The sequence below is a fragment of the Montipora capricornis genome, chromosome 2 (genome assembly GCF_036669925.1).
Source record: "Montipora capricornis isolate CH-2021 chromosome 2, ASM3666992v2, whole genome shotgun sequence".
In the NCBI taxonomy this organism is placed as follows: domain Eukaryota; kingdom Metazoa; phylum Cnidaria; class Anthozoa; order Scleractinia; family Acroporidae; genus Montipora; species Montipora capricornis.
This window is the reverse complement of record NC_090884.1, coordinates 27,240,146-27,312,234: the sequence shown is the minus strand read 5'-3', so window position 1 is coordinate 27,312,234 and position 72,089 is coordinate 27,240,146. Positions and strand designations below refer to the sequence as shown.

The window sequence follows — 72,089 nt, the reverse complement described above, 5'->3', positions numbered from 1 at the left end:
ATATCAATATGCATATTGTCCACACTGTTATCCATATATTTCCTATGGTACATATGAGAATTTATTTTACAATCAAGTTCTTTTTCAATTGTAGATCATTTCCCATTTTCTCACGACCTTCATGTTTGATCAGCTAAGAAACATTAACATAAGGAGAAACTCTTAGGGGTCAAAGGGTTGAACATCCACTAAAAGGTATCTGATACCTTCACCTAACAGGGTGGATTCATAACTGCATACCAAAACCTTGCCTCTGTGAGTTACCAGCATCACTGCCACATCATGTAGTAATGACACATACAGTTTAGTTAGGCTCTTTTCAAAGAATGAGAACAAATCAGCCTTGTCATCAAATTAATTAATATGAAATGTAGACAGAGTACATGTCCACAAAATATACTTTTTTTTTGTTGCCACAAAACATACTGTTTTTTATGCATACATGCTTGAACTCTTCAGTACCTACATCTATGACATTAATTTTTGCATTAATTTTACTACTAAAATGGAACAAGTGAAACATGTCCTTATCTGCCACATTTTGAAATCATTTTTCAAAGGAGGACACATCCTTTTGCATGCTTTTCCAGCAATTTCACAAGGCGTTCACCAGAAACTATGCAGATGGTGGAGAAAACCTCTACGACCCCTCCAAGATGGAAAGCTTTTGTGAGGAGCATGCACCTGGCATGCTTGAAGATATTTTTGATGCTATATTCAACAACGAAAAGAGAACCCCCTCACAAAAAAGAAGAAATCTTCAAAAGTCAAGGGTTGTAGCAGTTTTGCATAACTTGAGTTTCTTTCGAAACCAGGTACTTAACTAAAAATGTTCATAGATTTAAATAAAGAGAGTTCTGTGCTGAAGTTGTGAAATTACACTCAACGAATGGGAAACCCAAATTAATTAAAAAGGCATATACGTGAAAAGACTCTGGTGGGCAACTTATGTAAATACGAGTTAGCTAAATGCTTGATGACAATCAAACAGCTTCATATGAAATGTAACATTGAACAGAAGACATTTGTTATTAAGAACTAATTCTAATAAAATGTTGGTGTGTTCATCAACAGAAAAATAACTGACTACAAAAGGCTAGTGGAGCTTCCTAAAATTCCCTTATGCCTGGACAAGTGATGGGATAATGCAGTGCATAACTACATGTACCAAACTAAACTTGCCAAAAAAAACCAAACAAAAAAACAAATGGAAATTGGTGAAGTACTAAAGGAAGCAACTGAGGTATACATTCCAAAATATATTACATAACAATTGAATAACATTCAGTTACAAGTTTATGTATCCCTGATATTACAAACATGCATATAATGCAAGGGATGAGTCTAAACCAGATTACTGAGAAAGTTAAAGTGGAGGGATTGTGTGCATGTTGTTGTATATCAGTATCTTTGAATCTTGTACATGGGGCAAATTGTGATGTTGCATATATATTCACATAATGTTTTTGGCTGCTCTATGTAGAAGGAAATATTTATCATCCTCATCGACATGCACTTCATCCATGCACCATAACACACAAGGTCCACTACCACAAGTACTGCCTGGCACATGGGCACTGGTCCCATGGACATGCAGCCATCTATTTCAGCCATCACACGACCAGCAGAATGTCACAAACTCCATCGTGTTGTCCCTGTCGTGTCCAAAAATGGTACAATCAAACAGTGTAGAGGAGGAGTGTCAATTGAAGCTATACTGGGACACTTTAAGAACCATGTTAACCAATTTTTTGAATTAACATACATGGCCACATTGCCCCCAGAGTACAGAAGAATTAAAATGAGGGATGCCAAGAAAAGCTGTGAAAAACCTGAGGTATGAAAAAAGAGAAAGCGACAATAACCACAATAACCACATAATTTAAGGATATAAAAATACTGTTTATTTTAATATAGCTACAGTGTAGAAGTAGGATACAAAATGCACATTCAAATGTCCAAATTATTGAGTACTGCAATAAAATGCTTACAATAGATAGGTGACTACAGAAACATGAAGTATTTTATATTTTTCTTTCACAAACCAACATTAGAAAGATAAGGCAGTGTCAATAGTGTAAATTGTAATGAATACTGATCCCCCTTAATGTATAATGCCTATGCATCAATAATTTTAGGGTCTACTCTGATGAAGCAAGAGGGGAACTACAGCTGTTAAATACAACATGGCTGATTGATGAATTCCAGCAGAATCTCAAGAGTGTGCATGATTATGAAGCCTCCCTAAACCATCTTCTGATGGAGGCCCCTGAATTGTGTGAATACCTGCGTCACTACGCCAGCATTATAACAGGAGATTTCCCAACATGGAAATACAACAAGAAAATTGTTGCAAAGGTTTCACAATCAGTTTATAATTTTTTCTAACAGTCTTTCAATCTCTTACAGCATTTCTTGTCATCAAAATCAAATGAACAATGACATTTCACTTGATGACACAGGCTGACCTACACATCTTTTGATCCTTTCTTTTATATCTGTTCTTTTGATCATAGATAAATCAAACATGGTAACAAAATAATTATTAATGAAGGTACACTGTACTTATACACAACAGTATTTAATGTGTCACAGCTTGCACACAGAAGGTTCTAGTCACCCCAACTTCAAGGCCCCTTAAAAAAGCCATGAATTAAGCACAACATCACTGTTACAAGAAATGGAAAGTCTAAAAATATTAATTTTGTTGAGGAGACTGCCGAAAAGAGTATGTGTATTTTGTTTTATTTTTACACAGTGGAATCCTACAACTGATCCAGAAAGTCCCATTCCTTCTCTCATCCCTTGGCAAGGACCATTTCATGTGTCATTGAATGCAGAGGAATCGACTGTTCTGTTATTTCGGCCACTTTTTGAAAAGCTATACAAAGCCCTTTTTGGAAGAAACAAGGTACATGAAATACACATAATTTACAGTATACCAATCGCACAAAGAAAAAATCTTTTGAATACAGTAATAAAAGGCTGAGGTTTTATACAATGTAACTGAAGGGGGAAGGACAAGATCATACAACTGTGCATGCTTGTATAATGATGCACTTGTAGTTTACGTCTGTCATGCTCAACCCAACACTTCAACATACATGTGCCTATACTTTTTTTTGCGAAATTAGGTACTTCCTTAAAGACCAAAGCCACAGAAAATTGTGACACTTACCACAGTGGCATTTGGAGGGTGGTCAGTGGTTCGTGATCAAGTGCTGCAGTTATTTGGGCCGCTTTGCAAAGATCCCGAGTACATGTTACTTCTACACCTGTTTGATGAGCTTCTGCCGCTGTTATTTTTCCTGTACAACACTGTGTTCAGAGGTGGTGATCTCGATCAATGGCTTACAGTGCTTTTGCGAATTTCCTTGATGTTCATTACATTTAGAAGGCGCAACTACGACAAAGCCACACTGTCAGTTATCAGACATCATTTATTACCTGAAAGAAAGTGCAGAAGTTACTTCTACAATGCGAGAGTTTTTGCAAATTTTGACAGAAAAGAAAGTGGAAATATTCCACTCTGTTTTAAGAAGGTTGGTGAATGTTAAATTTTGTTCAGGTCAAATGACAAGAATTCACACAGAAATTATTCAGAGAATGCTGAGAAGTGAAAAGAAGAAAATTGAAAGTTCTTTAAGTCCCCAAGCTTAATTATCAGCAACACAAACACACACACACAAACAAACACAGAAGTGACTTTTGCTCAACCTGTTCCTCTAAAAATTAATAATATTTATAGCTAGCCTTTCACAATATGCAATAAAAACTGCAATAAAATGGCAAATGTTTGGATGAAATATTGTTAATTTACACATATTATTTGGCACTTAGTGGATACAAAAGAATAACATTATTTTATCAGTTACGCTATAATTCCAAAGTATGCCTAATGCCATTTTGAAATGTACACTTTTGTTTTGGATGTTTGTCGTCCTTGATTAACAAGGAAAAAAAAAGTTCCTTTACTGTACATTGTGCACGATACCAAGGTATACCTCTCATTTGTTTGTATGATTGTCAACAAGGAATGTTCCTGTATGGGCCCTGCCACCTGAGATAAGAGCAATGGCTCATGCGATCAGTGGAAGAAGATTTGACCATGACTTTATAGAATGGTTCCTCCCGCAGTACACCAGAGGAAGAGGAAGACAAAATCTAGCTGTTTTAGTATTATCAGCTGCACAATTTCTTATAGACATCTTTAGTGATGTGTGGATGAAGCAGGGCCAAACACAGAAAATTCCCAAAGGAAGAAAGAAGTATCAGGTAATGTCAGTATGGATAATTTAAGGTATTTCCCTTTGAACACAATAATCTCCAGAGGAATACCATAATATAAATATGATGACAGACATCACAAAACGAAAATCCTGAATATAGCTCAATAACTCTAACCAAGGCTTAAACTATTTTTTCATACCTTTTACTGCCCTTTCAGTCCTACTACTTTCCAGTTCTTGATGCCACCATTGACCAGCGTTGCCTTCCCCTGGGATATGCTTTTCCTGGCCATGAACCCAATGTGTCTCTAGCTTGTGACAAGCTTCACTGTGCAGACAGCTTCAATTTTGACAACACTGTACGCCTAACATGTGGACACACCTTCCATAAGGGCTGTATCATCACAAACCAACAAACATCTATAGACCACAGTTATGGAAGGAGTCAGCAAGTGAGATGCCCCACATGTTACCCATTATTGACACAAAGAATGGAAGAGTTGGCCCAATCTCTAAACAGGTATATATATAAACAAATTGTGTCAGGAGCCTTTACCTGGTGAACTGAAGAATGTGACAGCAGTAAACAACGACATACATGTGGGATTTCTATAAATTACACCGACCGTAAACTGTCCGCGAACCGTCGAGGTTTTAATGCAGGGAAATTTGGGAAAATCAAAGTGACTTCATGTATTAAATTTCAACAAGCTTAGCTGGCGCTAACTATAATCATTTGACCCAGGCAAACTTTACAATAAATATTTGTTCTAGATACCTTACAAAGGATGACGACGAGGATGAACGTAGTGATAGTCAGTGAAGATGGTGGCGATGATCAAGATGATGACGAAGATCAGGAAGATCAAACGAACAACGAAGGAGATGATGACGATGATGATTTTTGACGAAGACTCATATCATCGACAAGTCAAGGAGTTCCAGGAAAAAAGCGATTTCTCGCTTCACGGAATTAAAGCGACAGAGCCCCACAAGCGATTGAATAAACCGTTGTGCAGCTTGAAGCGCCGCCAAAGGCAAATGCGACCAATCCATTCCTTCATTATGGAAAAGACTTCTATGATCTTCATAAAAAATGGCTTTTGTAAAAGCCACTCAAATATTAAAACTTCACGACCAAGTGCATGTTATCGTACAATTGAATCTTCTTGGTTGTTTACGCAGAATACGTGTTGTCCTCATATTCATCTGTTCGCTAAGTAGCCCAAAACTATGTTCTAAGTATCAGGATCAACAACATGATAAATTTTGATTCAGGCAAATGTGCCGGTGCGGTAAATTTTTTCATGAATGCTCATGCATTCCGACGAGACACAACCACAACCTTGTACGCCATTCATGAAAAGATCAAGAATTCTAAACTAAACGCATGCGCTATTGATGAGAGGGGCAAATTTTACGTCATAACTTCTCGACCAATCAGCCGTTTTTAAGCCCTGTCCCACATATAATGACGAAAGTACCGCATATAATAAGAAAAGCAGTGCGCAGTGTGAAAGGCACCGCATATAATGTAAAATGCACGGCATATAACGTAAAATGCACTACATATAATTAAAGGGGTTGACATAAGACAGTGTTGGCGTTCCATAGCTTTGACTCGTCACGCAAACCTTACTTCCAAAGTCTAGGTTTTAATTAAGAGGCTTCAGAAAAAGTCGGTACTGTGTACGCGTAAATCAGGACATGGACGATAACAGTTGTTCTGTTGGTCGAGTGCTGTTTACCGACGGATCCGTGGGAAACTGAGGTGAACATAAAGTTGTATCAATCGCAACAAAACTATTATTTTGCGAACAGATAGAGAGATGCCCGTCCAAACATCACTGTGTGATATGTTAATGATTGACAGGGCACATGACGTCATGTGCACGGAATGCGCATAAATAAAAAATTGTGAATAATTCGTGGGAAAATGGGAACGCTGGTAGATCGGGTTTTCGCTTTGCGTGATGTTCAATATATATCCACGCTTCCAGTTATTCTTGTGGTCTTGGGTCAAGATAAACCCTGTTGAAATGAGCATCTCCCACTGAAGTCCTTCAAATTTCTCGATTTCTAAAAATAAAGCTGGTGACCCGTGAAGGATTTCATAATTACCGCTGATAAATACAACATACAAACCTTTTTGCAATTTCAACTAAAACCTTCTGTGAGCGAGTTAGGACAATGTTTGAGCCAGCGAATAATCCGAGAACCGCAAACGATCCCCAAACTGTACCGCAAACGATCCCCATATTGGACCGCAAATGATCCCGAAAAAAAATAAGGAATGGTATGGAGGGTGGAATGGTCTGGATAGAGAATTAATGTGAGGAGCCCTTATTTTTATTAAAATCACTTTAAATCATGGCTCACAACAGGTTTCTGCCCCATTAGAGTTTTCCAGAAAGCCTGAATTTTGTTTCTTACCACGCTGTTATAAATTAGGAAAGGTTACGTTTATAGCACTTATATTTTAAACAGAGTTAACTGAATAGAGTGTAATGTAAAGTGCTATATTTCTATCCCATATGAACCATGTGAGCGTTAGCCCTACTGATGGAAATGGGCCCACACAAGGACAAAGAAAAACTCTGACCAGGGTGGGAACCTGGTACACGGTTCTGGGATCATTTGCGGACCCGTACAGTCCGCCCTTAATACCTGGTCCACGTTTTATACCCGGTCCGCAGTTAGCGTTTTACACCTGGGGCCCGTTTCTCGAAAGTCCCGAAAACTTTTCGGGCCCAAAAAGCCATTTGTGAAATTGCCAACCGCTTGTTTTGGAAAGCCGATCTTTTAACATGTTTTCAAGGTAACAAAAAGAAAAATAACTGTGAAGTTTGAGGTATTAAATTCTCTCCGTTCTTGAGATACAAAGGGAATTGTCACACCCGAAAACGGCCCGTAAAGTTTCGGGACTTTTGAGAAACGGGCCCCTGGTCCGCGTTTCATACCCGTCCGCAGTCCTAGTCCGCAGTCCTGGTCCGCAGTCCGCAGTCCACAGTTTTATACTGACTGGTTTGAAATATACCTTGCTCTTGCCCAACTTTGCCTTTTTCCCTGGAGGCCTTGATATTTGAACACTTGAGATTGGGGAAGGTCTCGGTCATTGTGAATAGGGGGCAAAAAGAGCTTGGAAGTTCTCTAATACCCTTCTCGATTGCCAAGATTCTCCATCACGACCTCGACGAGCTAAGGGTGCACGTGGGCATTTTGATTTGAATTTGATGGAGCGAATTGAACGCAATCCTCTGTGCCTTGTTGATTTCTTTGTTGGTTTAATGCTGGAGGAAACGGGTTGCCTCTTGCAACAAAGAAACGGCTCTCTCTCTCTCGATCAAAGGAACCTCCTCCTCCTTCCATCCTCCGCCATGTCGGCGGTGGAATACATTCGATGTTGGCGGGAAATAAAGTATCCCAGTGAGGAGTGATGCCCAGTTCTCCTCGGTGTTGCTTCAAAAACGGGTTACTAAGTGCCATACCGAACGAATGTTTCCGTGTCGTAATTGCAAATCGTAAAACTACAATTCAGTCTCGAATGCCGTAACTGGATGTCTGAATAGCACGAGCCATAACCGAATTGTGACAGGAATCGTATCTTGTGAGACTCAATATTCTAATGGCACAATTGTGCATCCTGCGAATGTAAATCGTGTTGCACAATTGACAATTCGAATGATAAAACTGCAAGGCTGACTTGCACAATTGAAAATTCCTCTAATTTCAAAACTACATCCCTGAATTGCAGAATTGAATATTGGAATGTCAAAACTGCATATCTGAACTGTACAATTGAATATTGGAATGTCAAAACTGCTTATTTGAATTTCAAATAAAAAATTTAATTTTGACGGAAATCACACTCCATACAAGTACTCTAAAACCTCCGAGCCTCATACAGTACCGGTCACATTGGCATACATGGACGGACGGTCGATGACGTAATAAAAGGTCTTTATCATCAAAATAATAGATAAGATTTGCACGTAATTGCTTTCCTTCTTTTGCATCTATGTTAAGTATTTAAGCGCCAAGTGTTTTGGACCCATTAATCGTATCACAATTGCAAATTGATGAGGAAATATTGTCTAGTTTAGGAAGTCCTGAATAAACCACACTTGAAATCAAACCGTGACTCAGTGGGTACAAATCTCGACTAATTCAACCAATATTGATACTGAAACTTAAATTAGGGAAGTTTTCAGCCGGAGACATTCTTCATGCATGAGCTGATTGCCAGAAAGAATTGTTATGCTTTGTGATTGCACATAGTTGTTTTATTTTGAGCTTAATTTTTGTAAAAACAAGTGTTAACCCGATGGCACTAAGTATCACTTGCTTTAAATCGTTTCGGATTGGTTAGGAGCTCAAGTGAAGAATTTTTGGATCATCCGCAACTGAACAAAAAGCAAGATTTTCCTCGCTTTTCTGGACCTGTGAATAAAACGCTGTTTGTAACATTTGCTCGTTTTTCAGTGTTGCATTTCCCGGCATTTTCCATGACATTGAATGGACATCAGCAGGTCAACCTTCACTCGTTGCGAGATACCATCAACATATCCCACCTCAGACCTAGGCGCCGGATCCTGTGCGTAATGTGGATCCTTTTAACGTCAATCAATAGTGGTTTCTCATTGTTGTTGATACGTTTTTCAGTTTCCCCCTTGTTGAAACTCCCAAGCCTGTTTGCTGCATGAAGCAACTGCCGATGCAGCAATAATCATGGTCGCTTAAACGTCCGTATTGTAACAGCAGACAAACAAAGAATCCACTTCGGCTGAGTTCCAGCCCAAACGCGCAGTTGCCACAAAATTAAAGTTAGGGTAAACTGGGAGAAGCATACATCTCGCCCTGTTACTGTTGCCAACAAAAAGGGACCCTTTGAAAGAGTGCGACTGCGAGTTTATCTCCACTTCAGAGCTCTTGATGCCCTCGTCTGAGCGAAAGAGGACATGCGCAGACGTAACATCTTCCCTCGCGACGAGAATGAACCTTGTTCTTGACAAAACTCGACTGTGACTCGCAAACATAGTTTGACAACTATTCGATGCATGCCTTTTCTTTAAGTCGTGGCGTTCCCTTACCCAACTCTTAGTTAGACATTTAACCAGAAGACAATACAGGACAACCAGATTAATTTTTTATAACCTTTTTTTTTGACGACAGATCGTAATTATGTCAAAAGAGCAAAGATTTCTCGCTTACTTTTCTTGGTCAAGTGTTAATATGCCGTTCCATCAACAACGCTGTGATATGATATGATCAACAGCTTTTATATTGTTGGATAGAATGGCTAATCCTCTGGAACGGTTGACTTTCAATGGTTTGATAAGGATGCCGTGTAAACAAAACGAGATAAGAGGTGTATAAGAATCGCGCGCTATGCAAGGCTCAGATCAGACTGATCATGGCATGGAATGAGGAGGGCCGACTTGGCCGAGTTGTCGAACCGAATTTACTTTGCATCGAATCAGCTTTTAGACCCGTTTCATCGTCTTCCAATCACGGAAGCAGGTTGTGGCTGCGTAACTATGTTCAGTTAGCACATAGTGGTTGCTACTCTCCATCCGATGAGTCTAACATTGCAAAACTGGAAGGGTTCGTACAAAACTTCTTCACTCAAGAGCTTCATCTCGAGGGATTATCTTGGCTCTCTTCATTTAATCCTCGAGCGAGACAAGCAACTCCGCCATCTACGACATCGAGAAGAAGCAAGAAGATTATCTTCACAGATTTTCAAAACGAGGCCTTGGAGGAGAATTTCAAATTCAAAAAGTATTTGTCGCCCTCGTCCAGAAAATGGCTAGCAAATCTTTTGGGTTTATCTAAACAACAAGTTGTTACCTGGTTCCAGAACAGACGAGCGAAAGAGCGTAAACGAGCTGGTGTTAAACTTCCGCGACATGGCAGAAAGTTTACCTTGGTGGGAAACTGTGTAACTCCAGGAATTGGTCGGCACGAAAGTCTGGAGGATGCTGTTTTGAAAAATTTGCCCACGTTGTCAAAGAGGGCCATAACGGTAGCATCGATTTAATTATTCGGCTATCCTTTCAAACAATGACATTCGCGCCCTCGCATTTGAGTTTGGGCAACAAACTGAACTCGTTGTGGTGCTGCTCTCTTCAGTTTGCAGGATCATACGTACAATCAGTTTAGTTTCATTGAAACGCTTTGCAGGACGGCATTTGTTTAAGTTCGTTTTTTTCCTTACTTCATCAAATGTCTCTGAATTGTCATTCCCATCAGTTTTGGATCATTAATTGTTTCATCAAGGAAAAAAAAAGATTCTGACTTCACAAGAGAGTTTCGGACGTCTATATCTTCACCAAAAAGTGCTGACTTAAGAGTTGTACGTTACATTTTTTTGAGCAAACACCTGGAGTGCTTGTCGTGAGAACATTTGCATTTATTCAGAATTAAGTACTCCAAGTTCTCGTTTTTTTTTTGTTAGTCTTTCATTTACTTCTATTATTTGATAATGAACGGCTACAATTTAACCCAATGACCCCGTTATAGTTGTTCAGGGGATACAAAAGAAACATTCCCGCTGGCTCCCAGTGAGTTTGGATGCATTCTGTTAATGATACGGAAAGATAAAACGACAATTTTAGAAAGAAAATGACTAATAATTCATTTTTGTGCTTTTAGGGGGAACAAAACCTAATGAATACCAAGGGAGATTGAATATTGTATTTTTCAATATCAGTGTTATAATGATGTCATCCTCAGGAATCAACAAATGGGCGATATCTAAAATTTATGATGCCTCAACGTTTTTCAAAACTGTATTGTCTAGGCAAGCAACATAAAACCAAACGACCCATTCCAAGTATAGGCTTCTTTTGCGAGCCGACGTCAAGAATATATCTCTCTCAATCAGCACCGCTCGGGTACTTGACTGTACTACTTGAATTCAAGTATTTTTATGCCATTTAAGGTTGTTCTTGCTTTTTCACGACCACCAAATGTTTATTGACATTAAATCGGGTTTTTCCGTAGTTATCCATGTTTGAGCCTAAACGAAGCAATTGTCAGTCATGTTTACCGATTTAATTGCAGTTGAATTGTAGGGAGGGTAATATTTTGACTTGCATGTCAATTCTCTCTTTAGCTTTTCAGGCTGTTCTTAAATTGCTATTCAGAGATACGAAACGTAAGGAAGTTACTAGTTCTCGCGTTTCTTAATTGTTCGACGGTAGAAAGTATGAAAATTCTTCGAAAGAACACTTTTTGTCATAGAAGTGCAGGTACTTGATTGAGTTATGCCAGTGAAGGCATAAGGCTACCAATGGTACTGTTCTTTACATCCAAAGTATTTACCTTAAGGCGGCGAAATACGAGATACGAAAACCCTCAACTTGTCGCGTCAACATTGTTTCGTTGCAACTTTTGGTCGATGTTTCGCGTTTTTCACCTTACATGATCAACTTGACCCGCAACAAAAACATTTGTTGTTGGTTGAAGAAATGCAGCTCGCTGATTGGTTGATTTGCTAGTACACGAGCACATTTTGTTGCGCGACAAGTTGTGAGCTTGATGAAAAACGAGCAACAAAGCCAAAATTTGTTGCTCAGAGTATAAAGGCGCTCTACTTTTCGCAACAGCTTTCTTCATCCCGCAACAGATGTTTTTGTTGCGCGACCAGATGATCATGCCAGGTGAAAAACGGGAAACATCGACCCAAACTTGCAACCAAACAATGTTGACGCGCCAAGTTGAGGGTGTTTGTATCTCGTATTTAGCCGCCTTTACGGAGCTACGCGTCATCTTGCATCCCGCCCTCAAGAGCAATATTTGGAGTTTTAGAACGTCAAAGTGAATATGTTTTTTTAATGCTGAAACTATCATCGCATTTAAAGTCTATTTAACTGTGTTGGAAAGAAGCTTGTGAACTTGGTTGCATAACCAAGTAAGCATACACAGCCATTAGGTACTGCCCATGTACATTATAAAAGAATGTGGAAAGGGTGACTGTATACAAGTCTGCTCGCAAACTTACTTTGAGATTTCTAGAGTGAGCGTTTCAAGGAACTGCTCATTATAGCGAGGTTTTGAGCGACTAGTACTTCCTACTTGTAAAATGTTTCCATTTTGCTTCATCGATCTCTTGGCTAATCTCTACTTGAACTGCAAGCTTATTGGCGTCTCCAATTAACAGCTTTTTCGAAGGTTTTAGATCGAGTCGCAGGTCCAGCCCGAAGATACCACAACGATGAAAAGAGGATGACAACGTCGTTACTGGAATTCAGCCTTTATAATTAGAGTTTATGATGCTTATTTAGAAAACATATATACTCGCCTGAACATATATGAAATATTTGGTTTGGTAGTGCATGGTATTCGAAGAAGTCTTGAAGTGTTGTTTTCTTTTCTTAGTGGCGATGAAACGATTGCCAGATAAAGAGCAGTGAGAGATGTGATCTCGCGCGCAGAGATCAAAAAAAAAAAGGAATGGCAGGGGTCATCAAAGCGAATACTGTGATCTGTGGTTCTGGTTACTTCGCTAAAGCTACATGTTTTCGTGTGAAAAGAGTTAGTTCTGTACATGTTTCGCCATCAATTAATATCGAATCAGTCATCTATTTTGAGGTAAATAATCTTGACAGTCTTTAAAAGGCTATCAAAAAGATATAACTAAGCTTGTGCTGAAATAACAAGTCATATATATACTACACACAGCTATCCTCAGATGTTTTGAATATCATTTCGTTGAGGAAGTCACCGGGAGAATTCAATAAACATGGGACTCCTGTTTATATTGATATCTTTCCACGATATCTACAATACTCAAGATATAATTTCTCTAACCATGTTTTCGCCGCATCAATAATACTTAACTTAAAATTCATGATAATTTGTTTCCTTGAGTACTGAGTCCCTGAATGTAGTTTTTTCATTTTTCTCTCCTCCTTTTTTCCTGGCCTGGTGCATCCTTTGCTATCCCGTGCACGAGACTTTGTCTGAGCCATTCCTTCATCCAACCTTCAGACGAATCACGTCTGCCAATCAGTTGATCAGTATATCTCTTGCCCCTAATTTTAAACTATCCAATTCTTCCTCTGATAAAGTTCTTGGAAAGAGACCTATTGGTGTGGGTTGAATCCAACTGGTAATTTGATCGGTGTAATTTTTATAGAGATTATTATCAGAATCGAATACTCGAGACGCAAAAAACAATTTGAGCTTAGATGGATGGTCTTGGATACACACTGGAACAAACGCGATGGAATAAAATTGGTTTTTGTTGTTGTTGTTATTGTGGGAAATCAGAGAATCTCACATTTTACAAGGGTCAAGGAAACCAAAGTAATATATTTCTTCTACAAAGTCGTTTCTTCTTAAAGCAATATTCTCAGAGAACGAGTTTTAATTAATCGCAGCAATAAATGAAGCACTAAACCGCTCTAACTGCAGTAAATGGGAGTTTTAGAACGAGTTTACTGCTTTGAGTTCATGCTCTTGGGAGCAGTTTTCCACCAACAAACTAGTCCATGACGTGTTTAAGCCGAACCCAGGTCACGACCAAATGCACGGGATAAAAGAACTACAGATCCGCACAGTTGCCTTGAAAAAATAGATCGCAAAGTAGCATTACTAAGTCAATGCCTTTTCATTCACTAACCGAGCTTAAAATTTACTATGTCCGATTTACATGGTCTTAAAAGCATATCAGGACAATTGTTATCACTTGATCCTAGTTTAACAAGGTCTCATCGGGTGATTAGAGAAAATGTTATTGACCGTACCAGGTATGTGTCGTAAGACGTAACAAGTCTTAGTTATACAAGAGTCTTGGCATTTTTTAGTTAACATTTTGTACATCATGTTTTTACACCCCTATTCAACGACTAACGATTAGAAATCATTGGAGTTTTCATTTTTACACTCGATAACTAAAGAACTTGACAGTGAGTCTTGCAGCTAGCGTTTGAGAAATTTTAAAAGATTCTTGGCTAGGTATCGGAAGATCAAAGGTTCGAAAGGGGAGCCGGTGGTTTTTTTACTCAGAACGTCCGCTTTGCTCCCATATTCAGTTTGTTGAACTTTAAATTTCTTTAGTCGCCACCCGACGATGGCCATTTTACCAAAGGAGAGTTGAAGGCTCAATCATCAAACTTTTGTACAAATATTGATTCTACATCTCAATATAATTAAATCTCAAGGATTGCTGGTAGGTGTGCGCGTACAAAATGTTTTCTTTTAAAACATTTTCTTGATGTTTTGCAGTTCTGTTGCCATCAATTAGGCCTGGCGGGTCATCACTTTAATGTCATTTAGCTAATGGATTTCTGTTTTCTGAAGTTAACCCATTGAACTATAGAGAAATCTTGTTGACAAAAGAGAAATGCGATCTCTGAGTATCGTTTGATTTGATAATGATTGACATGATTATATGTCTGGAGGAAATCCTGTAAATAGATCGATCGGTGTCTCGCCTCCTTCATGTATGGACTATAAGCTTTTAGTTGGAACAATGTTTAACGGAGAGCTCTCATTGAGCCCTTTTAACCCTTTTTTCCAATTGTATTCGATCGACATAATTTACACACAATTCACCATTTACGAGTGTTTATTCGTTGCAAGTTTGTACAAACGTCTCATTGTGAACATAAACAGTTGCCCAGGTCAAGTACTTGCCCTAATGGCAGGAAAAAAGTTTGTTTCCGTTTATATTACAAGTCGGACTCTGGCTTTTGTTTATTATTCTTTGTTGCGACTTGCTTCGATTGATCTGTTTTTGTTTTTGTTAGAGTTTTGGTTCAATATCTTGCACCTTTCGTTTTCCTTTGCAAGTTTCTATTTAAGTATACAGTTAAACTTGTATCTAACGGCCACCCTCGGGACTTGAGGAACTGGCCGCTTACTGCTCTAGCCTGTGTGCAGACGTCTCCTATTTCCTTTGTTTTCTGCGTGCAACAAAGGAAATAGGAGACGTTTGCACGTAGGCTGCTTAATACTACTAAAAATACTCCCTGGGCGTGGTCTAATGTCGATTTTAATGCAAGGCAAGTTGAACAACAGGTCAATCAACATTTTTTCAAGAGATCAATACTTTAAACAAAGTTGCTAACTTATAGTATACGTAACATTGTGTAAAAGTAATGTGCAATAAATTGTCCTCTACTCTTCTACGGTATACAGCATTCTTTTTCTACGACTTACAATTTAAAACAAAATATGAATCTCATTTCGTCATTTAAAAGTTATAGCCACTTCATACTTGGCTTCTATGGTTTACAAAACTCCGTGTGAAAAAAAGTCATCCGTCGTTAAGGTTCTTCAATGCTGTAGTCAGTTCTTTCCAACTCCCTGTACGTACACATGGAAATTTTAACTACGGCGCTATTTTGAATGGTGTTGAATCTTCAAACCACTTGTTTACAATGTCACGAACCTCTGACGAGAAAGGGCTTATTCCGTGAAGTCGAAGTTAGATCTGGTAGACGTTGGGAAGTTTATTTCAAAGTTTGTAATTTCGTTGTCTAATTCGAGGCGCAATTGGCTACTTCGTAACGTAGTATCCACCTTTGTATGGGCGAAAAATCGGGACTTGGAAAACTGGCCACTTAAAAGAAGGGCTGTTATTTACAGTTTCGTTCGACTATATTTCTACAGTCTGAGTTGCACTCAGTGATTATTATTAAGATTTCCACGTATTTTAATTGCTGGAAAACAACCAAAGGGAGGAGGATCTCGTAAGAAAAAAGACGTATCTGTCGAGGTTTGTATTGGGATTCACAAGGATTCCAATGTTCTTCCAAGAAAGTGTTTGTGAATCAACCCCGGGGGAGGGGGGAAGTACCTCCTATTAATATGCTAATGAGGGATGCAGTGCTAATGGGGTTGCATTTTCAACAGAGTCCCGACAGTTACTAGAACTGGGCAGCAAATTGTCGGGATTTTGGGGGTAAGAACATTCTAGCTAATGGGATTTTAAAATTCTTCATTTAGTACATCAAATGTGCCATTTCATTTCAGGATGATCTAGTTACAAAGCTTTATAAAAGGTTTGGACCTGTTATGCATAACTAGAAAGAGACTAAGTTGGAGTCGCTAAAATTACATTCGCCCAAAAGTGACTAAGATGGGGTCTATAATTGGCCATAAAATAGACTATAAAGGGGTAGGGGTTCTGAGAGGCTAGCGGCACATACCCAGCGAAAATTGAGTAAAGCGAAAAGTATCCCAGGGAATCAACCCGATCACAAATGTGTTTTGTTGTTGAGCCCCGCCTAAGGATAAAGAACATTTTGCTTCTCCACCCAAATTAAAGAGATGCCCTGACTCCTTGGTAGAGTAATTTTATCATGGATGACAGAGGGGACCTTTAGATCTACGACGGCGTGAGGTGAGAGAGTACTCGCCTTTCACCGATGTGGCCCGGGTTCGATTCCCAGTCTCGGCGTCATGTGTTTAGATCTACGACGGCGACATATCAAAAAAACCGAAAGTTTCGTTTTGAGTCCCATGTATTTGAGGAGCAGAGCTGGCGCAGTTGAGAGAGTACTCGCCTCTCACCAGTGTTGCCCGGGTTTGATCCCCAGTCTCGGCGTCATATGTGGGTTGAGTTTGTTGGTTTTCTACTCTGCACCGAGAGGTTTTCCTCCGAGTACTCCGGATGTCAGCTCTCATCAAAAACCAATGTTTGATCTGATTTGAGTTAAACTGAGGGCCCGTCCACACGTATCTTTTGAATCCGCCACTTTTTCTTTCCGGATTCAAAAATACTCCCATCCACACGAAGCGTATTCAAATCGAATTCGCCCGTCTACACGTATCCGAAACGTATCCGGATTCACTATAGTACTCAGGACTCCTGAAGGAAACAGAGGTAACAGAGCATGCGTCATGAAGGATAATTGCAGTGTACAGTTTTGATGATTGCTCCACATGATCTTCGCAGATGATTGCCGTCTCATTCAGCACCAGTGTTTGAATCCACCCCACCAGCAGCTGATTTACGGGGTCGATGAGAAATATAGCAGGCTAATGTTAGGGTGTTCACAGGGTTCATGATGTCCTTCTGAGGAATGATCGCCTTATGTACCAGCATGTGTCGCTTTAGGCCAGCGACTGCCTTGCAAACTTTGCTACATAAAACGCATGTAGTTTCCCTTAGTCGTGGAGGTAGAACATCACCTGGGGGCTGCTATTCATGGGATTTTTGATGGTTGACAAAGCCGGCCTTAGACAGCAATATGCGTCCGCAGGTTTTACACTCCCACCTGTTGATGTTAACGTCCAAGATGCAGATCACGCTTAAGCTTATTTTGTGCCATGATCTTAACCTCCAAAGCTTTGCAAGCTGCAAAGCTATGCAAGTAGCAGTACGAAAAATAATAATAGCTATTTTTAAATGCACACTCGTGATAATACCGTTGAAACAAGTCCAAGAAGTAAAGAAATAATATTGCTCTCGGAAACGATTTTGAGAATTGATTTCACGGTAAGAAACTAGGCTCGATCTTGTTACATCATCCGGATAAAAAAAAAATCCGGATTTAGCGTCCTCACGTAGCTCACGGCCGGATTCACTGGGGCACCCAACGACCAATTTGTTGTAAAATGTATTATTATACCCCGGTTAATGAAAATAAATGTTATTAAGGCATTTTCAGGTGTTTTTCAGTGTTGCTGGGAAAACATCATCTGTTCCTTTTTTCCCAGCAAGACACACAAGAAATTTCCCAGCCAGCTAGATAAAATTGGTTGGTTTCCCAGCCAGCTGATCAAATTTATTTCCCAGCCAGGAATTCCGCGCGCTTTCAAATCCCTCGATCCAAAGCGACCGAACAAAAGCGACAAAACTGGGACAAAACAGGTTTGTTCCGCAAGCGCAATCACTCTGACCGGCCGTCGTATGTTTGTGACTACTCTCTGGGAGAGGGTTTAGTCGTCCTCAGTCTTCAGAGTTACTACGGCCAGCTCGGGTTGAAATGCTAGAAAAAGTCAGTAATTCCCAGGCAAAACCTCTATCAATAACAAAATTTCCCAGCCAGCTCATCAAAACACCTGTATTTTTGCCAGCCAGCAAGATTCCTCTGGGGAACAGATCATGTGAGGAACAGATTCGTTGGGTGCCCCTGGATTCATAGCGGATTTGAAAACATCCACTCTGAAGAGCGTATTTAAAAAGTTCCGGATTCGCCAGCGAATTCGACGAAAGGCGTATCCCGCAAGAAAAGTTGTGTATTAAAAATCCGGATACGTGTGGAGACGGAGCCTGATTTGAAGTTAGAAGACTTCATTGATGATTGCTGTACAAACTGGCCGAACCGCCCACTAATTGAATTGGTAGGAAGAGTGTTCACATTAATTGAAATAGAAAGTCAAAACTTGCCGCTGTCTTCTCACTTTTTCTATAGACCTTGGGATTTTTTTAAGTAACAGATTTGCAAAGAACGAAAGAAAAATGTTCATTAACAGCTAGCGTTTAAGCCAATGTAAGAGATTCTTAGCTACAGGTATCGGAAGATCAAAAGTTCCAAAGGGAATCCGGTGGTTTTTTTACTCAGAACGTCCGCTCCGCTCCCATATTCAGTTTGTTGAACTTTAAATTTCTTTAGTCGCACCCGACGATCAATCATCAAACGTTTGTACAACTATTGATTCTACATCTCAATATAATTAAATCTCAAGGATTGCTGGTAGAGTGTGTGCGTACAAAATGTTTTCTTTTAAAACATTTTATTGATGTTGTGCAGTTCTGTTACCATCAATTAGGCCTGGCGGGTCATCACTTTAATGTCATTTAGCTAATGGATTTCTGTTTTCTGAACTATAGAGAAATCTTGTTGACAAAAGAGAAATGCGATCTCTGAGTATCGTTTGATTTGATAATTATTGACATGATTATATGTCTGGAGGAAATCCTGTAAATAGATCGATCGGTGTCTCGCCTCCTTCATGTATGGACTATAAGCTTTTATTTAGAAGACTTCATTGTTGATTGTTGTAACTGGCCGAACCGCCCACTAATTGAATTGATAGCAAGACTGTTCACATGAAAATAGAAGGTCAAAATTTGTCGCTGTCTTCTCACGGTTTCCATAGACCTTGGGGTTTTTTTAAGTCACAGGTTTGCTAAGAACGAAAGAAAAATGTGCAAAAGTTCCAATCGTACGAGACGAGCCATTGTTTCAGCTAGTGGCTTTCTCGTTGGCGTGATCCCTCCATAATTAACAATTAGACCCGTAGCCCGCAAGGGCTACGGGTCAATAGCCCATGAGGCGAAGCCGAATGGGCTATTGACCGGTGGCCCTTTAGTATCACCCAACTAGTCGGACAGAAAAGGCAATAATAAAGTTAGCAAATGCAAGTTAAAGAAATATTTATTTGAGACTAAGACGAAAAAAGCGTCACGCTTTTCGCTACTCGAGAACTATTACTAATAGTCCTCTAGTAGCGTAGCCAATCAAAATGCAGGATTTGCATTAGTCCACTAGTTGGGTGATACTAATGAGTATTATAGACTCGAGCCTTAAGTTATTGCGGTCGCTCTAGAGGCGCTCAATCCTAGTCTATTTCTCCTTTGACTTGTGTAATGCAGCAGGTTCTGGGTCACTCTGAGAACATCGTATGATCAGTCATGAATGGAATAAAACCATTAAAGTCAATCTTAGCTGTCCATGCCATGAATAAAGAATAGAGAGAGTTTCCAGTTCAGACACAGTATAACCATCTGCTTAACTTAACCAGATTAGAATTAGATGATTGACCACGTACATTTACATGAAATTGGCACTTGGAGCCCTGAGGATAACATATACTGCATTGCTCAAGATGGCAATTATAACAATCCACATAAAGAACTTATTGAGCACGCGCGAAGCAAATTTCCATTCCTCGCGAAGTATGTCATCTTTGTCTTCCTCGATTAGTTTTTTCGCTAAGTTACAGTCATTTTCGTTTTCAACGGGTTTGTCATCAGAATCGCAGTCTAGAAGCGCCGATTGAGCTGAAGGGAGAGACATTTCTGGTATCCAATTTACCACCGTGCAACGAGTTACCATGTCACTCGATTCAGGGTTTTCTTTTCTTTCGATCCGTTTTCTTTTTTCCTTGATTTTATTCCACTCCTCTTGCCATCGTAATACTTTTGCTCCCCATTCGCACACTTGTAGCCTCATCCAGTGTGGCAAAGGATCTGCCGAGTGGTGGAATAGTGTTAATACAATGCAAGAAAAAACTAGCGACATAAAAATGTTTAACATCGTCAGCCCGTAATACACCACTATCAACGGTACTTCGGAAGTTGGCGGAAGAGAGTCCGACAGAATTAGTTGAATAATGCTGAGAGATAACAACACTGTTATCCCAACTCCCATTCGCTCGCCTGTCTCCGATGGTAAGTAAAAGGAAAGGATTGTTAAAGCCATCATGATTAGACAGGGCATGAAGCAGTTCAACACGTAATATAGTGCTCTTCTCTTGATATGAATGTTGTATGTCAGGTACACATAGGGATGAGGACAACATCGAAACTTAGTTACGTGTCGCGTAGAAGGCATGCTCTGGAGAAGCCATTCACCATTCGCTATGAAGGAGCTGATATCACCATCTCCGGCACTAAAGAGATCCATTTCAAAGATGTTATACGCCCAGGATCCTAACTTGAGTGTGCAGATCTAAAGGAAATCGTTATTACTAATTTAGTAAACAAATCGTTAGAAATTTGTAAGAAATATTTTTTGTAGACAATAACCTTGGCGCGATGGATTTTTTTTTAAAACAAAGTATGGAAGCTCTGCTGGCAGCACTTTCAATCCTCAATGTCAGCGGCACTTTTCATTTGAGTTTGGATCAACTGGTCGAAATTTTTAATCATGACAAGCGCGATGCAAGGGAAATTTTCCCGAAGGATCGCGATGCTTGCACGCCAGCAAGAAATGGCGGTAATTTTCCTGCCAATTTCAGTGACTTGTGGATGGTACTGCCGGGGTCTGTTTTTCTTTTTTTGTTTAGAGCGAGTTTTAATCGAATGTCGTGAAACCAAAACCAAAGTAATTACTTTGGCCAATCAAAAAGGACGGAGACAATACAGTAAACCAGTCAAAACCTGAAGTAATTACACGTAGCCGACACAAAGCGCGGGAAAATGTGCACTTGCGAGCCACGATTGGTTTGGGTTTCACTTCTGATTGGTTGCGAAAGTGGCGCGAGAACTTTGAACCAATGACTCAGTGAAGTAATGCAAAACCAAAGCAATTCGCTAATTACTTTCAACGCTCAATTGAAACCGCTCTAATTTTGGTTGTTTATCAATTACAAAAAAAATTCCGGTTCGTTTGTAAATGGAACTCGACTTTTTTATTCGTTCCACTTGAAAATTTCCGGGAGCAGCGAGACGTCTTAAAATGTAGTCCTATTTTTCCGTAGGAAACTTTCCTGACTATTCACGACCATATTCTTTAATTTTGACGCGTAAAATTGCAATCGCCTGGCGAGGAACGGACTTGAGTTTAAAAAGAGAACACGTTTCACCCGACGGAAATTTCCAACGGAATTTCGACAAAATTTTTCCATGTAAATGGTAAACAACCTTTGCCACATTTTCTTGTCATTTTGCCGCCGCTTAAGTTTACATTTTCTAGCTCGATTCAGTAGAATAATTTCCGTACCGTTTCATCAAGCCAAAAGAAAAGGCAGTGGCCAATGAGATGGAAATTGTAGGGTGGCATTTCTCGTTCATCTTCGAAGACATTCACTTGAGGTAAAGTGAGACAACACTTTTTATTATCAACTTCGCCCTGAATTCCTATTAGGCCGTCCCCTTTTTCTCTTTGTTTACCGTCGAATGCCTTTTCAAACCTATGACGTCTGCGATGCCGGTGCAATGCTCTACCAACTGAGCTATGAAGCCACACAGTTGGGAGCAGGACAATTTGCTCCAGGTGTCTATAAAGTGACATTGTTGCTTAAATTGTCCGGTTAAGTAAGTGCGAGGATCACTCGTACATTTCGTTTAGAGTTAGTGTCAACATATTCTCCTCCCACTCGGGCAGATAGCCTATCATTTGGAAGAGTGTCACGTTCAGTCTTGGGTTGAAGTTGAAACTGAACATTTGTACGAGGAAAACCAATGTTTCTGCAGCCGAACCTGTATATAGCGGCCACCCTCGGGACTTGAGAAACTGGCCGCTTAATACAGGATCACTAAAAATAATTACTGGGCGTGGTCTAATGTCAATTTTAATGGCATGTCATACAACAACACTTCATGTAAGGAAACAATAGGACAATCAACACTCTTTCAAGCGATAAATACTCAAAAGAAAGTTGCCAACTTTTAACTTAACAGTATAATATACGTAACATTTTTGAAACGGCCACTTTTTGAAGCGAACATTAAAGCAAGGCAAACGACGCGCGGCCAACATACCGTTCCAACATCGTAAGTAAGTGAACTTTTTTTTGTCTTATGCCCCGTTCACACCAAACCTTAATCATGTTTTGAAGATGTTTAGTTCAACACGGATTCAAAGCTTTTTCTTAAAAATCATGTATACTGATTTTTGTCGACTCCACATTTAGCTCAGATCAAAGTAGTATGGCCTAGTATGGCCTCCGTCGGTCTGTCTTGACCACAGATGATGCTCCTTCAGTTGGATGCCGTGTCACTTTCACGGCTGGCACAGCGTCAGCTTTGACTAAACAGTCCAATTCGGGAAAGGAAGACTTTTCCGCATCCGACACAGGTGTGGGTTATCTTTAGGTCTACCTCAATTGTACGCGCCTGTATTGAATCTCATGTAAAAGCGATTCCTACATTTTTTTGTGCCTGATTTTCACTATGTTAATGACCCAGCTTAATTAAACATGTTTTGTTGGTGTGAATGGGGTATTAGTGTTCTCTTCAAACTTTACTGGAACTGTTTGAACATTGCTCAGAAAAACCGTTTCGAACCTATATAAAACATGATGTGGTGGCCTCATTTTAACTCCTTGGTCTTCATTTTTGCAAAAATCAATAACTTTCATGGCTTAGCATAAATAACTGATGTTCGTTCAAAGAGTGATACCTGGTCGTCAAAGGGGAAATTAGTCACGTCTAACTTGCAAGATGCTTTGTAAATGGTTGGGAAGAATCTTGATATGTTGCCATCGGAAGATATGGTAAGACTGTGATACGCTTCTTTATCGATGTTGTAGTCATCTCTGGCACTGAAAAAATTGTATATCATAAGCATGGTGTACAGACACCCAGCTTGAATACTAAGAGACTCAAAAAATTTCTGGTTTTCACTCACGTGATCAACAGCCATGTTTTTCATTGAAAACAAAAGAAAACGTTTGCATGATGCATAACAGTAGCCTTCAATTTCCGGAGGACTGGGCCGAAACACCTACAAGGCCGCCCTTTCTTTGTTTAAGCAAACCAATTTGCTGAATTCATATTGCACCGGAAATCAAAATCAATTGAGAGGCATCGTGGCCAAGTGATTAGGGCGCAGGACTGTTTCTTCACCCCTTAAAATCCCTGAATAATGATGGGCCGGAGCCGTCAATAAACTAGACTATCGTACATATAATTACTTAATTATTACATGCCGAGGTTACTCTACTAATGATGGTTCCCTGTGCAAACACAGCTGCAACACTTTGTGCTATTTGTGTAAAAATAGGTAAGACGAAGTGTTATTTTTGAACTTAATTGAAAATGCTTGTAATTGGTTTAACTATTATTCCCAAAAAATTTTCAAAACCAAATACTTTGTTTTTGAAGTGGTAATTGACCAATTTGGTGATTGGTTCTTTTTGGAGTTTTTGCCTTTACGTACAAGAAAGCAAACCGGACTGAATGCGTTCAAGTAGGGCGTGACAAACGTAAATTATATTGGAAAAAATAGTTCCGATGATAACGGATTAAGTCAGAAAAGGTCGATGATACTTACTTGTTATAGAGTGTTATATCTGGAAGCCACAAGTGGCTAGCTGGTCTTACAATGAAATTAACGTCGTCATAATTAGAGCTATTCCATTGAAGGCGGTGGTCTCTCCAGTACTAAAGGAAAGCAAAAGAATGTGTGATAAAGTTACAATCGAGGGAGGAAACGATGAGATATTTGAGTTGTAAAGGATGCTATCGAAGACTCAGTAATTTAACAACTGGATGCGCTACTCGTCGTACAATATTATATTCACGCAAGTACTTTCGGGAGAGAAACATCTCGCAATAGCATCGTTAACTTGGAGGCTGCATTTGATAAGGCTGGATAAACTTCTACCAAGAGTGAATAAAATAAAAGTGTTAATCTATCACTTTGCGGTTTTGCCCCAGTACAGTCACAAATGGATTTATTTTTTATAGATATTCTTTGATCGCGAAACAAACAAAGGGCCGCCAGTTGTAACAAATCAGAAGAATCAATGTCACGCGTAACTGCTTCTGTCATGTTTTCATGTTTTTTTTTCGTGGACATAGCAACTGATTTTCGCGGGAAGGGGTATTCTAAAAATAGACTCATTTGTGACTGTGCTGTGGAGCCCACCCAACACTCTTATCTAATTCGCTCTTGCTTCTACTCAATCTACTCAATCGTGAGCAAACAAATTTGTAAGTGTCATTTGACAAATTATCATTTTTGGTCAAATTTGTCAAATCTGGTCAAACTTTGCTTTTAAGCAAATGCCTCTTACAAAGTCTAAATTGGAGGCACGTGTCTCGCACTTGGCCGAACTGTTGAGGTGGAAAAACGGCCGTGACCGCGAATTTACATCTCGGCCCTCGAACTCGTTCAGAGATGTGCGAAGAGATGGTAAGTGTAGATGTTGTCGGTCAACTCCGGTCTCAGGTTAAATCCGTTTTTACCTACCGGTAGGTTAAATAGGTGATCGTCATTTTACCTAGGTTGAATATACACTCTACCTAGTTTAAAGCACTTGTCAACCCCCCAAAACGACTGAAAACTCATTTACCGTCCCTCAAGCTGTCTTACGCATCTCACATCTTAATGTTTCGTATCATCTTGTAGGTTTCTGTCAGCATGATACACTCATCCCTCACTCTCAACATTACAACACAGTAAGGAAACACAAAACTGTACTATACACTTACCGGTACTCGAACGCGGACCCTCAAGATCCATGCTCAACCCAATACAGTTCTTTCATTATTTACTTTTGTATAACAAGTCAATTGATATCCATGTATAACAACCAAAACTAATCCTAACGTGGCCCTAATTTTTCTCTAGGCTTAATTTAGGCTCCAAAAGAAGTTTCATCGATTCATCTGAGTGCGTATTCAACCTTGGTAAATGAGGATCACCAATGTAATCTAGGTAAAACGAATTCAACCTGACAACGGATTTTACCGAGAACATAGACTCTGGGAAAACGATTGAATAGTTGTATTTCTCTAGATGTATTTAGTTTTTATTCGCAGGAATCGAGCCCACGATCTATCATTTTATTGTTAGTTCGGATGCTGTACCTCTGAGCTATAAGAGACTTGTAAGAGCTAAGCCTATGACAATTGCACCGCTATACTGCTAAGACTAAAATGATCCTCAAAATAGTGCAGTGTCGCAATTGCAGTCGAGGAGGCAGTAAATGTTAACCACAGAAAATGAAATGACTTATTTCAGAGGAACCCACCTGCCGTACCCAAAGAACTGCAGTCATAGTTTGAGCACGCTTGTTCTGTAGAAACGCAACAAAGGTTAAGGTAATTCCCTTGAAAATGAGGTGCGATCCAGAATTTTTTCAAACTTGGCGCAATTGATATTCATACACAGGAAATTAAAAATATGCAATAACGAGATGGGGTCACCGTGCTTGTTTTCGCGCTGTATACCCTTTATCCTAAGTGTTTTTTACCGAATTACGCGAGAAGCGTTCGAAACTAGATCAACGGGAAAAATTGTTGTTATGTAGCAAAAGCTACTAAATACTACTGAAAACTTGAACCTACTTGTTTGTCCGGGCTATAATCTTTAAGTAAATTGATTTCCAATTGTTCAAACTTGCAAAGAAATGTAAGCAAATTGGACCGCTACAGTCATCACCTTGCACCCAGTGTCGGGCTCCAAATGTAGTTATGTAAATACTACATTTTTTACTATCCAACTTTTTTCCTCCTTAAAATTTGTTTTCCGTGTACCTATTACGAGTAAACAAAACCAAAACCGTGCTCGTTTCTCTCGTTTCTTCGCAAGATTATGATAAATGGATGGCAAAGGGGCAATTTCGGCTTCAAAATGATCTTTTTCCGCGAAAGGACTGGGGTGAGTTCCAAAACAGCACCTTCTTAACCGAGAAGAATTATCATGATTGCACTTCAAAGCTCTTGAACAGCAAAAGCGGCCATTGTTGTCTCTCTTTAGATGGCCGGCGTGAAACGCCGTCATCTCCGAAGTCGCAATGTTATGCGCAGTATGAGATGCGCGGTGCAAAACAAAGCAATCACCTTAAGACGTACTTAAACTGTACAATATTCTATTTCCTGACAAAGAGTAGAGCTCACCACATCTATGATCTGATTCAACGCCAAGTCAAGAGTAACAGAGACTCCCTTCTCTAATGATTGTTTGGGGATGATATTTTTGTCGTACGTTCTCATCAAATGCAGTTCCAGTGTTTCAATTATCTCAGAGCTAGGAACTTCTGAAAAGTTCGATTACAAATGCAAATCGGTGATGAACATCTTAATTGAACAAGCTACAATCCCGGATAAAAGTAGTTGAGACCCTTCTCAAGTTTCGTCCTTTTAGACAATAACTACAATAAAAGCCCTAAAATACCACTCCCCCTTCCTCCCCACCCATAGCAATTTTTCTTATTGAGAAACACAAATAACTGGGTTATCGCACAACATTGTCACAGTTGAGGGGAAGGGTGGTTCGTAATAGGACGTTTTCGAACAAGAACAATAGAGAAATGTACGACTTCTGGTGGACGAACAAAAGATGCTAATGAGAGATCTTTTGTTTTCGTCCACCAACATGGCGGCGATTAGGTCACGTGAAAACAACCCATTACAACTGAGATTTATTTCATTGAAATAAATTGTTTAGATAAGGGGGCATAAATAGACAGTGCCTCAACAGTTGTGTCCAGGGTTGAAAAAAATAATGCTATGTTTTGTATGGAGCTTTTGGGGTGACGAGAATTGTACTGAATGGGCAATAGCACAGCAAACAAATGAATTGCCGATAAAGGAACTGCGTCGGAATGAAAGCGCTCACATTCTGACCAAAATAAATGTGTCATTGCCCGTGTTATACCTCAGTTATTACATGAAAGTTTCGCGAAACGTTAATTTCGCGATTTTACGATGCGCGTATTTCGCGACACCTAAATTTCGCGTTTTTTGCGAAATTCTTGTACTAAGAATCACTTTAATGTCGCAATCTTTAGTAAGACGCTATTTAAAGGTATTTAACTTATCCTTGAAGGAAATAGAACAACTTCATCATTTACAATAACGTCAAAGTTTACAACAAGAGATGCAGCGACGGGTCTTTATGAGAACAGTAACAACAAAGTTGTTACAATTTCCACAAGAATTTTACGCTTTTTCGTTAATTTTAGTCAATTGACCATGATCTCCAAAGTCATTTGTGTAAATTTCGGGATGGACGCGGAATCATGAATCATGAATCAAAGTTTTAAATCTTTGAAGAATCACGAATCTTTGGTTTAAATACTCGGGAATTGACTGACAACGACCCTGAGGAAAGCTCAACAACATAGACGCATGAATTAATTACTTCCGATTCAGGGAATAGACAAAATTGTTTTTAAAGATGATGAATCATTCAGTTAAAAACCAAGAAATGAAGAATACATTAAGACTCGAATGATTTCGCCTCTATCCTCGATTGTAAATGTCTTGGTATGAAGACGTTGCAATTGCCACAGAATAGATAAAAACATGATTTTGTCAGCGCTTCAATGCTTACAAGCTCGTCCTTTCTTCATTATTAGCTATTATTCACGTAATTTTTGCGTCATGTTATGTTCGCGACACTTATTGTTCGCGTCACTTTAATTTCGCGATTTAAAAAAAAATCGCGAAATTCGCAAAATTAAAGTGTCGCGAAAATTTCATGTAATAAGGTATGTACTCCTTTCGTTTCTCTCGTTTTTTTCGAGAGTTGACTTTTTTTACGAGTAACCTGATTTGTCCTTATTGTTTGATTTGTACCAACTTAAAGGTGATCTGTTGAATTCTAGTTCTCATGTTTTTAATGTTTAATATATATAATTTATCAGACTTAATATAGAGAAAAAAGAAAAAAACGATAAAGTTCGGCATAAAAACTAGTGAGAACAATAGGTTATTAATAGTTGAAATTGTAGCCTGGAAGCAAGTAACAAGTTAAATGACGAAAGTCCTAGTCCGTTTTGATATTCAACTCAGCATTGAGATTATTATTGACAAAAAAGATTTCGAAAGACTAAACAGTCAAAATTTACTCTGGCACGTTCTCAAAAGTCTTGAGAAAATTCTTACTATTTATTCGATTATCGGATGACTAAACGGACAAACTGAAACAATTATTCGCCTGATATTTTAAGATGAAAGTAGGGATTAATAAAAATATCAAAACTATATTGCTCCACATGCAGCGATTCTTTGGTAGTTGTAAATTCAAAAACACAACAGAAATGGAAATATTCTGATACGCACTGAATAACAGGAGTAACAAAATAATCAAACTATATCACAAAAATCGCACTTAAGTTTTAAAATAGTTCAAAGAGAGGACAAAGGGGAATGAACAGAAAAGTTAATAAACGACTAGTACTGATAGCCCGTTCTCATCATTTTACAGAAATTGAGCTGGATCATGGATGAATATTTAGTCGGTTACAATGATTTAGAAAATTGCAACAATTTAGACATTTTAGTTTTTCTATTTACGATAAAGTAATTACGTGGTTTTTCGCTAAAAGTTATACAATTTTTGATGGACATTTTTATCTCTTAAAACTCATTTAGCTTTAAAAGATATGAAGAACACAGGAATACTAGCTTTTTTTCTCATGATAATTAAAAAATATGCAAGCATAAAGCTTCTGAGCCGCTTACAGCTGTTTTGTGGAAGAGTAGCCTTCGCATCAAAAAAACCAAACCATTTGAGACTCATGTGTCAAGGATGACTCGTAGGAATAAACATTATTCTAAGGTACTTTCACGTAACTGAATCTCAACTTACCTGCACTTGAATTCAAAGTGCTGATAAGAAAAATAAAAAATAAAAACAACATATTTTGCGAGAAAGCCACAATAAACATCAGAAGTAGCTTTGATATTGCAGTCTCCCTTTGAAAGTGAACCTTAAGCGATATTTTAAGGAAATCTAAACATGTTCCGAAGCAAGGCTAAACAACGATGTTTCTGCGCGTGTGTGATTGTTTCTGCCCAGCCAGATACGATTGGATGATTGAAAGTACGGCAGGTGCCTGAAAATTGTCCTAATCTAATTACCCTTGTTATTGGTCGCTTATGAAAGACCAAATACCAGCGGGGAGGCATTTGAATCACTTTCATAGGAGTTGTATTATTCATTATTCATTATTCATTTCATTACATGTACTTCACAGGAATGTCCGGCCGGAGTAATTTCTTAAACCCTTCTCTTCATTTCTTTTTCGGGGTTATAATTGAATAATTGAAGTCAAAATTGTGTTGCAGAAAATTTCACTTGTTTTCTAGCTGCACCTTCAAAGGGCTGGCCATCGATTTGATGAAACGCCAATGTTTTGGCAGTTTGATAAGAGGATTATGAATTTTTTTCGTAAGTTAGCAGGTTGTTCCTACGACCACAGGCTGAAATAACGAGCATCATGCTGAGATTGCCATGACAATGACCAACAGTCTAAAAAATTAAAGGACGGTTTGTTAGGTTTGATGACTTTAAATTTAAATGCATTTTTGAGAAGTGTCAAGGAATCAGTGGCTCGCTTGAAGACCGCGATTACCTGAAAATACTGTGATCTGCTTTGACCGCGTGGAGAATTCCTTGCCACGAATTTACGATTGTTTATGAAAAATAAATTCAATGCTCAGCGGGGTGCTATCGTTCTTAAAGAAAAAATACGTCGCAGAAGCGTCTCTTTATTGTCAGAGAACAAAAGCTGGAAGCTAGCAGACAAATAGACCATCGAGTTCTATGTCTTTTACTCAAAGAGATCAAAATTTAATTACCTAACTATTAAGCAGTTTTATGAAATATGAAGTATGCGACATTTGTAAAGCATAAATGATTTTGCGCCTGCTGTTTTGGCCTTGATCTGTTTCCACTTCTTCTTAATCATCAATAGGTGTAATTGTGTAATTTTCTCTGACACGCCTAAAGAACTAAGAACACAACATTTCCAAGCGCCGCTACTCCAAGCTCTCTTGTCTGAGTTTATATTCACTTAATTTTTTTCAGAAGAATCGTTACGACCTGATTGGATCGCCATGATGCTAAGAAGGCCTCTACTCTCAAACTTCGTGTACTAACGTCGAGTGTGACACGGATCGTTAGCAGCAATTGACGAACTGACTCAGTTTGTGCGCCTTTTTTAACGCGCCATCATCTCCTGACATGTGTGATATGTATGAGCTCATAGAAGCACAACAACAGGTAATTGAGCAATGGCACATCAAGTAAAATATTGGGCCGTTTTGGAGAAACTATTTCGGTTCTATTTGTATCAGATTATTTCGAGTGCAAATAAGCGCTAGTAAATTGCTACAACTTGCTCGAGGAAAATCACGTGATTATTAATTAGCAATTATTGAATGAGGCTGAGTAGGATATGAAGAATTCTGCAGGTCGAGGAGGGTGTTATCCACCAAGGCCGAAGGCCGAGGTGGATAACATCCTCCGAGATCTGAAGAATTCTTCATATTCTACGAATTAAAGCCGAATTCAATAATAATTGCTTTATTATTCATCCAAAATATTTTCTTCGCTCAAACTTCTAAACCTTCTCGCAGCCATTTTTCTGCTCAACAAAAATAACACAATCTCGTCCCCAGCTTTTTTCGGTCAACGGTTCAATAATCTGCAGCGGGCTGCACTTTTGACGTCATTGATTCAATATGACTAAGTTTCTTTCCAAATTTGGTGAACAGCAGCTGGTTATGGTGAATTATGCGTGTGGTTTTAGCCAATCAGAAACGGGGAAATATTTTGAATGAATAATAATTAGTAATATACATGAGACAAGCAGAACCAAAGCACGTGTATCACGCAATCACGCAAAAACTGTGCCATCGAGGGCTCGCATTTGATTGGCTATCTCTGACTTTTACTCATTGACCAATCAGAATGCTTGGTTTATTCCGCCTTTTTGCACTAAATTACCTTTTTTAGGCACTATGTTACCTGACAAGTGCATTTCTGGTCCGGGTTGCTCGAAGCCTGGTTAGCGCTAACCAGCGTTAAATACCATGGAAACTTATAGGTTTCGATATCTCTTGACCAACGGTTAGCGCAAACCAGGCTTCGAGCAACCGGCCCCTGTTAGCTAATCATGCAGAATGGAGTAAATTTTGTCATGTATATTATTGAATCCAAAAACAGTTAACTAAATTGAAATTTAAGTTTTCCTAGTCTGGGCTAAGCCGCCTCTCCCTCTCTGTCACCTTTATTTTCAATCTTGACCCCAGAGCTCTTCTCTTGACTAAAGGAGAGAAGAGCTCTGGGGAACCCTGAAACAATGTGTCTTCTCATTGGTTTTCGTGAAGAACAATCAAAAGCGTCTCTAATTGGTGCATTCATGTTAGGACGAGGAGTGAGCAGGCGCCGTAAGGTTCAAATAGCAAATATTTGGCTATAAGAACCCTACGGCGCATGTTCTCCCACATAGAGTTTCCCAGAGCCTTGGGTCGATCCAAGGCTCTGGTGACGAGAATGCTTCATTTTCTCTTAACCAACCGTTTTCTTCTGTTCTTCTGTTAATTAGCCAATATCATAAATGCCATAATACTCTTTGTTTGTCCCTCCAAAATTTTGCATAAGCATTGTTTCCAGTTTCTCTTGGGATCATTATAAGTCCCAAGGGGAAATAAAAACAACCTCGTTCCCAGGGCGCTTTTCCCGTTGGAGACGAGGCTGAAAATAAAAACTATGCAAACTCAATTTGCATTGGTAATTAATACCCTGGGGACTATGCAAATGAGACTTAAAAGAGGTTACATGTGCTCCACCCCGTCACTTTCTACTCGAGGCCGCAAAAGGGAAGGGTTTGGCAACCCACCCTCCCAACCATTCGAGTAAATCGAGATTGACCCTCATGGCTCCCATCTTCGCCTGATCTTGGGCTTGTCCCAGGCCACAGCGATTCTGAGGTCGTGTATAAGTTATCAGTGGAATTGAGAGAAGTAAACATTTTGTGTTGTCAGGAAGATGAGAATGGAGGCAGGCTTGGGGAAGGCCAGAGCGATTCTCCATACCTTATTAACATATCATTGATAACAATACCCAGGGTAGAATATTACACAATGCTTATTCACAATTTTGGAGGGACAAACAATGAGTATTGTGGTATTTATATTGGCTAATCAGAGTTATTCACAATAAATATACCGTGGAAAATCACAATACTTTTGGCTTGGCTGGCTTTTCAATGCAATGCATCGCGCTTGTGATCAGAATGCACTGCGCATAGATAATGCCGAGCCTCGCTTTGAGCAGGAGTCACCTAAAACCTATACGAAGGATTACCTACCTCTTAATCGTAATATTTTGAAACTTGCGTCTTGTCTTATCTTGTGCTTTCGCCTATAGTCACGCAGTGTCATTTGTTCTATAAAACATTTATCCTGCAGTTTCGCCGTCTTAACCTGAGAATTTTTTCAAGTACTTGGCATATCTTTTGAAATAAACCAGAACAGCTTTTTGTAGTTATCCTTCAGTCTAGAGAATTTTATCTTTTAGACGGGCATAAAGAAGATATTTAAAAATTATGCAAAGAAATCACCAGTCGTCTTTTAAGACGAGGATAAAAACGAGGGATTTTAAAAAATCCCTCGTTTTTATCCTGTAATACTGAACTCCTCGTTCTATTACGCATATGTAAAAAAGAATGTCTGCAGCAATTTCATATCCCTGGGCAATACCGTACTAGTTGCCTAGTTGCCTACGTATTAGTTGCCTACGGAGGGGCGTACAGGTGACCTTGACCGATTCAAAAAAACGTCAAACAAATTATCCAAACCGACTAACAAAGAACTTAACATTTATTGACATATTTTGACATCCTATCTTTAATCATTCATTTAAGGTTTTTTATGCTATATAGGTGTATGTTTTTTACGATTTGCAACAACATATTGCTTTTGTATTTTCATTGACTTTATCTTTGGTCTTCTCACGGATCAAAATTAACCAATTATACGCTTCGTAGTCCTATAACTAATTATTTATACATTTTATTGGACCACACATTAATCATGTAACGTTATTTTCTGCCTCATTCGTGTTTCGATGTATACTTGAAAAGCTCACCCTGGATGTAGTCTCACAAACTCGGACCACAAATGAAAGCTTCCCAGGGGCTTTTCCTAGTTTCATAGGACATTTTGTTTTTGTCCCATTGTTCTGATAGCGATGTCTCCTCGTTAACCAAACCTTCAGGGACATCCTGGCAAATAATGTCGGAAAGAAAAGCTCCGTTAAGCCTTTCTGTGGACTCTACTGACTTTACTGGCTGCTTGATTCAAAGATAACTTAACTTATGTTACTTATTTCATGTTTCTTTTTGTGCATGTTAATGGTAAACGTAATCATAATTTTTCATGGACTAGATCTGAATTCACTTTCTTAACTATTCTTGAGAATAACAAGACCTGTTATAATTAGTTTTATTCATGACCTTCTTCGCCTAACCAATTTATCTCTTTTTAACTGGACATAAATTTGCTTGTTAGAGACCATACAGATAGTGTATTCGGGGATCATGATGATTTTGTGAAGCAAAAGTTACTGTACTTTGCTTTCTTGAACTCCTTGGAGTGTTATTCTTGCGATCATGACTTATGGAATAACAACACGGACTGAAATAGAAACACAGACACTTCAACCTAGGATCGTAAACCGTCTACCTGGAACTAAGGTAGTTTTCCACCCAGTTGTCGGGTTAAAAATGACGGAATTGTACAGAGATGTCTATGTTTCCAGATAGAGTTGCTGCATGTGTTGTCTCAAAGTGGCAGGAAATCGGCTGCTCGGTATTCAATTCAAATTCTCTGTCGGTGCCGAGAATAAGACACTAAGACAGTTGAACACTACCAAAAGCAGTACAATCCACATAAATAAACGATTGAGAACCTTTGCAGCAAAACGCCACTCCTCTTGGTGTCTTTATTTTTCATTGTCTTTTTTAGTCCTTTTTACCAGAATATCCAAAGCCTCAGACTGCTTCAAACCTTGAATCATTCGCTTCCGTAAGTTCGGATTTCTTTCATCAAATTTCTTTAATTGAATCGACATAGCTGATTCTGAATTAGGCGGACATGTGCTATTGTTATGATTAGTCGCAGGCAAAAAAGGATTTGTAGCTACAGGCTCGGCACTACCGCCACCGTAAAGCCGCTCGCCGAGGGAATGTCTTCTAATATTATGATTTCTAAAAAACCTTTTCGCCCAAGCACAGCTGGAGTCACTAGTGTCGCCATTTCTCTTGACCCGCAATACACTTGCGCACCATTGGCAAATAAACATTCGTACCCAGGCTGGCAGAGGAGTTGGTGCATGGTGATGAAATGTGAGCACGACGCAGGTGAAAACGATGGAGATGAATACATTAATCATCGTCAATGTGTAGTATCGAGAAATCAGCGGCACAACTTCGGAAGTTGCCGGAAGCTCTTCCGCCAGCAACAGGAGTATAACAGTTAACGATAAGAGAACCGTCACGCCGACGTTCATTCTCTCCCCAGACTCCACCGGTAGGAAAAACCCCAGAATTGTTAAAGCTGACATGAGGACACATGGTGTCAAGAAATTCAAGATATAGTACATGGTTCGACGACGAATTACAATGTTATATGTGATGAAAGGATAAGGCTCAGGACAACATCGGTACTTTGTAATGAATTTGGTCACAGGCATCCCAACTAGAACCCACTCTCCATTATCGATGAACGTTGCGGTGTCTCCAGGCCCACTGTGGAATATATCCATACTCAAGCCGTGATAGGACCACGAGCCAAACTTCAGAACACATTTCTGAAAATGAAATAGAGCTGGATGTTCATTTTTAAATGAAAGTGCCCCATAAAGTGAATTCAAATGCACAAAGTTCATGTGTTTATGTCTTCAGTAGTTTCTAACTTGTACCTTTCTGTCAACTTTTGTCTGCATCTCAACTCGCTGTTTAATTTGAATACCGGCTAATTCACTTTTTTTACTGTTGATATGTAGAACAGGGCAAGTTTTTGTTCTTTTTTCTAGTTTTCTCAATTAATTCGCGATTATGAATCTAAATTATGCCGGATAAATAGTCCAACATTCTGGCCCCAGTTGTTCAAACAATGGATAGCGCTATCCGCCGGATAAATCACTATCCACTGGATAACTCAATCGATTTTGCCAGTGTTTATCCTCTGGATAGTGATTTATCCGGTCAAGAGAAAATGAGGGGACAGAGAAGGAGGCTCCCGGTCCAGCCCTTGGGATATGTCATGTCCACGAAAGTTATTTTTAGACGAGCGGAAGTCTTCCGAGACGTCCGCATGCAGGCCAACCTCGGTCCGATGTTTGAGAGAAAATACATATTCATCAGCCTTCCACGTGCGCCATCATTTTCTCTTTTCACTAGAACCTGAGAGCGAAGCAAGACTGCATGCGGACGTCTCGGAAGACAGACTTTCCCTAGAACAAAGACTTCCGTTCGTCTAAAAATAACTTTCGTGGACATAACATATCCCGGCCAACGCCTTGAGCCTCCCTCTCTGTCCCCTCATTTTCTCTTGATCCGGTGGATAGCGCTATCCATCGCTTGAACAACTCGGGCCTGGTTTAGGTTTGTGATAATTATTTAATAACGAAAGCAAAAAAAGGACAGCTATGGTTTACAAAATTCAACAACATCAGTGTAACGACAACAATAAAAAAAAAAGTAAATAAAATAAATAAATAAATAAATGACTGAATGAAAAAATAAAAGAACAAACGAACGAACGTTCGTGAGGTACATTTTAAGAGCCATGTTTGAATTATGACTAAGAAACGTTGAAATGATGCATTAACTTTGTTAGAGCCAATACACCATAGGTTCATTTAATCTCTGAGTGGGTTTTGCGCACAGTTTTAACGATGACACGACGCATGGCCCGAAGAAGACATCTTGCCCATAAATGAAAAAAAAAAAATCCACTTCTTATTACCTGATCATCAAATGGAAAATAAGTAACGTCTATTGTACATGAACTCTTGAAAATTGTCGGGTAGAACCAGCCTACGTCGCCGTTTGAACTCACGGTGAGTCCGTAGTATTCTTCTTTCTCTTTATCGTAATTGTCATTTGCACTAAAGAATAAAATAGGGACAAATAAGCGCTGTAAGCTGTTTAAACGTTGAAACCTCGAAAAATTCTTTATTCGTATTTTCTCTTGATTTTCAGAGGATAACAAACCCATGCCATCTCCTTTATCTCGCACGAAACGTGGAAACATTCGCTTTAAGGACCCAAAAAAAATGATTTTAAGTTGAGTGCTGTCCTTTTCCCTTTTTCCCAAATCGGCAACGCGATGAATAACCACATCGTAAATCCTGGCACAAAATGAGAATTCTGTTGCGGCACACGAGAACATCAATACCTCTTCAACTTTTCTGAATAGTCACAAAATTACAATGGGAACAAGTTAGGAACGTTCATTTCAGAAGTCGGCGGGCACAATATCCCGTCGATCTGTTTGGCATTTACAATGACATTCCATTCTGATGCTGCAAGGTAAATACCCGTACAGACATTCAACGAAAACTACGGCTTCATCTAAATAAATATGGACCCCGCAAAGCGCATACGCACTGGATATCAATTTGCTTACTTGTTATAACAGTGTGATATCTGGAAGCCAGAGTTTCTTGGAAGATGTTACAAACGACTTAATCCCTCCATAATGGGAGCTATTCCATTTCAATCTGAAGTCATTCCAATACTGAAAAACAAAAGATCATTTTTAACTCCAGTCAAAGAATTAATGCCGAATCGATCTGGTCCCATCAAATGGAATTTTTGCTGAGAAATGAGACAAGATCTTTCCACTTTCAACACAGACAGGCTTTTCGAACGTGTATTTTTGTTATGGAAATTCGCATTGCTTATTGTAGCGATCAGTTGGATGAATTTCAGCTTTGACGGGATTTTCATAAATGAAAATTGTTGCACGGCACGCAATGCCTGTAGGGTGGACAAGGGACTTTAAAAGGAACCTCCACTAAAACAACAACTTCAAAAACTTTAAAGTACAGAACATAAGGTTTACAATTAAAATTGTTCAAACTTTTTTCAATGAAAGCGTTTTGTATCCGAACAAAATGATTTAAAAAACACTTGTTTTGGTTTTCAAATTTCTCGGTCGCCGCCATTTTGAATAATTGTGACGAGTCGTGGTTGCCGTATTGTTCTGACTCCAAGAGAGTTTGTTCTGGAATACTAGGGAGTTTAAGCACGCGACGTTTTTGAGCTGCGGACGGTAACCGGAAATGAAACATGTCGCATGCCCGGACAGTAGTGTCTCCCAGATTTTTAACCCAATCATCTCTAATGGAGGAAAGATACTTAGCAATAAAAAGGTGGTAGTGACAAGACAAGTACAGCTCCCTTCGGGTTGCCGTCCGTGGCTCAAAAACGTCACGTGTTTAAACTCCCTGTTGTTTCAGAACAAACGCACACGCACGCTTTGCTAGCCTATGTACGAGCTTCTTTACTGCGCGGTTTGATGAATACTTACTAGTCGTACCACACAATGGTGGTCATAGTTTGTAGTCTTTCATCCTGAAAATGCAAGCGACGAAAAAACGAGGTTACTTGTAATAAACTAAAAACACGTTCCTCTCTAAATGATTGTCGGTTTCCGAATTAAACGGGCTTGGGGTTTGCATGTAAAGCCCGGCTATTCTGATGCCTTGTTATGCCCTTTCTCTCTTTTATGTGTTGGTGGCTCCCTGATGGACCGTTTTTCCTTCCTCCAGAAAGTATTTGTGGGAAGGGACTAAGCATTGATGTTCCCAGTGCTTAATGTTCCATCAGTGAATTAAGCTCTGACTAGGTAGCCACCTGCTAATTGAGTTCAATTTTAGCCACGTTATTCGTAGCCCAGAACCAATGAAGGCTAAATGGATACAATGTTGTGACTGAAAAAAAACCTTTCGCCTGCTATTCATTACCAGCAATTTATCCCCAATAAAATCTGTGTAAATTGTGTGTAGCGCTTTTTGTACTTATACTAATAAGACTCGATAACCTAAACTCAAGAAATGCTTGCAAAACCCCTAACAATCTAGGGCTCTAATGTCGCCATGATTCCTGAAAACTTTCTAGCAAGTAGACAGTACAGAAAACAGATGTAAAGCAAATGAAAAGAAAGAAGCTTCATTAAAAAAATATTATAATCATCGAGATATTAAAGGCAAGTACCATGATAAAATTGCAATGTAGCAAGTGGTGTAATCGACGACTCATGACGGAACGATAGCGTCCGCTGCGAGCCCTCTCAACCAGATTGCAGGATTCGGTGAATACCGCGAGCTCACGCACTGGGAAAAATATTTATATGTAGATATTCATGTTCGACCACAGACGTGAGCCAATCGAGAGACAGTGCTGATGCACGGACTCCACGTGACAATCACGACGGAATGCTATACTTTAAAAGCTACTGAATGCGAAGCGGAACTGATTGTTGAATATTATGGTATATTTTGGAGAAGCCATGGTTGAACAGGGATCACCATTCGCGAGACAATTATGGGAAAATATTGCATAATCTAGGAGCCAATCAGCCCCTAAAAACCTCTCCAATCACCTGATCATTAAATACCAAAAACAACTATAATATGTATCTTATTGACTGAGTGGGAGGGCCGGACGGGAAAATATTTGGCATGAGGTCATGTCGTACGGACCGAGCGCAGCGAGGTCCGTGCGCCATTACGAGGGCAAATATTGTTCCCGTCCGGCCCGACCTAACTCAGTCAATAAGCATTTTATCATGACCACCGCGCTATTCCCTTTTTATTTTACGGGTAACCAAATTCGGAATGTTCAATTACGTCGCTCTTTTGACCGAAAAGTCGGGATTTATATAGCAATTGCAACAAAGTTGTTTTATTTCGCATCACGCGCGCGCGATGAAAACTATGAGAAAATCCCCGTATGAGGGCCGTACGCGATCCTAGCAGGGCCGGACGGCTTTTCCGGCCCTGCTCGCGCCATCGCGCTACAGGTACGGCCCTCATACGGGGATTTTGCAATAGTTTTGCAAATGAAAGCGCGCGGCGGCGGCCGTACGGGTCATATGAAACATTCCATCATTTTGGTTTACAACATAAGTCATAACACACTTTCTCGATCTGACGGTGGAATGTGGCAAATCAGGTGTTTTCGGTTTCTCTCCCCTCGGGGCTTTTCAGGAATTTATTTGCAATGGTTTTCGGGGGAGTTTAGCCAGACTGCTTATTACACAGTTTACAATTTATTTTAGGAATTGAGACGCCTCCGTCCAGATAAGGTCAGACCACAACACATTGTGCGTAACCAGTCTTTGCTGATGAACCTTCAAAAGCGAATAATGAGAAATCAAGTCTTTCTCGGCAGTATTGCGCTATGTTTGTGGGTTCTTTCACTTATCGTGTACAAACACAAATGGAAAAGCAGGTATTGTTTCTTTAATTTTACTGGCATTTGCCTCCTAAATGAAATGAAAAAAGATGACGGAAAATTCCATGAGATGAAGAAAAAAATCATTTTAAGAAGTATTTCAAGGAAATAAGAAAAATTGGATTAGATTTTATCAATTTCTGTTTTTGAAGTGAAATTTCCAATGACAACTTACGTTTTATAACTTAGCTTTTTAATTAATGGTTGGGTTATTCCTTAAGAAATGCACGCTTTGACTCTCTGTTTGGTATTTTTTTTTTTGTTCATCGTGTTTGCAAAGCATACCGCCAAATGCCAAAAATTTAAGATCATCAACAAATAGCTTAAAATAATAGGAAACCATAATCTATCATCCGAACCTTAATAAGACGGGTATCATCACACTTTCTTCATTCCATTTTCTATATAATAAATAGACACGTTCGGAAGGAGTTTGTATAGTGTCATTTATTATTCATATTGTTTAAAAGCACTTAAATTTACCACCCGCGCCGATTTTCCTCCAATGATAAAACCCTTGATTTTACGTAGCTAATTTCTTTACTTATCTAGTACGTAACTTTCGGCCGAGGAAGATTTGTTATTTCTATAGCAGGGGCCATTTTCTAATTTACAAGATTTACTTGAAAAACATTCAAAGGGCGACTTGACGAGCTAAAGACACTTTGACGAGCGGTAATTGACACTTACCAGCTGATCCCGTTTTCGGACCATTTCGGCCCAAAGAAACGTACGTCCAAAAAAGTCTGTGTTAAGTTTGAGTAAAGAAATCTACCACAATCGAAGATACATTGGATTCATCTATCATTTGGAAGAGTGTCAAAGTTCAGTCTTGGGTTGAAGTTGAAACTGAACATTTGTACGAGGAAAACCAATGTTTCTGCAGCCGAACCTGTATATAGCGGCCACCCTCGGGACTTGAGAAACTGGCCGCTTAATGCAGGATCACTAAAAATAATTACTGGGCGTGGTCTAATGTCAATTTTAATGGCATGTCATACAACAACACTTCATGCAAGGAAACAATAGGACAATCAACACTCTTTCAAGCGATAAATATTCAAAGAAAGTTGCCAACTTTTAACTTAACCAGTATAATTTACGTAACATTTTTGAAACGGCACTTTTTGAAGCGAACATTAAAGCAAGGTTGATCAGACAAACGACGCGCGGCCAACATACCGTTCCAACATCGTAAGTAAGTGAACTTTTTTTTGTCTTATGCCCCGTTCACACCAAACCTTAATCATGTTTGAAGATGTTTAGTTCCAACACGGATTCAAAGCTTTTTCTTAAAAATCATGTATACTGATTTTTGTCGACTACACATTTAGCTCAGATCAAAGTAGTATGGCTAGTATGGCCTCCGTCGGTCTGTCTTGACCACAGATGATGCTCCTTCAGTTGGATGCCGTGTCACTTTCACGGCTGGCACAGCGTCAGCTTTGACTAAACAGTCCAATTCGGGAAAGGAAGACTTTTCCGCATCCGACACAGGTGTGGGTTATCTTTGGGTCTACTTCAATTGTACGCGCCTGTATTGAATCTCATGTAAAAGCCATTCCTACATTTTTTTGTGCCTGATTTTCACTATGTTAATGACCCAGATTAATTAAACATGTTTTGTTGGTGTGAATGGGGTATTAGTGTTCTCTTCAAACTTTCCTGGAACTGTTTGAACATTGCTCAGAAAAACCGTTTCGAACCTATATAAAACATGATGTGGTGGCCTCATTTTAACTCCTTGGTCTTCATTTTTGCAAAAATCAATAACTTTCATGGCTTAGCATAAATAACTGATGTCGTTCAAAGAGTGATACCTGGTCGTCAAAGGGAAATTAGTCACGTCTAACTTGCAAGATGCTTTGTAAATGGTTGGGAAGAATCTTGATATGTTGCCATCGGAAGATATGGTAAGACTGTGATACGCTTCTTTATCGATGTTGTAGTCATCTCTGGCACTGAAAAAATTGTATATCATAAGCATGGTGGACAGACACCCAGCTTGAATACTAAGAGACTCAAAATATATCGGGTTTACACTCACGTGATAAACAGCCATGTTTTTCATTGAAAACAAAAGAAAACGTTTGCATGATGCATAACAGTAGCCTTCAATTTCCGGAGGACTGGGCCGAAACACCTACAAGGCCGCCCTTTCTTTGTTTAAGCAAACCAATTTGCTGAATTCATATTGCACCGGAAATCAAAATCAATTGAGAGGCATCGTGGCCAAGTGATTAGGGCGCAGGACTGTTTCTTCACCCCTTAAAATCCCTGAATAATGATGGGCCGGAGCCGTCAATAAACTAGACTATCGTACATATAATTACTTAATTATTACATGCCGAGGTTACTCTACTAATGATGGTTCCCTGTGCAAACACAGCTGCAACACTTTGTGCTATTTGTGTAAAAATAGGTAAGACGAAGTGTTATTTTTGAACTTAATTGAAAATGCTTGTAATTGGGTTAACCATTATTCCCAAAAAATTTTCCAAAACCAAATACTTTGTTTTTGAAGTGGTAATTGACCAATTTGGCGATTGGTTCTTTTTGGAGTTTTTGCCTTTACGTACAAGAACGCAAACCGGACTGAGTGCGTTCAAATAGGCGTGACAAACGTAAATTATATTGGAAAAAATAGTTCCGATGATAACGGATTAAGTCAGAAAAGGTCGATGATACTTACTTGTTATAGAGTGTTATATCTGGAAGCCACAAGTGGCTAGCTGGTCTTACAATGAAATTAACGTCGTCATAATTAGAGCTATTCCATTGAAGGCGGTGGTCTCTCCAGTACTAAAGGAAAGCAAAAGAATGTGTGATAAAGTTACAATCGAGGGATGAACACGATGAGATATTTGAGTTGTAAAGGATGCTATCGAAGACTCAGTAATTTAACAACTGGATGCGCTATTTGTCGTACATTATTATATTCACGCAAGTACTTTCGGGAGAGAAAACATCTCGCAATAGCATCGTTAACTTGGATGCTGCATTTGATAAGGGCTGGATAAACTTCTACCAAGAGTGAATTAAATAAGAGGTTGATCTATCACTTTGCGGTTTTGCCCCAGTACAGTCACAAATGGATTTAGTTTTTATAGATATTCTTTGATCGCGAAACAAACACAGGGCCGCCAATTGTAACAAATCAGAAGACTCAATGTCACGCGTAACTGCTTCTGTCATGTTTTCATGTTTTTTTTTCGTGGACATAGCAACTGATTTTCGCGGGAAGGGGTATTCTAAAAATAGACTCATTTGTGACTGTGCTGTGGAGCCCACCCAACACTCTTATCTAATTCGCTCTTGCTTCTACTCAATCTACTCAATCGTGAGCAAACAAATTTGTAAGTGTCATTTGACAAATTATCATTTTTGGTCAAATTTGTCAAATCTGGTCAAACTTTGCTTTTAAGCAAATGCCTCTTACAAAGTCTAAATTGGAGGCACGTGTCTCGCACTTGGCCGAACTGTTGAGGTCGAAAACGGCCGGGACCGCGAATTTACATCGCGGCCCTCGAATTCGTTTAGAGATGTACGAAGAGATGGCAACTGTAGATGTTGTCGGTCAACTCCGGTCTCAGGTTAAATCCGTTTTTACCTAGGTTAAATAGGTGATCGTCATTTTACCTAGGTTGAATCTACACTCTACCTAGTTTAAAGCACTTGTCAACCCCCCAAAACGACTGAAAACTCATTTACCGTCCCTCAAGCTGTCTTACGCATCTCACATCTTAATGTTTCGTATCATCTTGTAGGTTTCTGTCAGCATGATACACTCATCCCTCACTCTCAACATTACAACACAGTAAGGAAACACAGAACTGTACTATACACTTACCCGTATTCGAACTCGGACCTCAAGATCCATGCTCAACTCAATACAGTTCTTTCATTATTTACTTTTGTATAACAAGTCAATTGATATCCATGTATAACAACCAAAACTAATTCTAACGTGGCCCTAATTTTCTCTAGGGTTAATTTAGGCTCCAAAGAAGTTTCATCGATTCATCTGAGTGCGTATTCAACCGTGGTAAATGAGGATCACCATTGTAATCTAGGTAAAACGAATTCAACCTGACAACGGATTTTACCGAGAACAAAGATTCTGGGAAAACGACTGAATAGTTGTATTTCTCTAGATATATTTGGTTTTTCTTCGCAGAAATCGAGCCCACGATCTATCATTTTATAGTTAGTTCCGATGCTGTACCTCTGAGCTATAAGAGACTTGTAAGAGCTAAGCCTATGACAATTGCACCGCTATACTGCTAAGACTAAAATGATCCTCAAAATAGTGCAGTGTCGCAATTGCAGTCGAGGAGGCAGTAAATGTTAACCACAGAAAATGAAATGACTTATTTCAGAGGAACCCACCTGCCGTACCCAAAGGACTGCAGTCATAGTTTGAGCACGCTTGTTCTGTAGAAACGCAACAAAGGTTAAGGTAATTCCCTTGAAAATGAGGTGCGATCCAGAATTTTTTCAAACTTGGCGCAATTGATATTCATACACAGGAAATTAAAAATATGCAATAACGAGATGGGGTCACCGTGCTTGTTTTCGCGCTGTATACCCTTTATCCTAAGTGTTTTTTACCGAATTACGCGAGAAGCGTTCGAAACTAGATCAACGGGAAAAATTGTTGTTATGTAGCAAAAGCTACTGAATATTACTGAAAACTTGAACCTACTTGTTTGTCCGGGCTATAATCTTTAAGTAAAGTGATTTCAAATGTTCAATCTTACAAAGAAATGTAAGAAAAATGGGACCGCTACAGCCATCACCTTGCACTCATTGTCGGTCTCCAAATGCAGTTTTACGTCATTTATATTTAAATACTACAACCTCTACTATCCAACTTAATCCTCCTTAAAATTTGTTTTCCGTGACCTATTACGAGTAAGCAAAACCAAAACCGTGCTCGTTTCTCTCGTTTCTTCGCAAGATTATGATAAATGGATGGCAAAGGGGCAATTTCGGCTTCAAAATGATCTTTTTCCGCGAAAGGACTGGGGTGAGTTCCAAAACAGCACCTTCTTTAATAACCGAGTAGAATTATCCTGATTGCACTTAAAAGCTCTTGAACAGCAAAAGCGGCCATTGTGCCTCTCTTTAGATGGCCGGCGTGAAACGCCGCCATCTCCAAAGTCGCAATTTTATGCGCAGTATGAGATGCGCGGTGCAAAACAAAGCAATCACCTTAAGAGTTTTGTGTACTTAAACTGTACAATATTCTATTTCCTGACAAAGAGTAGAGCTCACCACATCTATGATCTGATTCAACGCCAAGTCAAGAGTAACAGAGACTCCCTTCTCTAATGATTGGTTGGTGATGATTTTTTGTCGTACGTTCTCATCAAATGCAGTTCCAGTGTTTCAATTATCTCAGAGCTAGGAACTTCTGAAAAGTTCGATTACAAATGCAAATCGGTGATGAACATCTTAATTGAACAAGCTACAATCCCGGATAAAAGTAGTTGAGACCCTTCTCAAGTTTCGTCCTTTTAGACAATAACTACAATAAAAAGCCCTAAAATACCCCTCCCCCTTTCTCCCCACCCATAGCAATTTTTCTTACGGAGAAGCACAAATAACTGGGCTATCGCACAACATTGTCACAGCTGAGGGGAAGGGTGATTCGTAATAGGACGTTTTCGAACAAGAACAATAGAGAAATGTACGACTTCTGGTGGACGAACAAAAGATGCTAATGAGAGATCTTTTGTTTTCGTCCACCAACATGGCGGCGATTAGGTCACGTGAAAACAACCCATTACAACTGAGATTTATTTCATTGAAATAAATTGTTTAGATAAGGGGGCATAAATAGACAGTGCCTCAACAGTTGTGTCCAGGGTTGAAAAAAATAATGCTATGTTTTGTATGGAGCTTTTGGGGTGACGAGAATTGTACTGAATGGGCAATAGCACAGCAAACAAATGAATTGCCGATAAAGGAACTGCGTCGGAATGAAAGCGCTCACATTCTGACCAAAATAAATGTGTCATTGTCCGTGTTATACCTAATTACATGAAAGTTTCGCGAAACGTTAATTTCGCGATTTTACGATGCGCGTATTTCGCGACACCTAAATTTCGCGTTTTTTGCGAAATTCTTGTACTAAGAATCACTTTAATGTCGCAATCTTTAGTAAGACGCTATTTGAAGGTATTTAACTTATCCTTGAAGCAAATAGAACAACTTCATCATTTGCAATAACGTCAAAGTTTACAACAAGAGATGCAGCGACGGGTCTTTATGAGAACAGTAACAACAAAGTTGTTACAATTTCCACAAGAATTTTACGCTTTTTCGTTAATTTACTCAATTGACCATGATCTCCAAAGTCATTTGTGTAAATTTCGGGATGGACGCGGAATCATGAATCATGAATCAAAGTTTTAAATCTTTGAAGAATCACGAATCTTTGGTTTAAATACTCGGGAATTGACTGACAACGACCCTGAGGAAAGCTCAACAACATAGACGCATGAATTAATTACTTCCGATTCAGGGAATAGACAAAATTGTTTTTAAAGATGATGAATCATTCAGTTAAAAACCAAGAAATGAAGAATACATTAAGACTCGAATGATTTCGCCTCTATCCTCGATTGTAAATGTCTTGGTATGAAGACGTTGCAATTGCCACAGAATAGATAAAAACATGATTTTGTCAGCGCTTCAATGCTTACAAGTTCGTCCTTTCTTCATTATTAGCTATTATTGATGTATTGTTATTCACTTAATTTTCGCGTCATGTTATGTTCGCGACACTTATTAATCGCGTCACTTTAATTTCGCGGTTAAAAAAAAAATCGCGAAATTCGAGAAATTAAAGTGTCGCGAAAATTTCATGTAATAAGGTACATATGTACTCATTTCGTTTCTCTGGTTTTTTTCGAGAGTTGACTTTTTTACGAGTAACCTGGTTTGTCCTTATTGTTTGATTTGTACCAACTTAAAGGTGATCTGTTGAATTCTAGTCCTCTGACATGTGTTTAATGTTTAATATATATAATTTATCAGACTTAATATCAAGAAAAAAGAAAAAAACGATAAAGTTCGGCATAAAAACTAGTGAGAACAATAGGTTATTAATAGTTGAAATTGTAGCCTGGAAGCAAGTAACAAGTTAAATGACGAAAGTCCTAGTCCGTTTTGATATTCAACTCAGCATTGAGATTATTATTGACAAAAAAGATTTCGAAAGACTAAACAGTCAAAATTTACTCTGGCACGTTCTCAAAAGTCTTGAGAAAATTCTTACTATTTATTCGATTATCGGATGACTAAACGGACAAACTGAAACAATTATTCGCCTGATATTTTAAGATGAAAGTAGGGATTAATAAAAATATCAAAACTATATTGCTCCACATGCAGCGATTCTTTGGTAGTTGTAAATTCAAAAACACAACAGAAATGGAAATATTCTGATACGCACTGAATAACAGGAGTAACAAAATAATCAAACTATATCACAAAAATCGCACTTAAGTTTTAAAATAGTTCAAAGAGAGGACAAAGGGGAATGAACAGAAAAGTTAATAAACGACTAGTACTGATAGCCCGTTCTCATCATTTTACAGAAATTGAGCTGGATCATGGATGAATATTTAGTCGGTTACAATGATTTAGAAAATTGCAACAATTTAGACATTTTAGTTTTTCTATTTACGATAAAGTAATTACGTGGTTTTTCGCTAAAAGTTATACAATTTTTGATGGACATTTTTATCTCTTAAAACTCATTTAGCTTTAAAAGATATGAAGAACACAGGAATACTAGCTTTTTTTCTCATGATAATTAAAAAATATGCAAGCATAAAGCTTCTGAGCCGCTTACAGCTGTTTTGTGGAAGAGTAGCCTTCGCATCAAAAAAACCAAACCATTTGAGACTCATGTGTCAAGGATGACTCGTAGGAATAAACATTATTCTAAGGTACTTTCACGTAACTGAATCTCAACTTACCTGCACTTGAATTCAAAGTGCTGATAAGAAAAATAAAAAATAAAAACAACATATTTTGCGAGAAAGCCACAATAAACATCAGAAGTAGCTTTGATATTGCAGTCTCCCTTTGAAAGTGAACCTTAAGCGATATTTTAAGGAAATCTAAACATGTTCCGAAGCAAGGCTAAACAACGATGTTTCTGCGCGTGTGTGATTGTTTCTGCCCAGCCAGATACGATTGGATGATTGAAAGTACGGCAGGTGCCTGAAAATTGTCCTAATCTAATTACCCTTGTTATTGGTCGCTTATGAAAGACCAAATACCAGCGGGGAGGCATTTGAATCACTTTCATAGGAGTTGTATCACATTATTCATTTCATTACATGTACTTCACAGGAATGTCCGGCCGGAGTAATTTCTTAAACCCTTCTCTTCATTTCTTTTTCGGGGTTATAATTGAATAATTGAAGTCAAAATTGTGTTGCAGAAAATTTCACTTGTTTTCTAGCTGCACCTTCAAAGGGCTGGCCATCGATTTGATGAAACGCCAATGTTTTGGCAGTTTGATAAGAGGATTATGAATTTTTTTCGTAAGTTAGCAGGTTGTTCCTACGACCACAGGCTGAAATAACGAGCATCATGCTGAGATTGCCATGACAATGACCAACAGTCTAAAAAATTAAAGGACGGTTTGTTAGGTTTGATGACTTTAAATTTAAATGCATTTTTGAGAGGTGTCAAGGAATCAGTGGCTCGCTTGAAGACCGCGATTACCTGAAAATACTGTGATCTGCTTTGACCGCGTGGAGAATTCCTTGCCACGAATTTACGATTGTTTATGCAAAATAAATTCAATGCTCAGCGGGGTGATAACGTTCTTAAAGAAAAAATACGTCGCAGAAGCGTCTCTTTATTGTCAGAGAACAAAAGCTGGAAGCTAGCAGACAAATAGACCATCGAGTTCTATGTCTTTTACTCAAAGAGATCAAAATTTAATTACCTAACTATTAAGCAGTTTTATGAAATATGAATTATGCGACATTTGTAAAGCATAAATAATTTTGCGCCTGCTGTTTTGGCCTTGATCTGTTTCCACTTCTTCTTAATCATCAATAGGTGTAATTGTGTAATTTCTCTGACACGCCTAAAGAACTAAGAACACAACATTTCCAAGCGCCGCTACTCCAAGCTCTCTTGTCTGAGTTTATATTCACTTAATTTTTTTCAGAAGAATCGTTACGACCTGATTGGATCGCCATGATGCTAAGAAGGCCTCTACTCTCAAACTTCGTGTACTAACGTCGAGTGTGACACGGATCGTTAGCAGCAATTGACGAACTGACTCAGTTTTTGCCTTTTTTGACGCGCCATTATCTCCTGACATGTGTGATATGTATGAGCTCATAGAAGCACAACAACAGGTAATTGAGCAATGGCACATCAAGTAAAATATTGGGCCGTTTTGGAGAAACTATTTCGAGTGCAAATAAGCGCTAATAAATTGCTACAACTTGCTCGAGGAAAATCACGTGATTATTAATTAGCAATTATTGAATGAGGCTGAGTAGGATATGAAGAATTCTGCAGGTCGAGGAGGGTGTTATCCACCAAGGCCGAAGGCCGAGGTGGATAACATCCTCCGAGATCTGAAGAATTCTTCATATTCTACGAATTAAAGCCGAATTCAATAATTGCTTTATTATTCATCCAAAATATTTTCTTCGCTCAAACTTCTAAACCTTCTCGCAGCCATTTTTCTGCTCAACAAAAATAACACAATCTCGTCCCCAGCTTTTTTCGGTCAACGGTTCAATAATCTGCAGCGGGCTGCACTTTTGACGTCATTGATTCAATATGACTAAGTTTCTTTCCAAATTTGGTGAACAGCAGCTGGTTTTGGTGAATTATGCGTGTGGTTTTAACCAATCAGAAACGGGGAAATATTTTGAATGAATAATAATTAGTAATATACATAAGACAAGCAGAACCAAAGCACGTGTATCACGCAATCACGCAAAAACTGTACCATCGAGGGCTCGCATTTGATTGGCTATCTCTGACTTTTACTCATTGACCAATCAGAATGCTTGGTTTATTCCGCCTTTTTGCACTAAATTACCTTTTTTAGGCACTATGTTACCTGACAAGTGCATTTCTGGTCCGGGTTGCTCGAAGCCTGGTTAGCGCTAACCAGCGTTAAATACCATGGAAACTTATAGGTTTCGATATCTCTTGACCAATGGTTTGCGCAAACCAGGCTTCGAGCAACCGGCCCCTGTTAGCTAATCATGCAGAATGGAGTAAATTTTGTCATGTATATTATTGAATCCAAAAACAGTTAACTAAATTGAAATTTAAGTTTTCCTAGTCTGGGCTAAGCCGCCTCTCCCTCTCTGTCACCTTTATTTTCAATCTTGACCCCAGAGCTCTTCTCTTGACTAAGGGAGAGAAGAGCTCTGGGGAACCCTGAAACAAAGTGTCTTATCATTAGTTTTCGTGAAGAACAATCAAAAGCGTCTCTAATTGGTGCATTCATGTTAGCACGATGAGTGAGCAGGCGCCGTAAGGTTCAAATAGCAAATATTTGGCTATAAGAACCCTACGGCTCATGTTCTCCCACACAGAGTTTCCCAGAGCCTTGGGTCGATCCAAGGCTCTGGTGACGAGAATGCTTCATTTTCTCTTAACCAACCGTTTTCTTCTGTTCTTCTGTTAATTAGCCAATATCATAAATGCCATAATACTCTTTGTTTGTCCCTCCAAAATTTTGCATAAGCATTGTTTCCAGTTTCTCTTGGGATCATTATAAGTCCCAAGAGGAAATAAAAACAACCTCGTCCCCAGGGCGCTTTTCCCGTTGGAGACGAGGCTGAAAATAAAAACTATGCAAACTCAATTTGCATTGGTAATTAATACCCTGGGGACTATGCAAATGAGACTTAAAAGAGGTTACATGTGCTCCACCCCGTCACTCTACTCGAGGCCGCAAAAGGGAAGGGTTTGGCAACCCACCCTCCCAACCATTCGAGTAAATCGAGATTGACCCTCATGGCTCCCATCTTCGCCTGATCTTGGGCTTGTCCCAGGCCACAGCGATTCTGAGGTCGTGTATAAGTTATCAGTGGAATTGAGAGAAGTAAACATTTTGCGTTGTCAGGAAGATGAAAATGGAGGCAGGCTTGGGAAGGCCAGAACGATTCTCCATACCTTATTAACATATCATTGATAACAATACCCAGGGTAGAATATTACACAATGCTTATTCACAATTTTGGAGGGACAAACAATGAGTATTGTGGTATTTATATTGGCTAATCAGAGTTATTTACAATAAAGATACCGTGGAAAATCACAATACTTTTGGCTTGGCTGGCTTTTCAATGCAATGCATCGCGCTTGTGATCAGAATGCACTGCGCATAGATAATGCCGAGCCTCGCTTTGAGCAGGAGTCACCTAAAACCTATACGAAGGATTACCTACCTCTTAATCGTAATATTTTGAAACTTGCGTCTTGTCTTATCTTGTGCTTTCGCCTATAGTCACGCAGTGTCATTTGTTCTATAAAACATTTATCCTGCAGTTTCGCCGTCTTAACCTGAGAATTTTTTCAAGTACTTGGCATATCTTTTGAAATAAACGAGAACAGCTTTTTGTAGTCATCCTTCAGTCTAGAGAATTTTATCTTTTAGACAGGCATAAAGAAGATATTTAAAACTTATGCAAAGAAATCACCAGTCGTCTTAAAATCCCTCGTTTTGATCCTGTAGTACTGAACTCCTCGTTCTATTACGCGTATGTAAAAAAGAATGTCTGCAGCAATTTCATATCCCTGGGCAATACCGTACTAGTTGTCTACGGAGTTGGCAACTAGTTGCCTAGTTGCCTACGTATTAGTTGCCTATGGAGGGGTGTACAGGTGACCTTGACCGATTCAAAAAAACGTCAACCAAATTATCCAAACGGACTAACAAAGAACTTAACATTTATTGACATATTTTGACATCCTATCTTTAATCATTCATTTAAGGTTTTTTAATGCTATACAGGTGTATGTTTTTTACGATTTGCAACAACATATTGCTTTTGTATTTTTACTGACTTTATCTTTGGTCTTCTCACGGATCAAAATTAACCAATTATACGCTTCGTAGTCCTATAACTAATTATTTATACATTTTATTGGACCACACATTAATCATGTAACGTTATTTTCTGCTTCATTCGTGTTTCCATGTATAGTTGAAAAGCTCACCCTGGATGTAGTCTCACAAACTCGGACCACAAATGAAAGCTTCCCAGGGGCTTTTCCTAGTTTCATAGGACATTTTGTTTTTGTCCCATTGTTCTGATAGCGATGTCTCCTCGTTAACCAAACCTTCAGGGACATCCTGGAAAATACTGTCGGAAAGAAAAGCTCCGTTAAGCCTTTCTGTGGACCCTACTGACTTTACTGGCTGCTTGATTCAAAGATAACTTAACTTATGTTACTTATTTCATGTTAATTTTTGTGCATGTTAATGGTAAACGTAATCATAATTTTTCATGGACTAGATCTGAATTCACTTTCTTAACTATTCTTGAGAATAACAAGACCTGTTGTAATTAGTTTTATTCATGACCTTCTTCGCCTAACCAATTTACCTGTTTTTAACTGGACATAAAATTTGCCTGTTAGAGACCATACAGATAGTGTATTCGGGGATCATGATGACTTTGTGAAGCAAAAGTTACTGTACTTTGCTTTCTTGAACTCCTTGGAGTGTTATTCTTGCGATGACTTATGAAATAAGAACACGGACTGAAATAGAAACACAGACACTTCAACCTAGGATCGTAAACCGTCTACCTGGAACTAAGGTAGTTTTCCACCCAGTTGTCGGGTTAAAAATGACGGAATTGTACAGAGATGTCTATGTTTCCAGATAGAGTTGCTGCATGTGTTGTCTCAAAGTGGCAGGAAATCGGCTGCTCGGTATTCAATTCAAATTCTCTGTCGGTGCCGAGAATAAGACACTGAGACAGTTGAACACTACCAAAAGCAGTACAATCCACATAAATAAACGATTGAGAACCTTTGCAGCAAAACGCCACTCCTCTTGGTGTCTTTCTTTTTCATCGTCTTTTTTAGTCCTTTTTACCAGAATATCCAAAGCCTCAGACTGCTTCAAACCTTGAATCACTCGCTTCCGTAAGTTCGGATTTCTTTCATCAAATTTCTTTAATTGAATCGACATGGCTGATTCTGAATTAGGCGGACATGTACTACTGTTATGATTAGTCGCAGGTAAAAAAGGATTTGTAGCTACAGGCTCGGCACTACCGCCACCGTAGAGCCGCTCGCCGAGGGAATGTCTTCTAATATTATGATTTCTAAAAAACCTTTTCGCCCAAGCACAGCTGGAGTCACTAGTGTCGCCATTTCTCTTGACCCGCAATACACTTGCGCACCATTGGCAAATAAACATTCGTACCCAGGCTGGCAGAGGAGTTGGTGCATGGTGATGAAATGTGAGCACGACGCAGGTGAAAACGATGGAGATGAATACATTAATCATCGTCAATGTGTAGTATCGAGAAATCAGCGGCACAACTTCGGAAGTTGCCGGAAGCTCTTCCGCCAGCAACAGGAGTATAACAGTTAACGATAAGAGAACCGTCACGCCGACGTTCATTCTCTCCCCAGACTCCACCGGTAGGAAAAACCCCAGAATTGTTAAAGCTGACATGAGGACACATGGTGTCAAGAAATTCAAGATATAGTACATGGTTCGACGACGAATTACAATGTTATATGTGATGAAAGGATAAGGCTCAGGACAACATCGGTACTTTGTAATGAATTTGGTCACAGGCATCCCAACTAGAACCCACTCTCCATTATCGATGAACGTTGCGGTGTCTCCAGGCCCACTGTGGAATATATCCATACTCAAGCCGTGATAGGACCACGAGCCAAACTTCAGAACACATTTCTGAAAATGAAATAGAGCTGGATGTTCATTTTTAAATGAAAGTGCCCCATAAAGTGAATTCAAATGCACAAAGTCCATGTGTTTATGTCTTCAGTAGTTTCTAACTTGTACCTTTCTGTCAACTTTTGTCTGGATCTCAACTCGCTGTTTAATTTGAATACCGGCTAATTCAGTTTTTTTACTGTTGATATGAAGAACAAGGCAAGTTTTTCTTCTTTTTTCTAGTTTTCTCAATTAATTCGCGATTATGAATCTAAATTATGCCGGATAAATAGTCCAACATTCTGGCCCCATTTGTTCAAACGATGGATAGCGCTATCCGCCGGATAAATCACTATCCATTGGATAACCCAATTGGTTTTACTAGTGTTTATCCACTGGGTAGTGATTTATCCGGTCAAGAGAAAATGAGGGGACAGAGAAGGAGGCTCCCGGTCCAGCCCTTGGGATATGTCATGTCCACGAAAGTTATTTTTAGACGAGCGGAAGTCTTCCGAGACGTCCGCATGCAGGCCAACCTCGGTCCGATGTTTGAGAGAAAATACATATTCATCAGCCTTCCACGTGCGCCATCATTTTCTCTTTTCACTAGAACCTGAGAGCGAAGCAAGACTGCATGCGGACGTCTCGGAAGACAGACTTTCCCTAGAACAAAGACTTCCGCTCGTCTAAAAATAACCTTCGTGGACATAACATATCCCGGCCAACGCCTTGAGCCTCCCTCTCTGTCCCCTCATTTTCTCTTGATCCGGTGGATAGCGCTATCCATCGCTTGAACAACTCGGGCCTGGTTTAGGTTTGTGATAATTATTTAATAACGAAAGCAAAAAAAGGACAGCTATGGTTTACAAAATGCAACAACATCAGTGTAACGACAACAATACAAAAATAAATAAATAAATAAATAAATAAATAAATAAATGACTGAATGAATGAAAGAATAAAAGAACAAACAAACGAACGTTCGTGAGGTACATTTTAATTTTCCTATTGAAGACAAGAACCATATTTGAATTATGACTAAGAAACGTTGAAATGACGCGTTAACTTTGTTAGAGCCAACACACTATAGGTTCATTTAATCTCTGAGTGGGTTTTGCGCACAGTTTTAACGATGACACGACGCATGCCCCGAAGAAGACCTTTTGCCCATAAATGAAAAAAAAATATCCACTTCTTATTACCTGATCATCAAATGGAAAATAAGTAACGTCTATTGTACACGAACTCTTGAAAATTGTCGGGTAGAACCAGCCTACGTCGCCGTTTGAACTCACGGTGAGTCCGTAGTATTCTTCTTTCTCTTTATCGTAATTGTCATTTGCACTAAAGAATAAAATAGGGACAAATAAGCGCTGTAAGCTGTTTAAACGTTGAAACCTCGAAAAATTCTTTATTCGTATTTTCTCTTGATTTTCAGAGGATAAGAAACCCATGCCATCTCCTTTATCTGGCACGAAACGTGGAAACATTCGCTTTAAGGACCCAAAACAATGGTTTTAAGTTGAGTGCTGTCTTTTCCCTTTTTCCCAAATCGGCAACGCGATGAATAACCACATCGTAAATCCTGGCACAAAATGAGAATTCTGTTGCGGCACACGAGAACATCAACTACTTCTTCAAGTCTTCTCAATAGTCACAAACTTACAATGGGAACAAGTTAGGAACATTCATTTCAGAAGTCGGCGGGCACAATATCCCGTTCGATCCGTTTGGCATTTACAATGACATTCCATTCTGACGCTGCAAGGTAAATACCCGTACAGATATTCAACGAAAACTACGGCTTCATCTAAATAAGTATGGACCCCGCAAAGCGCATACGCACTGTGATATCAATTGCTTACTTGTTATACAGTGTGATATCTGGAAGCCAGAGTTTCTTGGAAGATGTTACAAACGACTTAATCCCTCCATAATGGGAGCTATTCCATTTCAATCTGAAGTCATTCCAATACTGAAAAACAAAAGATCATTTTTAACTCCAGTCAAAGAATTAATGCCGAATCGATCTGGTCCCATCAAATGGAATTTTTGCTGAGAAATGAGACAAGATCTTTCCACTTTCAACACAGACAGGCTTTTCGAACGTGTATTTTTGTTATGGAAATTCGCATTGCTTATTGTAGCGATCAGTTTGGATGAATTTCAGCTTTGACGGGATTTTCATAAATGAAAATTGTTGCACGGCACGCAATGCCTGTAGGGTGGACAAGGGACTTTAAAAGGAACCTCCACTAAAACAACAACTTCAAAAACTTTAAAGTACAGAACATAAGGTTTACAATTAAAATTGTTCAAACTTTTTTCAATGAAAGCGTTTGTATCCGAAAAAAATGATTTAAAAAACACTTGTTTTGGTTTTCAAATTTCTCGGTCGCCGCCATTTTGAATAATTGTGACGAGTCGTGGTTGCCGTATTGTTCTGACTCCAAGAGAGTTTGTTCTGGAATACTAGGGAGTTTAAGCACGCGACGTTTTTGAGCTGCGGACGGTAACCGGAAATGAACATGTCGCATGCCCGGACAGTAGTGTCTCCCAGATTTTTAACCCAATCATCTCTAATGGAGGAAAGATACTTAGCAATAAAAAGGTGGTAGTGACAAGACAAGTACAGCTCCCTTCGGGTTGCCGTCCGTGGCTCAAAAACGTCACGTGTTTAAACTCCCTGTTGTTTCAGAACAAACGCCCACGCACGCTTTGCTAGCCTATGTACGAGCTTCTTTACTGCGCGGTTTGATGAATACTTACTAGTCGTACCCACACAATGGTGGTCATAGTTTGTAGTCTTTCATCCTGAAAATGCAAGCGACGAAAAACGAGGTTACTTTTAATAAACTAAAAACACCTTCCTCTCTAAATGATTGTCGATTTCCGAATTAAACGGGCTTGGGGTTTGCATGCAAAGCCCGGCTATTCCTGATGCCTTGTTATGCCCTTTCTCTCTTTTATGTGTTGGTGGCTCCCTGATGGACCGTTTTTCCTTCCTCCAGAAAGTATTTGTGGGAAGGGAATAAGCATTGATGTTCCCAGTTGCTTAATGTTCCATCAGTGAATTAAGCTCTGACTAGGTAGCCACCTGCTAATTGAGTTCAATTTTAGCCACGTTATTCGTAGCCCAGAACCAAATGAAGCTAAATGGATACAATGTTGTGACTGAAAAAAAACCTTTCGCCTGCTATTCATTTACCAGCAATTTATCCCAATAAAATCTTGTGTAAATTGTGTGTAGCGCTTTTTGTACTTATACTAAATAAGACTCGATAACCTAAACTCAAGAAATGCTTGCAAAACCCCTAACAATCTAGGGCTCTAATGTCGGCATGATTCCTGAAAAATTTCTAGCAAGTAGACAGTACAGAAAACAGAGTAAAGCAAATGAAAGAAAGAAGCTTCATTAAAAAAATATTTATCATCGAGATATTAAAGGCAAGTACCATGATAAAATTGCAATGTAGCAAGTGGTGTAATCGACGACTCATGAAGGAACGATAGCGTCCGCTGCGAGCCCTCTCAACCAGATTGCAGGATTCGGTGAATACCGCGAGCTCACGCACTGGGAAAAATATTTATATGTATATATTCATGTTCGACCACAGACGTGAGCCAATCGAGAGACAGTGCTGATGCACGGACTCCACGTGACAATCACGACGGAATGCTATACTTTAAAAGCTACTGAATGCGAAGCTGAACCTGATTGTTGAATATTATGGTATATTTTGGAGAAACCATGGTTGAACATGGATCACCATTCGCGAGACAATTATGGGAAAATATTGCATAATCTAGGAGCCAATCAGCCCCTGAAAACCTCTCCAATCACCTGATCAATAAATACCAAAAACAACTATAATATGTACTTATTGACTGAGTGGGAGGGCCGGACGGGAAAATATTTGGCCTGAGGTCATGTCGTACGGACCGAGCGCAGCGAGGTCCGTGCGCCATGACCTCGGGCCAAATATTTTCCAGTCCGGCCCGACCTAACTCAGTCAATAAGCATTTTATCATATGACCACCGCGCTTTTCCCTTTTTTTTTCCGGGTAACAAAATTCGGAATTCACTGACGTCGCTCGTTTTGACCGAAAAGTCGGGATTTATATAGCAGTTGCAACAAAGTTGTTTTAGTTCGCATCTCGCGCGCGCCGATTGAAAACTATTGAGAAAATCCCCGTATGAGGGCCGTACGCGATCCTAGCAGGGCCGGACGGCTTTTCCGGCCCTGCTCGCGCCATCGCGTACGGCCCTCATACGGGGATTTTCTCAATAGTTTTGCAATGAAAGCGCGCGCGGGGCCGTACGGGTCATATGATAACATTCCATATTTTTGGTTTAACCATAAGTCCATAACCCACTTTCTCGATCTGAGGTGGAATGTGGCAAATCAGTTTTTCGGTTTTATCTATTTTTCGTACGGCGACTGCCGGATCTTTTGTGGCGGCATTGTTTCCTTGCACGATCCATAATTTTGCATTAAGCATGTCATTGAGCATTCCCTCGTGCGGTTACGTGGTTACAGACCAATTAGAGGCGTTGTGGTCATCGACCCCAATTTGATCGGCCATAATTTGGCGGGACCCGTATCATAAATTTAATATTAGGGAGTTTAAGAAACGACGACGGCTACGGCAACGACAACGCCAAAAAGCAGTACTATTATTGGTTAAAAGAACCAAAATGATCGTGCTGCACGTGCCGCACGCATTTTTGAACAACTCTCTCCCGCACTCGTCAAAACTACTACGTGAAATGACCAATTTTAAGGCAGTTTTCACGACAACGTGGACAAACTACAGTGAATCTTTCAGTCCCACTCTTCACTTCAAATCCGTCCTTACCAATCCACTTATAGGACACTTCGCTCATATTGAAGAATATAAACAAGATAGAATAATCATGAAGTACTTAGAATAGCTCAAACTTATATTTTGAAGTGACGTTTTCGTCGCCGTAGCCATCGTCACGGTGGTTTCTTAAACTCCCTATTAATGCAGTAAACTGATGGCCCAAGGCCAAATGAGAGATATCGACACTTCTGGGTTATGGACTTCTGGTTTAACTTATTTCATCGTAGAGTTGATACGCGTCATATTAGACGACAAACATTGCAGTCATTGAAAAACATGGCTCTTAAAGCGTGGTTTCCATATGATCTGCAACGGTCTGCGACGATCGGAAACTGTCTACGTCGGTCTTATCGCAGACGATCGTAAACACAGGAGGCAAATGTTTCCATTTAAATCTGAAGCGATCGCAGACAAGAGTACAACTAATTCTCTGCGAAGCGAGGTGAAAAAGGAGATGAGATGATCTGGGTCCTATTAGCGACACACTATTGTTCGCCTTGAAACACGTCCAATCAGACTTGAAGTAAGTGCGCTCCTTTTCCTCCTCTCTTCGCAGAGGATCAGTGGCACGCTTGTCTGCGATCGCTTCAGATTTAAATGGAAACATTTGCGTCCTGTGTTTACGATTGTCTGCGATAAGACCGACGCAGAAATCTTCCGATAGTCGCAGACCGTTTGCAGATCATATGGAAACCAGGCTTAAAATCAGTAAAATGGCTCCATGCTGTGCCAGTTTTAACACAACTTCTAATGATTTTAGTTCAAAAGAATGAAGAGTTTCATATAGACCGATTGCATAAATGGCGGCCAAAAACGTATTCTTTTGTTTATGTGCAAATTAGACTCACTAGCCTCGCTCTCGAACGACATTTCTATTGTATTTTGTCCATGCAAACGAGGCTAGTGAGTCTAATTAGCACATAAACAAAAGAGTACGTTTTTGGCCGCCATTTATGCAATCGGTCTATAGAGCATCTATTGTTGGTCGCATAATTATGTTAAGAGTTCAAACACTATTAGAACAAGGATCAGACTCGTGGTTCGTACGTGCCGACTAAAAATACTTAAGCTAGTATACGAGTACCGTAAAATGTGGCTTAATTGGAAATTCTGTCTGCCGACGACCGGCAAAAAAGCGTTTGGTTAGGAGATAAATTAGTTTCATTTGCCTCTAATTGGGTGTTCGTTTACACTCTTCCAAAGAGGCTACATTTGTTATCTCCAGCCTACGGACTCCAGCAGCAGCAGAGATTCCATTCAGAAACATGTTTTGTTAACATTGTAAGAAGGGCGAGGTTTCTATTACAGGCTACAAAAGCCAAGACGGTTTATTCAGCACTATTGAATGCTGTTGTTGGAGGTACTAATTTAGGGTTTTTTCCCTAAAAAACCTTCAAGCTCACCAAATTCGAAAAGACCAGAATGGCAGACTATCGCTTTGAAGACATATATATTCGCTAAAACTGATGAAAATTTAGGTGTCTTTCTGTCCTTTAACTTTGAGATACTTATCGCTGCATTAATAACTACATAGGTTTCTGTGAATGCACTTCCCACTTACCCAGGGCATTTTTAATAAAGACCTTGAAGCGTGTAAGTTGCAACTCTTTCCTGGGACCAAAAGGGGGGGATTTTAGGAAACCAATTTTATGCCCAAATATGGACAAAAATAAGATCGAAGCTGCGCACGCGGGAAAATGCACGAGCAACGTTACATCCAAATAAGGAAGTTTTTAAACTCAAAACCCCCCAGCTCTGAAACAGAGTTAAACGCTTCAAGGTCATGAGTAGTGAGCTTCTGATGACGCTTAATTTAATTTAAAAATAGAGGAACCGTAGCCAGGGTAAAACATATTAAAAATTATAAAAACGTTCACTGGCTATATACAGTTAAAACTTTCTAGCTTTCGGCTGTCAGGCTACAGCCTTCAATGGAAATTTCTCCTACCAACAGGCTAAAGACATGTCGTGACCAAACACATTCTGAAGATCGGTCGACGTTCTTTTCAATTCTAGCTCTATCTTTAGCACTTCATCAGTTATCAGGACAATAAATTACACTGTAAGTTTCTAGACTTACTCTGTAATAAAATAGGCATCAAAATCACGCGCCGCTTCCAAAGAGGCTACATTTGTTATCTCCAGCCTACGGACTCCAGCAGCAGCAGAGATTCCATTCAGAAACATGTTTTGTTAACATTGTAAGAAGGGCGAGGTTTCTATTACAGGCTACAAAAGCCAAGACGGTTTATTCAGCACTATTGAATGCTGTTGTTGGAGGTACTAATTTAGGGTTTTTTCCCTAAAAAACCTTCAAGCTCACCAAATTCGAAAAGACCAGAATGGCAGACTATCGCTTTGAAGACATATATATTCGCTAAAACTGATGAAAATTTAGGTGTCTTTCTGTCCTTTAACTTTGAGATACTTATCGCTGCATTAATAACTACATAGGTTTCTGTGAATGCACTTCCCACTTACCCAGGGCATTTTTAATAAAGACCTTGAAGCGTGTAAGTTGCAACTCTTTCCTGGGAACAAAAGGGGGGGATTTTAGGAAACCAATTTTATGCCCAAATATGGACAAAAATAAGATCGAAGCTGTGCACGCGGGAAAATGCACGAGCAACGTTACATCCAAATAAGGAAGTTTTTAAACTCAAAACCCCCCAGCTCTGAAACAGAGTTAAACGCTTCAAGGTCATGAGTAGTGAGCTTCTGATGACGCTTAATTTAATTTAAAAATAGAGGAACCGTAGCCAGGGTAAAACATATTAAAAATTATAAAAACGTTCACTGGCTATATACAGTTAAAACTTTCTAGCTTTCGGCTGTCAGGCTACAGCCTTCAATGGAAATTTCTCCTACCAACAGGCTAAAGACATGTCGTGACCAAACACATTCTGAAGATCGGTCGACGTTCTTTTCAATTCTAGCTCTATCTTTAGCACTTCATCAGTTATCAGGACAATAAATTACACTGTAAGTTTCTAGACTTACTCTGTAATAAAATAGGCATCAAAATCACGCGCCGCTTTAGAAAGATGAAGGCCAGAGAGTATTTTGCGAACAAAGCTGACTATTTGCAGAGTGGATGCACCATACAATGATAAGGATAAGGAAACAACCGCATATTTATCTCACTATACAAGCGGCGAAAGATTCAACCTTTTTTAATTGCACAACGATGCTGAGCAGGAACCCTGCATGAGACTACTTGTACAATTTTAAATCTTTTTAGCCTTCGTTCGTCTTTGCAATGTGCTGCTTACCAAATCCAAGTTGTTTAGATAAACTCTCTTGTGTCGAATTATTTTGTGTCATGATTTTTTTTTTCACCTAAATCGACCTAAAATTGTGGTTTTTATCTTGCAAGCGAAATGTTTCAATCATGATTTACAGTACCACGACTCAGCAGGAAAAGGGAGATATTACCATACGCCCTATGTCGCCGCAATAGCTCGGACGAAAAGTATGTATTATTTATATTCGTACACACCACATCAATAAAATTAGGAAACTGGCTTAAATGAAGCAAAACCGTTCTCTTTTTCTCTCCATGTGGGCATTATTTAAGAATGTACCATGTTTTTTCTTACAGCACACGAAAAAAAGAAATTTTATTGCTATTGTATTGTTTGGTTACAAACTCTTTGGTGTTTTGGAGAATGCATGTATTTTCATTGAAACTACAAGCAAGATACAATCCAAAAAAAGCTTCTTCAAAATAAGCAATCCAACGATCCGTTTTGATTACTTTTCTCAAGGTTAGGAGATCCGCAGAACTCCAAGCACCTCAAAAAGGCTAAACGTGCGGAATATATTCATATTACACTTTCCGAGTATCGTATTCAAGTCTGAACGAGTTATTACGGTCATGTAATTAGTCGCGACAAGAGACTTACCAGATCAATAATCTGATTGAGTGCGATGTCAAACTTAACTTTGACAGCTATGGTTTTCACTTTCTGAGGAATGATATTGGTACTATAGTTACAGAACAGATCTGTCTGGAGCCCCTTCAAGTCTTCATAGTATTGCTTCCTAGCAGCTGCCAAAGAAAAAAAAAATGAAGAAAACAAGCTTGCGTTAGCGATCTATCAGCTCAGCAGCAAAGAAATACCAGTCACAAGTTATAAAAAATTAAAAAATGCAAATATTTTTGAAATCTTGCTTGGTCAATGGAGGAAACTAAAGCTTTATGCGAATTTTTTTCACTGAGTCAAAGTTCGCCGATTGATGCTGAAAACGAAAAGGCCCTATTGTTAGAAAACATAAAAAAGTGCGATGAACAATTCCAGATAAGCAAAAAACTACAATTAAGTTCTTGCCGCCCCTAAATATAATTTAAAAACTAAGTTTTATTGCATTCAATAGGGAATCTATTTTCGACAAGAAGCTGTATGATGTAAATTACCGAAGAGCAAGCGAGGTGTTGGGTTTTAAAGGAGTTTTATTTCAAACTGGCCAGCGCTGGTCAAAACAGGGACCGTGCTGTCTCAAAAAATGGTAATCTTCAATCGTCCACAAAACTAATTTGAAAACTGAATCAGACCATTCGCAAACTAACTAAAAAAAATTTTCAATTACAAAATTATGAGCTTGTAGCAATCGTGTAGCTTACCTATTGAATTAACGTAAAACAGCAGGTATAGAAGGAGTTTTTCCGTAGCCTTACACATTTCTGACTGAAACCAAGATCTCAATACAGACTACAAATTCACACAAGCGGTGAGAACCCAAACACTCTGTCATCGGCAGGGAATGTCAGCAAATAAAACTCCCTTTGAGTTGTTTTTTAACAATGCGGTTACAAGTCCTTCCTTATCGCTCCAGTGCAAGGAATTCAGGATTTGCGGAAATTCGTGGATGCTAAAGTGATATGAAATGGTTTTTCTGTTACTTTTTGATAACATGGTTCCCGCGCGCGAATATGGGTGTAATGTAGCCATTGGCAGTCGGCCTAGCAATTAATTAATCATAGCATCGAAATTAACGAGCTAATCTAGCTTTCTGATTTAGTGAATTTTATAAACAAGAGTTCGCAGATTCCTTGGCAGAAAAAACATACTAAAATTTTCCAGGTGAAGTTAGATCAGCTCTTAAGTTATGCTAGTGCGACTAGACGCTTTTCGAATGATGTACTTATCAAATACCATTAAAAAATAATTACATGGCTTCATGAATCCTTATTCCGATATAAATCTCCTTTTCCTATTTCTTTTAACTATGTTTCAAGTCAAATGAATGATTCCTAATTACATATCAAGAAGAATTACGGAGTCATGGGCGTTGGCGATTTATATTTCTAGCGTTATTTTTTCTTTCATGGGAAAACTGCCAAGGAGGTCATTAAATTGGAACTCAACTTCAATTTACAAGTCATGACGGTGTTCTCGTTCTCCAACGTATTTATCAATGAAGTAGAGGAACCGAAAAACACAATGCGCACAATACTTTTGACAATTGTGATCGGACTCCAAAAAGCCGTTTGCCGACAGTTTCAACATGTTTCATAGAGTCAGTTACTGAAAAGCTCAAATAATCACTTCAATGCGTTTTTCCTCACAAGCCCTAATGTTTTAAGCTTGTATTTTAGCTGTTGCGCCGTAGGACGCCATGTTGCATGATATCAACTTTGACGAACCGTGGCCGCGGCATAAGAATGAATTCTCGTTCTGTAGACAAAACACTGTTCAGAAAAGCGTACAACAATAATGTGTTTGTCACTTTTCAAAATTTCTCAGAAAATATCTTGAATATAGACGTTGATAAGAAGAGGTTTTGAGACAGCGACTAAATTAAATGGAACAAATAATTATAACAGATTTAGTCCCCAATGATTTCTCAATTTCACTAATTATTTTTTTGCAAATCAAAACTCAGCAGTTTGTTACTGTTTACCTCTGAATGTCAGGGTTAAATATTCTACTTACAAGTGAAACCTTTTTGTGACAAACGATATGGCCAGGAGTATTTGCATTCGAAGGTTCAAAATCTTAGCTATAGTTTATTCTCCAGACCATTGCGGTAACTGTCACTACATAAAGAAGAACTATCGGTGTTATTAACGCCCTCCTTTGTTACATCGTGCACTGGGGCAGAGCTAGTTATAGCCTGCATAGCAGCCGTTTTTTGGCAGGCGGCCGCTTGTACAAGGTCTAAAGTTCGTAATGGGCCGCCATTTTGAAAGAACACGGCCGAAAGAGGATTGAGACGAGGGGTGGTGAGGCGAGAAAAAAAACTCTCTCCCCTTCCCCTTCCCCCACTACCATTTCATACTGTCCTCCTCTCACTGAGTGCAATTTTTTGACTGGCCTCAGGCATCTTTTAGATGTCGGCCAATAGTTCTTACCAAAACAAAAATACGCCTGCTTGGCAGGCCAAGTTAGCTCCGTCCTGTCGGAGCCTTGGAAAAGTACCAAAAAGAAAAAGGGACTGTCCATTGTGGACGTAGTCTTGCGTCGTCAGAAAGGTGGTAGGTCAAGGGAAGCTGAAAGCTGAGACGAGAACAGGAGAACATAAAAATAAACCGATCTTTTATTAGACAACATAACCGTTTACTGAGCATAAAAAACGGCGGGCTTCTGATAAAATATATTTTGTTTATTTATCAATTATTCCATAAGCGCGCGTTGGATATGAGATGGTAAATAGCCAACGAGGTGCGTAGCGCCGAGTTGGCTATAACCAGTCTCATATCCAACAAGCGCTAATTGAATAATTGTTTTATTAAATTCCTTCAAATCAAAAAATTTGTAATTACGAAATACGAGCGGAAAAAGCGAGCAAATCCGAGCGAAATCGAAAAAAACTTGATGAGAACTGATGCGATGTTGTGTAATACTTTGTTGTCAGACAGACGCAGGCTCATCTTGCCTTTTCGCGTACTTTTAAACGTCGGAATTGATCCAAACTTTCTTCAAAAAAAGTTTTTTTTTCCCTTTTTAGCTTTATTCAAAGAGAAATTTCGCTTTCCGGCGAAAACATTTTTAGTTTGGCGACGCTTAACGCAATCATTTACCATATAAGGTCAAACCAAGGTATATGAGCTGATAACCGAGATTAAGTAAACCAATCAGAGCACGCGAAATGCATTATCCGAGGTTGAGAATTTAATAATTAATGTTAAACGTGTGATTTGACCCTGATGGATTCAAAGAGAAAGAAAAAAAAGTACCTCACTTTATTTCATTCGCCCGACCGGGGTTAACATGGAACATCTACTTCATTCCAATAGAGGAAACGCTCCGTTCGACAATAAACAACATGGCAGGACAATTGACACCTGAAACTAGTTTAATTAATGGAATAACTCCCACGAGTGTCTTATAGCTCGGGAAAAAGAGCATCCGAACTAGTAATTGGAAGGTCGTAATTACGAGTCGTGGAATTTTTTCCCCGAGTCAATATCGAAGAAAAAATACACCTCCTCATTCAAGAGAGGATGAGGTAAGGGAGCAAATCCCCCATAAATAGTTTTTTTAAAATCTAATATTAGCGCCTGGTTAAGCTACGCAGCTGTTTTTAGAGAGACACCTGATTGGCCAGTTGTAATGACGTAATGAAATTTTAAATATGCGAAAGTGCAACCTCGTTCCCAGGGTCCTCTCTCTTCCTTCCTCGAGGAAGGAAGAGAGAGGACCCTGGGAACGAGGTTGGCGAAAGTGTTCAATACGTTTTTCATATACGCATCTCAAAGTTATACAGCGAGTGCGAACAAACTCACGTTCGCTTCCACATTCTCGTCTCTGAAAGATTCCTCGCTACTTTCAGTTTCTTTTCTTTTCTTTTCAGGAAATGACGAATCTTGCCTCTAATGCTCATTGCGTTAAAACTACACTTTAAAAAAACACACTGAAAAACGTGATCACATATTTCTAGAGACAAGATTTGGACGCTGCATGGACGTGACACAGTCGGAAAATCTCATCACCGGCCCTGATAATCTAACCGCGCGTCATTGGGAACGAGAACTTAAAATAGCTTTGCGAAACTAAAAATAGATTTTAAAAACTACGATAGGCCATGGGGATCCGTTCTCTTATCTCATTTTATTATATAAGCTGTATCAAACAGTCGAAGAGAAATGTCGTATCTCCGCGCGGCCATGTAATATCCTCTATTTATTTACCGGAGTGACCCTCTGACATCTTCATTACAATAGCCTTTGTTTTTGTTCATTAAGGAGGCTCGAAAGGGTACTTCCCTACAGCAGTGGTTGTCCGGGCAATAGTAACAGATTAAAAAACTGGCAATCCTATAAGAAGGCCAGCATTTCGAAATCAGTCAAACTATTGAAGGGCAATATTATGCAGGGCCACAACTGTTGCCATGGTTAGGGTACAACACTGCCAAAACACCCTCTAAAACAAGTATCAAACCAATTCGTCGAGTCAAATACGTTATATAGGAAGTAGAATTTGAGATAATTATTTAGCTCCCCATTCGCGAATTTATGTATTGTTCGAGTTTTCGGTTTTAAGCGCCATCATTAGGTTTGGCGCAAAAAAATTTACTAAATGCCGTTTCTCGGAGCCGAAAACGCGCAGTTGTACTTGTACTAAAAATGAAATGTCTTCAATAAAGGCAGGCAAGGGACGGATTGTGCGTCTTGACGAAATATTGGCTTTAACACGTCTTCAAAAAGGCACTTTCCAAAAAAGTGCAAAATTTGACCTAAGTTGTATAATGGAAAAGACTCACTTCAAATATTTGCCAAAGTTCGTCCCTAATTGATTATGTTGCGTCAATGGTAGAAAAACAGCAAATTTCCTTTGCGTAATGAGAAATAACGAATGTTTTACTATGTAGAAAAACTCAACAAGATCATGTCTGGAGTTGACCGTTTCCTTCGTTATGAGTGAAATATGGATTGGACTTTTACCACTTGCTGCTCAGGTACTTTCCCCAAACGAAATCAATACAGCTTCGCTTTTGCTTAAGGTAGAATCCTCAGTCGATTGGCCGTAGGTCTCCACGAACACGTTCCTTGTCCTTCTTCATGTAACGATACAAATGGCTGGGAGCCCAGCCAGATCCACGAGTTCAGAGTCAAGTCACTCGCCCAACTGAACAGTACTCCACGCATATATTATTGTTCTCTTTCAAAGCTTTGCCACTCATCGAGGATCAACATACGTGTCATCCCTTGAAGACTCTTCTTGAGGATCATTATTAGGGCCATGGAGGTTTTCTGCGATCTGCTGCTCTAGGGATCCCATCTCATTTCCTTGCACTTGGGTTACTGCCTATATCAATAAAAAGAAATTTCTCAAACAAGAAAACTAATAAGTGCTGATAATTGGCTATAAGCCAAACATGTTTTCGTCAACACCATTTAAGGGAAGTGGTCAAAACTACTACACTCGAACAGGACCCACCAAACCACAAAATAGATGGTGGTGTCGTCTGCACCCCCCTTGCTTAACGTCAAAAGAAGGTGTCTATATTGCATAGCCATCCCTCTATCCAGCAGTAAAAGATTACAGTGAGATTCAAACCTCACTTTTCTTGTTTGTCTAGTAATGCCGACTCTTGCTAGCTGAATATTCCTGTGTCAACTCAAATTTAAAAGCAAATAAAATGTTGTCGGTAATGTTCATGTGATAAGTTCGAAGTTGGTGGTGGCTTTGAGAACCCCCCTACCCCAAAGGTCGGTCCTGTTCGAGTATAGTAGTTTTTACCGGTTCCCTAAGTCATTTATCATCATGCATTCCTATGTCATCTCGAGCCACCAAAAAGCAAGCCAAAAGGTGGAAAGGCTTCGGAACCACAGTGCCTCTATTATAATCAAATTAAATTTCCATATAGGTCCAATAAATTGATCACTTTCCGTCGTCAGTGATGTCAAAGCAAAGATCAGACACTTGGGCAAAACAAAACAAACAAGGACGAAAAGAATGAATTACGCCAAAAACAAAAACATTAACAACAATACTGTACCTGTCCATTCCAAAACAGCTTAAAGGTTGGCAGCGTCGTAACAGCTTGTTGGTACTTTAACACCTATGATTACGATTACACGTTGAAAATCAGAGCCAAGATCGGTACACAGAATCAAGTTTGCAAAAGGACAACCGTATTGTTTAATCTCGTAAGATGAATAATTCGTATGCGACGCGTTTGGCATGACATATTAGGGAGCTTACGAAACGATGACGCCGACTGCATCGACGACGCTACAAAACAATAGGTTTAGTGAGCAAAAACAATGGTTCTGCACGCTCTGCACGTGCGTTTTACATTTTGGTACATTTCTTTGCCGTCATCTCCTAAATGACGACGTGAAATGACCAAATTCAAGGTTCTGTGGACGACGTTAGCACATAACGATGAATTTTCAGTTCTCTCTCTACTCTTTCAGCCCACTCATACCAGTTTAATTCCTCGACAGTTACTTCACATTTTTAACACGAAGCGACATGAAATAGTTTCGTAGTTATATGAATAACGCGAATTTGTATTTTTAAATGAAGTCCTCGTAGCCGTCGTCGTCCTCGTTTCGTAAGCTCCCTAATGAAATACGATGACGAAGATTACGCACAAAGTACTATGTTCGTTTGAAAAGCATTATACGTCAGATCCGTCTTGCGCATCTTGAACCCATCCTTCGCTTCTCCAAAGATAAACTGAATAGAGTCATTTTTACGTCACTATGACAACAAATTTTTTTTGCGCCACTGAGCTCAGAAAGAACCTATAGACCTCTATAGGCCGCCTCTATTCTCTTTCTTTAATGCTACTAAGCCTTTTATTTCGTTTCCACGGTTCGTGCTGGATTTTGTCTATAAAATTCCAGGAGTATTCAAGGAGTTTTCAAGAACCAGAAATTGAGCTTTCAAGGAGTCTTTATGAGACGATATCTATGCCATACATAGTGTTTCAGTGTTTCTTTTCTGAAAAAGCCGACCTTGATATTCCTTACCACAGCCTGCAAGTTAAGTGCACGGATGGGCATTTTTATTCTTGGCTTTAATGTTTCTCTAATAGCCAATTTTGAGCTCAATTTTTGAAATGTCTCTTTAACTTAGCATGATGGAATCTCAACAGTTTTCACCCAAGCAAAAATTCAAGGAGTTTTCAAGGAGTTTTCAAGCAGTTTTCCGCAAAATCCTTTTTTTCAAGGGCTTTTCAAGCGCCCTTGAAGTCCAAAATTAAACCCTAGGGTTTTTCAAGGACTTCAAAGAGTAGCACGAACCTTGTGTTTCAAAATGAGGGTAGTAGGTCTGATTCACATAAGGACAAAAAAATGTAAAAGTGGTCGCCATTTTTGAAAGTGGTTTATGGAGATAAGCTTCTTGTCTCTTCAGCCGACCGCACACTAGAGCTATCAGCTAAGCAACGTCACGTTTCACTCGTGACTGTTGGCGTAAGCAAGTTCCCCCACTGTGCAATGACGTTTTGAGCGCTTATGTTCACGCGTGTCATCGGCGCCGAATATTCAACATGTTGAATAATTTTTGGCACGAGTGAACCTTTCCTCCAAGTGTGTGCGCGTGAAAATTAAAGCTATCGCCTAGCTTTATGCCATCTTGAGAGTGTATCCGATTACGTGTGGACAGTGAAGACGATTCGAAAACGATTGGAAACTGCGTGTGGACGCGGATATTCTTGAACCCGAAAAAAAAAAAATTGCGGATACAAAAGTTTTCGGATACGTGAGCACGGTGCGGGAACATTTACATGTAAAATATCTCGGAATCGTGGTAAATTCTTATCAGCATCGTGTAAAACCCTTAAAAGCTTTTTTCACACTTTATAACAGTTCGTAAACTTCATTCTGCTTATTTATTGTCTCTAGTAAGAGTGCAAAACAAACTTGAAAACATCACAGCTTTACTAAACAAATTCAGGTACAAGTAATGAAGACATGGATTCTAGGACCCAACTCACCCTTAATTCGTCAACATTCACGCGCGTAAACAGAGCCTGCTCGTTCATTCCATACTTAGCATTGAGTGAATCATAAGCATCCATTACAGACTTGCATGAAGAACACCTGAAATGAAGTATTTAAAAACAGGAGAACTGAAAACACCTTTTTTTTTGCAAATTGAAGTAAAGGTTGCTGAGAGTTTGGAAGTGTGGAATTTTGACACCGACGCCGGAAGAAAACCACAATACAACTGATTACGAACACAACGAATTCATCTTTTAACTCACCATTTGGCGTGAAACTGTACGACAATAAGCTTTCCACGCAGGCTTAAGACCTCGCTCCACTGATCAATGCTTGTGATGTTTTTTATCTTAACAACTAAAAGAAAAATCTTCGATTAGATAACTTATCGACACGTTCACACTTATCACCAAAAGTTAGTTTAAGAAAATTCCGGCAATGGTTGATCTTACATTACCGAGGAAACATTATTGCGTAGAAAATGATTCCCTAAATGCTTACTTGTTGGCGGACCATGCATTTGCATTCAGCAAAAAGACGTTGACAACATTCCAGGGTCTCGGGCCTGCTTTCCCATCTAAGAGTTACGAACAAAGAAAACAAGAAAGTAAAGATGGGCGATTGAGCTGAATAGACTACCTGCTCCTTCCCCTTGGGTAACCACCCCATGCTGATCTGCTCTTTGCACGACCAGAGCTGCACGCGACGACAAACCTGTCATGGGTAAGAGAATCACAGAATAAGCAGAACTAATATAAAGGCTGAGAATATTACATTGCATTGTTTTCCTTTCCAGAAAGTACAAAGCAACAGCAAGCATTTATTTTTACCTACATTTAAAACAAAATCTTTCGCTACCTCAACTGGAGGGGTAAGGGACATCAAAGGAAAGAAAAATGAAAAACACCGTGGAAAATGAAACACTAGAGCAGGCCTGTTTTTTGGGTAGACGGCTGAAAATGTACTGAAATATTTTGAGCAAGTTCTATAAAGTTTCATGACTCTAAGCTACAGTAAAACCCCGCATACAAGAACACCTTTTTTGGGGGTTCAGGCTGATTGGGTTCTTATATATCGGGTATTTTAGGTGAAATCAGCCTGAAAGTGTTCTTAAGTGTTCTTAATTTTCTACTTCTAAAAAAATGTAAGGGATTTACTAACTATGATGAAATACACAGTAAGTGAAATTACTAGCATTTATAGAGAGATCTTAGTGCAATACCACAGTAAAGCTAAAGACACTGTTTGTTCTATTAAACTGAAAAGGGAAGAGTTTTTATATATAAGAACAACTTTCAATTTTCAGGCTGAATGTGTTCTT

At 39.3% G+C, this 72,089-nt stretch overlaps 4 protein-coding genes across 6 annotated transcripts in view; all 4 read right to left on the bottom strand.

The window, feature by feature from the left end:
* Positions 1-19,086: 19,086 nt before the first annotated feature.
* On the bottom strand, positions 19,087-29,578 carry LOC138037889 (neuronal acetylcholine receptor subunit alpha-9-like). Of its 2 annotated transcripts, XM_068883743.1 has the most exons (6): positions 29,402-29,578; positions 26,704-26,843; positions 25,836-25,880; positions 24,131-24,240; positions 23,258-23,399; positions 19,087-20,863 (listed from the first exon to the last, which is right to left on the bottom strand). In XM_068883743.1, the coding sequence occupies exons 1-6, from the start codon at positions 29,478-29,480 to the stop codon at positions 19,964-19,966; spliced, it is 1,416 nt and encodes a 471-aa protein (XP_068739844.1). In that variant the 5' UTR covers positions 29,481-29,578; the 3' UTR covers positions 19,087-19,963. The 2 variants fall into 2 exon arrangements, with proteins under 2 accessions (XP_068739844.1, XP_068739845.1); XM_068883744.1 differs by lacking the exon at positions 26,704-26,843.
* Positions 29,579-33,464: 3,886 nt separating this feature from the next.
* LOC138037891 (neuronal acetylcholine receptor subunit alpha-7-like) lies at positions 33,465-48,184 on the bottom strand. Its single transcript, XM_068883745.1, has 6 exons — positions 48,059-48,184; positions 44,457-44,501; positions 42,760-42,869; positions 41,932-42,028; positions 36,571-36,615; positions 33,465-35,410 (listed from the first exon to the last, which is right to left on the bottom strand). The coding sequence occupies exons 2-6, from the start codon at positions 44,481-44,483 to the stop codon at positions 34,544-34,546; spliced, it is 1,146 nt and encodes a 381-aa protein (XP_068739846.1). The 5' UTR covers positions 44,484-44,501; positions 48,059-48,184; the 3' UTR covers positions 33,465-34,543.
* A 3,829-nt stretch (positions 48,185-52,013) lies between these two features.
* LOC138039219 (neuronal acetylcholine receptor subunit alpha-7-like) lies at positions 52,014-63,758 on the bottom strand. Its single transcript, XM_068885424.1, has 6 exons — positions 63,491-63,758; positions 62,772-62,917; positions 56,767-56,811; positions 55,863-55,972; positions 55,200-55,341; positions 52,014-54,015 (listed from the first exon to the last, which is right to left on the bottom strand). Exons 1-6 carry the CDS (start codon positions 63,546-63,548, stop codon positions 53,020-53,022), a joined length of 1,497 nt encoding a protein of 498 aa, XP_068741525.1. The 5' UTR covers positions 63,549-63,758; the 3' UTR covers positions 52,014-53,019.
* Positions 63,759-66,901: 3,143 nt separating this feature from the next.
* The window catches only part of LOC138039215 (uncharacterized), an 18,093-nt gene continuing 12,905 nt past the window's right edge, over positions 66,902-72,089 (bottom strand). For both annotated transcript variants that reach the window (XM_068885421.1, XM_068885422.1), the window contains 5 exons: positions 71,408-71,482; positions 71,032-71,125; positions 70,762-70,867; positions 68,812-68,874; positions 66,902-68,117 (listed from right to left, as the gene is read on the bottom strand). In XM_068885421.1, the coding sequence (XP_068741522.1) occupies positions 67,989-68,117; positions 68,812-68,874; positions 70,762-70,867; positions 71,032-71,125; positions 71,408-71,482 (467 nt within the window). In that variant the 3' untranslated portion in view covers positions 66,902-67,988. The remainder of the gene's footprint in view (positions 68,118-68,811; positions 68,875-70,761; positions 70,868-71,031; positions 71,126-71,407; positions 71,483-72,089) is intronic.

Excerpts from the sequence above, each read along its gene's own strand:
- LOC138037891 (XM_068883745.1), bottom strand. The coding sequence starts at position 44,483 with ATGACTGCAGTCCTTTGGGTACGGCAG. Across the intron at positions 36,616-41,931 it reads TCTTCCCAACCATTTACAAA|AGTTCATGTACAATAGACGT; the intron begins GCATCTTGCAAG and ends ACAATTTTCAAG. Across the intron at positions 35,411-36,570 it reads ATTTTCCATTTGATGATCAG|AAATGTGTTCTGAAGTTTGG; the intron begins GTAATAAGAAGT and ends TTTCATTTTCAG.
- LOC138039219 (XM_068885424.1), bottom strand. The coding sequence starts at position 63,548 with ATGTGTAAGGCTACGGAAAAACTCCTTCTATACCTGCTGTTTTACGTT. Across the intron at positions 55,973-56,766 it reads CCATTGTGTGGGTACGACTA|TATTGGAATGACTTCAGATT; the intron begins GTAAGTATTCAT and ends TTTGTTTTTCAG. Across the intron at positions 55,342-55,862 it reads GATATCACACTGTATAACAA|TGCAAATGACAATTACGATA; the intron begins GTAAGCAATTGA and ends TTTATTCTTTAG.
- LOC138037889 (XM_068883743.1), bottom strand. The coding sequence starts at position 29,480 with ATGTTTATTGTGGCTTTCTCGCAAAATATGTTGTTTTTATTTTTTATT. Across the intron at positions 24,241-25,835 it reads CAGTTCTTTGGGTACGGCAG|TACTGGAGAGACCACCGCCT; the intron begins GTGGGTTCCTCT and ends GCTTTCCTTTAG. Across the intron at positions 20,864-23,257 it reads ATTTCCCCTTTGACGACCAG|ATCTGCACACTCAAGTTAGG; the intron begins GTATCACTCTTT and ends GATTTCCTTTAG.